Source organism: Crassostrea angulata, chromosome 6, assembly GCF_025612915.1.
Source record: "Crassostrea angulata isolate pt1a10 chromosome 6, ASM2561291v2, whole genome shotgun sequence".
NCBI classification, from domain to species: domain Eukaryota; kingdom Metazoa; phylum Mollusca; class Bivalvia; order Ostreida; family Ostreidae; genus Magallana; species Magallana angulata.
The window spans coordinates 23,690,225-23,762,313 of NC_069116.1; the positions used below are offsets into that span (position 1 = coordinate 23,690,225).

The 72,089-nt window shown below is 31.7% G+C and overlaps 3 protein-coding genes and 1 long non-coding RNA gene across 5 annotated transcripts in view; 1 reads left to right on the forward strand and 3 right to left on the reverse strand.

Annotated features, from left to right (window-relative positions):
* The window catches only part of LOC128188198 (multidrug and toxin extrusion protein 2-like), a 48,257-nt gene extending 47,316 nt beyond the window's left edge, over window positions 1-941 (reverse strand). Inside the window, exons 1-2 of the mRNA XM_052859107.1 lie at window positions 803-941; window positions 571-672 (exon numbers count right to left, since the gene is read on the reverse strand). The gene's annotated coding sequence lies outside the window, so the exon portion shown is untranslated. The remainder of the gene's footprint in view (window positions 1-570; window positions 673-802) is intronic.
* Window positions 942-8,663: 7,722 nt separating this feature from the next.
* Window positions 8,664-39,047, reverse strand: LOC128188203 (multidrug and toxin extrusion protein 2-like). Its single transcript, XM_052859116.1, has 18 exons — window positions 38,967-39,047; window positions 38,734-38,835; window positions 28,515-28,583; window positions 28,286-28,334; window positions 20,870-20,969; window positions 20,732-20,774; window positions 19,912-19,956; window positions 17,527-17,624; window positions 13,353-13,450; window positions 12,681-12,794; window positions 12,335-12,402; window positions 12,108-12,216; window positions 10,493-10,568; window positions 9,996-10,065; window positions 9,710-9,842; window positions 9,137-9,231; window positions 8,975-9,020; window positions 8,664-8,884 (listed from the first exon to the last, which is right to left on the reverse strand). The coding sequence occupies exons 1-18, from the start codon at window positions 39,045-39,047 to the stop codon at window positions 8,664-8,666; spliced, it is 1,617 nt and encodes a 538-aa protein (XP_052715076.1).
* LOC128188205 (uncharacterized) lies at window positions 29,756-31,486 on the forward strand. The gene is made up of 3 exons (XR_008244134.1): window positions 29,756-30,089; window positions 30,286-30,444; window positions 30,540-31,486. It is a non-coding gene; the product is annotated as an uncharacterized LOC128188205 (long non-coding RNA).
* Window positions 39,048-55,308: 16,261 nt separating the features above from the next.
* Window positions 55,309-72,089, reverse strand: part of LOC128188202 (multidrug and toxin extrusion protein 2-like) — a 19,770-nt gene continuing 2,989 nt past the window's right edge. Inside the window, exons 3-18 of one of the 2 annotated variants that reach the window (XM_052859113.1) lie at window positions 71,655-71,723; window positions 71,426-71,474; window positions 69,210-69,309; window positions 69,075-69,117; window positions 63,721-63,765; window positions 63,225-63,322; window positions 62,540-62,637; window positions 61,872-61,985; window positions 61,508-61,575; window positions 61,259-61,367; window positions 57,168-57,243; window positions 56,674-56,743; window positions 56,389-56,521; window positions 55,798-55,892; window positions 55,628-55,673; window positions 55,309-55,529 (exon numbers count right to left, since the gene is read on the reverse strand). In XM_052859113.1, coding sequence (XP_052715073.1) covers window positions 55,309-55,529; window positions 55,628-55,673; window positions 55,798-55,892; window positions 56,389-56,521; window positions 56,674-56,743; window positions 57,168-57,243; window positions 61,259-61,367; window positions 61,508-61,575; window positions 61,872-61,985; window positions 62,540-62,637; window positions 63,225-63,322; window positions 63,721-63,765; window positions 69,075-69,117; window positions 69,210-69,309; window positions 71,426-71,474; window positions 71,655-71,723 — 1,434 coding nt within the window. The remainder of the gene's footprint in view (window positions 55,530-55,627; window positions 55,674-55,797; window positions 55,893-56,388; window positions 56,522-56,673; window positions 56,744-57,167; window positions 57,244-61,258; window positions 61,368-61,507; window positions 61,576-61,871; window positions 61,986-62,539; window positions 62,638-63,224; window positions 63,323-63,720; window positions 63,766-69,074; window positions 69,118-69,209; window positions 69,310-71,425; window positions 71,475-71,654; window positions 71,724-72,089) is intronic. The other variant, XM_052859115.1, reaches the window with a different exon arrangement.

A 72,089-nucleotide genomic window follows, 5' to 3' on the forward strand; every position in this document is an offset into this window, starting at 1 on the left:
ACAATGTGTCCATATTTGTCCCACCCTAGGACCTGAACTCCAGGTCGAGAGGCTATGCATTCCCCAGTTTTAGAAAAGAGCTTCATGGACATCATAAACATGCATTCATTTTTTCCAACATATGTCGGAGTAAAAAATATTTTTATAACTGACTCAATGACACCCCCGGTTGTTATAGTCATAATTTTTCAGAATTTTATTTCTTTTTTTAAATAGACAAATTGCCCATTGCAACAGGTCACTCAGGTGACATAAAGATATTTTAATCGCCGCAAATATAAAAGTACCCGGGTGATAACGTTGAAAGATTGTGTGATTTGTCTCGAGTACTTCAGAATTGAGAAAGGATGTAAACATCTACGTTTTTTGTTAATATTAAATACTCTGGTTATAAATAGATGAAATATAAATGAAGAAACATTGGAGTTTTCCCCTTTTATCGACTGCAATTGTACTTCTTTATAAGGTTTGCGTATATTTGTCAAAATATGTAAAACAAAATGACGGAAACCATAACCTAGGACAGGCTAAAGAAACTATTTTTTATTCATTTCTAAAGAAAAAACATACATTAAGGGATATTGCAACTCCATCTCCTTCTTCTTTTCCTATGTGCCCGCAAAAACCCTGACTGACAAGGTCTGGAAGCATTGTAGTTAAATATTGCAAACTCTAGAAAAAATAAATGTACACTCGTTGATATTAAATATGGAAATAGATACATGTGACGAGGACCATGCAAAAAATAGTTTTATGCTATACTTCATATCCATTTAAAGAAATAAATTATATAATATCTTACCATTGGCCATGCCAATTTGAGTAATTCAGTTAGTTCCTCTCTGTACATCCCAACATCAACATCATTGCATAGATGCCACATTCTCCTAAATTCAGATTAAAACACAATTGGTATAACGTCTGCAAATTTAATTTGTATATACGGGAAATTGACATTTGTAATATAAATATTCAGCAAATGGTCGTTTGTTTCGAAGTAGTCATAGTATATTTGTTTAAGGTAACAGGTGTTGTGTAGGTTAGGCACCCCCTCTCCCCCGTTTTACATAGTTTTGATTTGTATTGTCCATAGTACCGCGTGTCGCAAGCACATTGTTATAGCTATATACCATCCTTGTAACAGATATTGATAGAAATTTAGAAGTAGTAAACCGTTCATGGTAAAAGATTGAGACAGATGAATTCTTTATCACCGGGCGCCAGATTGCGGTCGGTTATATGATATGATATTTAAAAGTTCGGAACTGTAACGAACGTCTACTTCGACCCGACACCTGGTCCACACAACGCAGCTTTATTTATATAAAAACATGGTTGTACAAGATCAATATTTTAAAGTAAATGAGTGAAATTAAACATAAGATGTACTGTACGCGAAATAAATGGTGCTTTCTTTCTTACTTAAAAGAAGAAATAGAGTTGAATCGAAAGATTATTTTTGCGTTATGTATTGGTATTTATGTAAAAATGTTGGTATTCTAAACCATTAAACAAATTATTTTAGGGATTGAACGATTCCCTAGACACGATTTTAGAAAAAAAATTTTTTTATCCCATTTAAATATAAAAAATGGTGAACATTGTGATATGTGTATTTTTTATTCATGGTAAAAAATGAAAGTAAATATCGAGTTAGAGCAAAATATAGAGTTTAAAGGTGATTTCTTTGTGTGTAGCTTGTATCTTGACTTTTAACATTAACATTTTGGTCCATCAAAATGCACAGTAAACCATTTAAACATAGTAAAAATGGCCGGATGCCACCCCATTTAGTATCTTTGGAAGTAAAACTTGTTTGGTTAGTTTGGTTGTTGTATATACGGGTTGTGGGCTGATATTTGGGAGAAGAAGTCTGGCCGCCGAATAATGAACAGAAATCTGCCCATTCAAGCGTTGTAAGATATCATATCCATCGGTAAAAAGGCGACAAGAATAGCAAATTTTAAAATCTTTTCATTAGAAATCTGACCGTTATAAAATAATTACGGATACAAATTTCTAAATTAACAATACTTAAAATAGCTAGATACGTCAAAACATCAGACCTATCAATCATTTTGGCTAAAAAATCGAATTAAATTCATATAGCTTTGAAAAGAAATTTCCCTCTTGTTGACCTCGTGACGTCACTTCCGCTGAAGCCTCGTTATCGCCTAATTCTGTTCTTTCTTGATTAGATTTCCCAAAGCAGGTAAAAATAGCCAATTTGAAGCGGCGTAACTCCGTTTTTTAGCAACGATTTCGTTGTGGTTTTTTGCATCAAAGTCTGGTAAATAAACTCTTTGACCTAAGTTTCTTAAGTGGGCTACTGGTATCCTTTAAGGTGATGGTTTTATGGAAATCATAACTAAGATTTTTTTTCACATGTATATCGTGGAGTAGAAGATTTTATAATTTTAACAAATGATCACAATGTGTCCATATTTGTCCCACCCTAGGACCTGAACTCCAGGTCGAGAGGCTATGCATTCCCCAGTTTTAGAAAAGAGCTTCATGGACATCATAAACATGCATTCATTTTTTCCAACATATGTCGGAGTAAAAAATATTTTTATAACTGACTCAATGACACCCCCGGTTGTTATAGTCATAATTTTTCAGAATTTTATTTCTTTTTTTAAATAGACAAATTGCCCATTGCAACAGGTCACTCAGGTGACATAAAGATATTTTAATCGCCGCAAATATAAAAGTACCCGGGTGATAACGTTGAAAGATTGTGTGATTTGTCTCGAGTACTTCAGAATTGAGAAAGGATTTAAACATCTACGTTTTTTGTTAATATTAAATACTCTGGTTATAAATAGATGAAATATAAATGAAGAAACATTGGAGTTTTCCCCTTTTATCGACTGCAATTGTACTTCTTTATAAGGTTTGCGTATATTTGTCAAAATATGTAAAACAAAATGACGGAAACCATAACCTAGGACAGGCTAAAGAAACTATTTTTTATTCATTTCTAAAGAAAAAACCTACAATAAGGGATATTGCAACTCCATCTCCTTCTTCTTTTCCTATGTGCCCGCAAAAACCCTGACTGACAAGGTCTGGAAGCATTGTAGTTAAATATTGCAAACTCTAGAAAAAATAAATGTACACTCGTTGATATTAAATATGCAAATAGATACATGTGACGAGAAATATTGCAAAAAATAGTTTTATGCTATACTTCATATCCATTTAAAGAAATAAATTATATAATATCTTACCATTGGCCATGCCAATTTGAGTAATTCAGTTAGTTCCTTTTTGTACATATCAACATCAACATCATTACATAGGTGCCACATTCTCCTAAATTCAGATTAAAACACAATTGGTATAACGTCTGCAAATTTAATTTGTATATACGGGAAATTGACATTTGTAATATAAATATTCAGCAAATGGTCGTTTGTTTCGAAGTAGTCATAGTATATTTGTTTAAGGTAACAGGTGTTGTGTAGGTTAGGCACCCCCTCTCCCCCGTTTTACATAGTTTTGATTTGTATAGTCCATAGTACCGCGTGTCGCACATTGTTATAGGTATGTACCATCCTTGTAACAGATATTGATAGAAATTTAGAAGTAGTAAACCGTTCATGGTAAAAGATTGAGACAGATGAATTCTTTATCATCGGGCGCCAGATTGCGGTCGGTTATATGATATGATATTTAAAAGTTCGGAACGGTAACGAACGTCTACTTCGACCCGACACCTGGTCCACACAACGCAGCTTTATTTATATAAAAACATGGTTGTACAAGATCAATATTTTAAAGTAAATGAGTGAAATTAAACATAAGATGTACTGTAAGCGAAATAAATGGTGTTTTCTTTCTTACTTAAAAGAAGAAATAGAGTTGAATCGAAAGATTATTTTTGCGTTATGTATTGGTATTTATGTAAAAATGTTGGTATTCTAAACCATTAAACAAATTATTTTAGGGATTGAACGATTCTCTAGACACGATTTTAGAAAAGAAAATTTTTTTATCCCATTGTTTAAATATAAAAAATGGTGAACATTGTGATATGTGTATTTTTTATTCATGGTAAAAAATGAAAGTAAATATCGAGTTAGAGCAAAATATAGAGTTTAAAGGTGATTTCTTTGTGTGTAGCTTGTATCTTGACTTTTAACATTAACATTTTGGTCCATTAAAATGCACAGTAAACCATTTAAACATAGTAAAAATGGCCGGATGCCACTACTTTTAGTATCTTTGGAAGTAAAACTTGTTTGGTTAGTTTGGTTGCTGTATATACGGGTTGTGGGCTGATATTTGGGAGAAGAAGTCTGGCCGCCGAGCAGTATTTTTGGAGTATTTTAAGCCCTTGCTGTGTGAACTTGGATGGGTTACCCTGCTGAGTGATCTCGGGAACATGTAGCTTGTGTGAATTTCGTTAGCGTTAGCGTTGCAAGACCTGAATTCCTACATTATTTTGGGTTTTTCTTATTACCACAACCCAGTTTAAGTTTAACCTTACCATACTTTTGTTTGCTGATGAATTGTATTGTTGTTATTTATTTATTAATGACATTGGTTTAATTCATAAGCAAGTAAATAATATATTTGTACAAATACATTGTTTTCAGTGAAATATACAGATATCAATACCGTCGGTTTGAGTTTCATACATTTACCTAAAACCAGGCACACTAAATACTATCAATTTAATTTTACACAGGTAATTGAAAGTTGAAACAAACATTTTTTAACAAGATCAGACATTGTTCTAATAAATACAACCTGAATTGGCTTTGGTATATCTCTTGAGTTTCACATGAATTTATTTGAGTTTTCACTAATCCATAAAACTTATTAAGTTACTTCCCTTTGTTGACTCTTTTGTAATGCAGTACGAAAAAGACGTCACAAAAACATGGTAAAAGTAGATATTGGAAAAGCAAAATCATGGAAAACATGTGATTTTAGTGTTAGTGAATTTAGAGTAAGTATCAATTGAATTGGTGAATATATGAAATAAACAATGCTTTATTGGAATTTTGCTTCATTACCGACCTAGGCTGTAATTAAAGTTTGTAAACCTGTGACTGTCTTGTAATGTTAAAAAAATTCTTATCAAATGAACTAGGCAAATATGTTCTCTACTTGAATTTCGGTAATCTTACTTACAAATCCAGCACTCAAACAAAGCAACTAACAAGCTAACGAGCTACCAACCTGCAACACTTATCTCGAAATGCCGAACGACTAACATTCTCCCGGACTAATGGTGTGAAAGATGGAAAGAGTCAAAGTGTGTACTCTTCCAGTGTGTCCACACCTGTGGAGCATTACTCTGATGATATAGTTTTCCTGCCCACGGCCAATAAAGTAATTCATCAAGGTCATTCTATGCAATTGTCAGATCTGCTATCATTGATATGATTTAAATTGACCCAAGTTTTTTTGGGATATATATTTTTTAAATACCAGACATATTCCCCTTTGTGTAGGATTTACTGATTTTGAGAAACAACGTGAACAAGTGAAAAAAAAAATAAGATCATTAAAAGGCGGTTTATTGAGACGACATGCAGTTCATTGCAGTCCATATTCCAATAGGCATGGGTATGTATATTCACACCCAAATCATATAAGCTCTAGCCAATCTATATTCACTTCCATCTTCCATTGCTTTTAGTTAATTTTCTCAATAATTACACCTTTGTACATGTACAAAGTAAAGTAAACATCGAATTCCCCTGGCAAACAAACTCTTCTCCCCAAACACCCCTCTCCTATTCTTAACAGTATCACCCAGGTATTTGCAATGCGAAATTAAGTGTTTCTTTTAAGGCTAGCTGTATATTAAAACCTACTTTATAGCATAATCTTTCCCTACTATTCAAAATACAAGTTATAATAGTATTTAGACAAGTAAGCAACTTGCCCGAAGAATAGGTTTATATTTTAGTTACTTTGAGCTCTGGTATGCTCTACCTAATTCATTTGCAGCTGTGAATTAGTACAAACAGATATAGACTAGGATATCAAGTGAAAATAACAGTAATCAATTTCAATTGAGATCTTAATTATATGTCATTTTCACTTTTTCTCTTGGAGATTTTGTACCTATATAAAATACAATTTAATAAAATGTTTCATACTTATGTACATGCAATATTTTAATTTTTCAACATTGACGGACGTTGAAAAATGATCAGAACAGTCAAGTGAATACACAAACCTGCAAGACAGACATGCAAAGCTAGTAAACAAATACTTAACAATTAAGCTAAACTTGCTAAAATATTGAGCAATCCATAATTGTCACTCAGTGGTGCATTCTCTTCTATCTATTTTCATGATTAAGAGTATATATTTTGAATATTTATTTAAAGAATTTATCATTACTTTCAAGTGTATTGAAAGTATGTATTATTTTCCGCGTGTGGTAATATTTGGAGTTTTCTGCTCTTCCTCATACATTAAATTCAATAAAAGCCTTCTTTAAATTGTTTTGTCTAACTTAGATATTATCATCTCAAAAAGCAGTAAACCTATTTAATTAATGGGAATTTTTTTTTTAAATAAAATGTCGTGGCCTATTTTTTTGTTAAATTAGGGTTTCCTTGCTTGGAGTTATCTATCCTTTGCAAATAATATATAGAACACTTTTTATACAGCCAAATCAAATTATCCTGATACACCTAACTTAAAATATTTTAAAATATTTAATCGGCTTCTCATTTACGTAAGTAGAAAGTTGTTTCAAATGGGCTGTATGATCAATTTATTGTTAAAGAATAGGTTTGTTTTTTAGGGGAATGAGAAGGGGTCAAAATAAAAATTTAAGTTTTGGAATTAAAATAAATGAAAATGAAAAAGATACCTGCTCTGATTTAAAAAAAAAATGAAATAAAAATCATGTAAGAATGATGTTTTAAAAATTGCAATTTACTCATTTTTCTTTGCATACAGGGTGAAAGTTGAAATATCGAAACTTTGAAATTTGGCCATTTTTTAGCCCCAAGCATTAAAATAATCAAAGCCAATAATTTTTTTATCTCTGGCTTCATGAATTTCTATATTTGTTCTGTATAAATAATGTGTGAAATATCTTGAAAATTCAAAAATAAACCTGTCCTGTGACTTTGAGTTTACATTTGTTTCCACTTTAAAAACTGCGTACGCATTTGGGCCCTAAATGAGTAAAATTGGTTATCATGTGAACCAACGTAATATATTATTATTTTGATAAATGGTAATTTCATACCTTATGAGTACCAATCACTAAATTTTCATTTAAATCTGAGATGTTGTGAGCCATGACCTTAGAGTAGTATCTTGGTCTTTACAGAGAATTGCTATGAAAATGTAAGGTAATATGAAAACGTAAAACTGACAATCGAACATACTGACACAATGGAAAAACACCAGTATTCTAAAACCCTCTTAAAAAGTGTAGGCATAATGACAAAATGACATTATTTATGACATAAAACATAAAACATTATGTTTTATGTTTTAGAACATAATGACTATGTTCTAAAACATAGAAGGGAACTGTATAAGATGTATAAAGATTTTATAACACGTTCTTCTTATAGATGTTCTTAAAGATAGAGGTAGTTTTGATCGAATTACATACTAAAATTATTATGTTTTGGTCCCGCCGTAGATTCAAATCGCTACATTGGGAGACATAAAATTTAAAATTTAATAGGGGTTTTATTTTCTTTCTTTATATGCAGTTAATTCTTATTAATAGTTCAAAATTTTTATCGCCGACGGGCAAGATGGCAAGGCAAGATGTACGTCTCCACAGGTGAGACCTCTACAGCGAAATTCTTTAAACTGTTAGGAGGTATATTTCTTATAAAGAGATTGTAAGGATAGCGGTGAAGAAAAAAAATATGTCTGGCAGAGCCTATATACATGCGATGTTCAGCTTTAAACAGAATATTCATTGTAAATGCCTTGGTAAATATATTGATATTTCTGGTGCCGTGATACATAAGAATTTTTTTGACACACTTTACGTTCTACGTTGACTGTTTTGCGATTATCTCTCCTTAAATAACGGCTTGCCCTTCATTTTTACAATTTATGATCTCCTTTCCATTAGAATACTCTGTTACTAGTTTGGTTAAATTTTGTCCAGTGGTTTTGGTGAAAATTTCCATAATATGAAAAGTTTGCAGACAGTAAGACTGACAAAATGTCATTCCGTTAGTATATATTTGTTTGCTATTTTTATAACCCCGTTTACAACTAGATGGTAGGATTTAGTTTTTTACATAAAAGAAAATGATATTACTATTAATCCCAATTCGAAAAAATCGCAACTGTAATATTTTTTTATTCTGCTTCAAAGTGCTGAAAATGACATTTTTAAAATTTATTCTTATAGTTAACTTACCTGCCTTTTGAAATGGTCTCTAAAAATAACCAGATTGTAGATTTTCTTCAAAGAAAAAAGAGTTTTTCTATTGTAGTTTTTACGCAATAAATCCTTAAATCGGCCTCCTTCATGTGTTAGTGGTGCAGTTGATGAATCACGTGTTACCACCATGATAGAGTGATTTATACCCCTAGGGATTTACAATAAGGGCATCAACATCAACTATAGTAACTTCAATTAAACATAAATAAATAAACTCTTACTGTCAAGAAAGTGTTTCAATAATTTATTTATTTTTTACACTTCAAACATTTACATACAATCGAAGAGATAAACCACCTGCAAATATCAAGCTAACAATAACTAGTGTGACCACTTTACTGTAGACCCCTAGGTTGTGTGTTGCTGAACTAATTGTGGAGTTTGAGGAGACTATTCCGCTTTGGGCAGATGTATCAAATGATCTGTAATCCTTAATCTCCCGAGTTTGGTCACCCAATTGCATATTTTCTGCTTCGTCATTGACTGCAATAAAGATGAATTTAATTCCCCCTTATCGAGCAACTCATGATAACAAACAAACATAAGGTTTTATAAAAAAATAATAATACTTACCTATCCATGCAGTGTCTTCTATCATTATACCAGCTCTTTTTCTAGCCTATAATGTCAATACCTTGTGAAATCACACACAAAAGAAACAAGAATTGAACACATAATTTATGGGCGGTTTTATTTAGCAAAGTTTTATAAATGACAAGTTGAATCAAGAATAACCTTTATAGACTCTTGTTTCCAATCGACAGTGTTAATTCTGATAGTAAAGGCCACACAGAGAACTACAACACCAACGATTGTACCCCACCAAGCACCTATCAATATACAGCTTTTTTAGATACTTACAAATAAAGTGTGTATAAACACTAAGTTTCGCACGTCTAAAGCGAAGTTTATCTTATCATATTACAGACGTAAGCAATATTTTCGTTTATAGTTTACAAAAAAACCAACAAATTTCACCAGTCATACCTTTGACAATTTTTTTTAATCAGTTTGCTGTTGTCTAATACAGACAAAATTAATAAACTGTCCTTCAGTTATTTGTATTTTAAAATTTTGTTGTTTATTCCACAAACAGCTTTCTGATCAAAAATAAGTCAAACGTTTAAACCTTAGTTTGTGTGTTTTTCTACCATGCCTTTCGAGAAAAATCATAATACATCAAATTAATTCTCTATACAAACTATTATTAATATCTATTCATCATTGGTTTATGATTCTTTGTAACAATTCAAAAGAAAGCATCGCCACAATATACGGGTTAAGACACTAGAGAACTGCACCAATTACCTGCTACACGTAAAGGTGATGCTAACATCAGGGATAAGGCAACTGGCGACCCTATGAGAAAATTGCCAATAAAATTCGCAACAGCCCCATAAGTCTGAAAACCAATTCCACGTAGTACTCCTGTGCACATTATCTTAAATAATTAAAAAAGTGAGAAAATTCATTAGATACTATGTACTCATAAGTAATATATAACATAAAGCTGTGAAATGTCGTATTTTAAACCAGGGAAGTCAATAATAAAGATTTTTAAGCTAATAATTTGATAAAAGTCTAATCAAATTACCTGATAAGTATCGAAAAATTTGAATATTGCCAACAGAGGTGTTAAAGAGGTCGCCATGGATACAACCGTTCTATAATATATTAAACATCGTCAAAAAGGAAAATTTATATTCAACAATGATTATATAATTCCTTTATTATGTTTGGTTCCTTGCATTTATATATCTTCAGTATATAAGAATAGGTGACGTATTCTACCCTTCATGATAAAATCTAGACAAAGAATTCTGGTAATTCTGATAAGATTTACAGAAATATTTTATATGACAAAAAATCAGAGTTGTTTACGGCACAGTTTTGCCGAAAACAAAAGAGATTATTTTGGTCCAGCCATAGCACACTGCGTAAAATTAACAGTGTGTAATTGACAAACCAGTATCGATTGTAATGGCCTATAATTTACAGTCTGAAGCAGGTTTGTTAGACAAATTGATATAATATTTTAAATGAACATCATTTTGAAAAAGTATGTGTGCATTAAAATATTGAAATACTCACTCATTATTTGAGAAAAAATGAGGTGTGACATCTTTAAGAGAAAGTAGAAGAACAGCAATAACGAGAGCAAAACAAGCTGAAAAACAATATCCTTTTATTATATTAGTATGGTCCACATCTCCTCAACACAAAACTTATAAATATCTTTTTTTTTTCATTTTCTTTGAGCCATATTAATTTCCAGTATGTATTCAGTAAGCTACGCCTGCAAAGTAAATCCTTTGTTTCAAACTCAGATATTAAACATTTTATATAAATACACTAGTAAATGGCATCTTACCGTTTATGAGGCAAAAACCACAATTTTTATTTTCAGAAATGGAGGTTAATTGAATACAAACGGTCAACGGTCATACAATGGACTGATACTGAATGCTGTTGATAGCTTTACTTACCTAGGTGTTATATTCAAGTGCAATTGAAAGTTCTGAGAAACTGAAAAAAGTTAGCAGAACCAGGTCAAAAGTGTCTCTATACCATGCTTTTCAGATTTGTATTTGATTAATGAACCAGTGATGGCTTTGTTTGAAACATGTAAAAGGTGTTTTATATTATGGTTGTGAAGATTGAGTTTTACACCTGCGAATCATGATATTGATGAAGTTTTATGAAGTTTTGTAAGTGTTATTAGGATTGAAATCAAATTGTAATAATGGTATGGTTAACATTTACCGACGATGAATTACAAAGTATAGACCAGAATTGAGTATTGAAGATATAAAAACACTCAAAGACATGAAAGATGTACGTGTACTTTTTGTAGTCATAATGACATTGAAGACTTTTAAATTTACTTTGTGTTAAGTATGTCCAAGTTTACACTTCATATTAATTAAGAAATATTAAGAATTATTATCAATATGTCAAAAAATGTTCAAACTTGTTCAGTTATTTAGTACAAACAATACAAAAAAGTTGTGCAACCATATTCTGCAACTCTATTTAGAAATTCATTGCATTAGCTGAAAGTAGACATATTTCTGATTTAAATTCCATACCATATTTTCATTATCATATATCTTTATTAATATTTTATACGGTGAAAATAAAATAATTGTTTGATAATGTAAAAATGTATGTTGCTCTCCATAGCTCCTGGCTTTGCATTTTGCGAGCTTCCCGAATTGTTTATATTTTGATATGTGTGTAATGCTAATGAACCTAATGGCTCAAAGTTAAATAATAATATCTCTCAGACTGTAAGGATGCAGGGATAATGTTTGATATTATGCATGAAGCTGTCTTTCACAATTATGGTGTATGTATACATACATAAGAGCTTGCATCTTTTTGTACAACAAGATAGAAAAAAGAACAAAAAACCCAAAGGTTTAACAAAGCTGTTAATTTAATTTTGATAGTCCTGTTTATAAAAAATATTGAATAGTATTTGAAATCTACAGTTTTTAAAAATATCAAAAAATTGACAGCAAGTTATTTTTTTTCGTACAGGCATAAGTATTCACTGACTTTCAGTTTGCGGGTTAATTTGTAATTCGATTTGAAAAAAATAATTTGCAAAATAAGAACGTTATTAAATCAAAAGCCAACAATGTATTTGATAAAGAAAGTTGATATCTTTGGCATGTGTTTCTTTCGTAGTATTTATACTTACTTCCAAACCCGATTGTAACCCTAGTAGATACATGGGCTTGATCTGCATTTCCAGCTCCCAAATGAATACCCACACGCATGCTAACTGCAATAGATATGCCATAGACGACCTATATTAAAAAAATAAACAAAAATAATAAATTAATTGTGAATTTAAATACGTACAACTAAAAAGATAAAGAATGGATAAAGATTCGATGATCATTTCGCATGTTTTAGTGTACATACACCTGTAATCATAAACCCAACCATTAACAAGCTAGTATATGCAGCCAATTCTGTTTTACTTGTTAGTCCTACAAAAAAAATTAATGCATTAAAAACTGGATAAAGTTAGTCAAGTTAATTTCATGAATATACGAATACATTTTATACGAACTGGGGGGAAATTGAGATATTTAAAAATGGTTTTTATTATTACAAAAAATAGTTCCAATGATAGTCTAAAAACGAGTTAAAATATATTTTGTTTTTGCAAATCTTTCTAAAGTATTGCTATTGGTTTTTAAATTGATTTTAAACCGAAAAGAATATAAAAGGCATATCAAAATAGTTATGGGAATAACAAACTTACCAGAGAAAAATGGGGGCACTTCGGTTGCCCAAATTTGCAGACACAACATAAATATTCCTGGAACAGCTAGTTCTAGGAAAGTACTCCATCCGTTTAGACACAATTTGTTCCAGCCTTAAGAAAAAAAATCGATACAAAAAAATTATTATTATAATTAGGCATTATTAACACAATTCTTCACAAGGGGTTTTACCATTAATTATATTTCTGTGCACCATAGTAAACAAATTTCTCCATAATAAAGATAGTCACAATGTTATAATTTTATTTCGTTTCAGCGACGACACCCGAAATCCAATGTTTTTAGTAATGAATTTTGACTACACAAAAGGACTAACACCTGGCTACTGTGTGTACAATTGGTGCTAAATAAACAAGACGGAGTGTCAGAGGGTCGTTTTAACGCAGCAAAGTGTGTAATCTGGTAATGAGTGGGAATAAAATAGATGAATACAAAAATACTGAATCTGACAATAGAAGGAGGTGGTTGAATATGAAGATTGAAGACAAGAATTAGAATTCTATACCCTCTCTCATTCACTGCCCAAAATTTACATTAATCATCATGGCAGTTTGAATGTAAATACTGAGCATAATATTTATTGAAACTTTAGATTAAATATTCTTGTTCCGTCCTCTTCTGATATATAACCTTAATAGTTTATACTTGACCTTTCCAAGTGTCTTTTTTGTAGCCCGTGCAAACTATAAACAATACATGCAGAACGACCGAAGTCCACTGGCTTAAAACTACAGCAATAGCGGCTCCTCTGGAAGAAAAGAATCTATACATGTCATTAAAACAGAAAAGGTCATGATATGTTCAACCTGCTATTCAAAAAATAAAAATCCAAATTGAATTATCTGCTGAATTGTTTAAACTCTTTGTTTAAAAAGATTCACATTTTTTGTTTCATTAAAACGGGTTTTATAATCATTTTTGAAATTCTATCGATGTTAATAGTTGTAACTCTACATTTATTAAATTATTGTTCGAAAAATAATATCCAATTTTATAATTTTTTAAATAACTCTTGGAAAATATATGACATTTTCACGGAAGTAATTTTGTAGTGTTCTTTATCCAGGTTATGCAAACCAATGTCTTCTAACCAAGAAAACCGATATGAGATTGAAACGAAATAGGTTTTTAATATTTTTAATTTTTTCGCTTAAATGTTATAATTAATTCATTCACCAAAGAGCGCCATACAAATATACATAAAACAAAGCGTTGTTTTCATGAACGAAAAGGTCCTATTTGTTTGAATATACGAAAAATTAAAAAAATTCCGTTAAGGATTAGGGTGAGTGCGTTCTGGTATAAGAGCAATGAATAATAGATATCAATTTTATATTTTAAAGAAGAAAATATCTTTTGTGATTGTTCATGACTGAAAAATGCAACATTTGAGTTTGTTATAACCTTAGAAATACTCTTTTTTTGTTCTTCCCAACAAAGAGTCAAACAAAACGAACGTTTAGTCAACCGACGTAACAAAAATCGATGTTGACCGGTCTGTTGACTCAACCTATAAATTGTAAGATCATTGAGTGAGATCCAATATAAGCAATATTCTTTTGTAATCTGCAGAACGGAAATAGATGAGGTGCTGTGCGACAGGAATGGCTGGTTGCTGGTTGTTACTTGAAATTTAACTTCATCTCAAGTAAAGGGTATAATGAAACAGTTATTGACTGGGATTTGGGCAACCTATGATTTATTAACATTTAATTTCAGACACAAATGTTGCTCTTTGCCTTTGGCCTTGAGGAACATTTGTGTCTTAAGGTCCAACAACAGGGTTTGGGTCACTTACTTTGAAATGTAATTAATTACTTTTAAATACATCAATAATTTTTTCAATTACTCGCAATAACAATTATATTGATTTTTTCAAATTGATTGATTACTTTCAATTACTTTGACAAATGTAATTAAATACATTTCAATTACTTTTAATATCTTAAAAATATATTCATGTAGAAACAGCACTGAGACACACAAAACTTTTTTATGGTGATGTTTTTAAAGGTTTGCATTCATTTTGATCATTATTTATTAAATAGATTTTACTTTAAAATGATATATAAGTACATTACAATGGGTACTAAATTCAGTGTCCGTGGTTTGACGTTTGGTTCTGAACAAGATTTTTCATAATAAACTTTTAGTCTATACTACATAAAATTTTGTTCTTGGGTATGAGAGGGCTTCAGGCCTGAACAAATTAGACGTTTTCTAGAGTGTCATGTTGTATAAACACATCAAACATAATGAGACACTTAATAAGTGTATAAACACAAGCCAATTTAAAACAGGTATGCAACCTAAACATAATTATTAAGGCCATTTCCAACAGAAGACCTTATAGTGATTGTAATGTTTCTTTTTATTATTATTTTTCCCCCCTTTTTGTCTTGTGAATTTCTCAGAGATGTCTCATGAATTTTTATAAAATTTTCAGGAATGACTGAAAATATAAACATCTAGCGGTGTTTAGTAAAAAATTTTCTAAATTCACTTCCGTTCGTCCGTTTCCTGTCCCATAACAAAAAGCTTGTCACGTCGAGATCTCAAACACAGTAAAGACTTGAACATCCAATACACCTTTTGTTGTAGATGTGTTGAAACACTTTTGTTTTGTTCGTCGTAACTTCCGGTCGTCACTGGAAGCACTTCAAAAATAAATATTTTTACGCATTAAATTTTTTGCCCATAAAATAACTATATTAGTATAAATCTATACATAGGATATTTCTGCGATGTAATATCAACAAAAATATTCTACTTCCGGTGAGATATCTCAATTATCTCAGGTAGCTTTTATAAAACACATTTTATACCCGCGATATCTCAGAAACTAAAAGTGATCAAGGCACGAAACATTCACGTATGATAGACATTTGATTGAAGATATGTCTAACCGCTTTTATTTTGTCTTCCGTTACTTCCGGTCCACACCGGAAGAGTTTAAACAAATCGAGCTGTTTGTCAGTTTAACTTTTTTCCTTTGATAGTTTTAGCTACTTCGATAAATAATAATGTAAGATAGGCAAGTAAACAAGAAATAATAAATTTAATTTTCATTGAGCACTTCCGTTTGTCCGTTTCCTGTCCCGCGAAAAAAACCCCTTATTTTGACGAGATCTAAAAACGGTAACGACTTGAACAACCAAACTCTGTGGGATGATATACCTATGTATGTACATGTGTTACCACTATTTTGTTTAATCCGGCGTAACTTCCGGTCGTCACAGGAAGTACACCAAATTTTGATTTTTTTAAAATCATTTTGTTTACTTAGCATGGAAGTAACATTTAAGCTAAAGAAATATAAAAGGTCATATTCAAATGGTAAAAAAATCTACTTACGGTGAAACATCTCAAATATCTCAAATAGCCTTATTTTATAAAAACATAAAGTACTCGCAAGATCTCAGAAACTGTGAAAGATCAAGACAACAAACTTATATGGATGATGGACATTTGTTTGTACATGTGTTTAACGGGTTTCATTTGTCGTACGTCACTTCCGGTTCTCACTTGAAGCATTCAAGCAGAAGACTTTTTTTACTTTAGAATTTTTTAACATTTTACTCAATGTGAAGAACAGTAAAGTTCCGTAGGTAAATGTACTAAAAATATCTACTTTTAATTTCCTTAATCACTTCCGTTTTTCCGTTTCCGGTCCCGAGATAAAACTCTTTTCTTAACGAGATACTAAAGGTAACAAAAACTTGAACATCCAACCTTTGAGGAAAGACAAAACAATGTATGACGATATGTTAACTATAATAATCTGAATGATCTGGCGTAACTTCCGGTCGTCACAGAAAGTACTCATAAATTGACACCTAGTCTTTTGTTTTGTTTAACATAGAAATAATTTCTTGGGAATTCCTTTACAGTATATATTGTACATGTATCCATTTTCTTTTAAAAGAGAAATAGATTTTTTGGTTCAGAAAAATACATGAGGAACGGAAGACCTTTTTGTTGCTATAGCAATAAGTGTCTAGTTAAATTTCTGTCTGTCGTTCTCCTGTTAACCTTATATATCTGTACATGCATGTAAATGTTTACATTTATTTGTACTGATAAAATGTACTGCTTAAAGCTAAAAGTTAATGAAGAACTGAACTGAATATGGCACCTTTTTAGATTTTTAACTTGAAAAAAGTAACTGAAATGCAATTGAAAAGTAATTGAAAATACATGATATTTTTAGAATATATTTAAATACATTCAATTACTTGTAATTGAAGGGAGACTCAATTACAAATTACTTCCAAATACTTTGAAAAATGTTATTAATTACACTCAATTACAAATACTTCTTTGAATTACCCCATCTCTGTTCAACAAACCATATGTTGCTATCATTCGAAATGAATAGTATGTAATTTGCATAAATGTAAATGACGTCTTTTTAAAGAAAAGAATTTTTGCCACTATCAAAACACCATAGTCTTAACAAGCTTTGACCGATAGAATTTTGAAAACAACCTTTTGTAAATTAATTGAAAAATTATGGGTCTTTTTTCAAAAGTTCATAAACGCCTGGTGTATATGACCTGATATTTTGAATAATGATTTATTTTATACACAGACTAACTTTTTGGTGATCAAAATAAGTTGTACTTAAAGTCAATGTTTTAGAACCACAGTGTCAACAAAATATTAGCAGTGACTGCGAATAGCATCATATTATAGTTTTAAATGAACATAGAAATATTGTAACTATTTAAATCATCTATGTATAAAACTTGAGTAAGTTTGTGAACGAAATTGGACAGGAAATCCTACATATCTGATTATAGGTGTAAACGTAAAATTGCATACCTGATTCCGAGCTCCAAAGCGTAGATAAATAGTGCATGCAGAGCTACGTTTTCTATATTTATAATTATTCCTATTATAAGACTTGGAAGCAACACTGACTGAAATATATTCAATATAGAAAAAATTAACCAATAACTTTGAATGATTAAAAACAAATTTCTTTTTACATTTAATCAATAAGGCTAAACTCATCTTTATACTAGAGTTGGAAACTAATTTTAATTACCTCAAAAAGAGGCCCATGGGCCACATTGCTCACCTGAGCAACAATAGACATTATAAAATCAGCTTTACGGAGTAATATACCAAAAAAATAAGGACAATGTAGTCTCACAGATCCTGTATATCAAAAATTCAATTTTTTCCCTGGATGTTCTCTTTATCATTGATCCCTTTTTGTCACAGTATAGTCATTTCACATGTTGAGCATTACAGTTCTCAAGAAGATCTAAATCAAATGGGATTTAAATCTACATCAAACTTGTGAAGCCCAAGAATTGTCCAGAGGCCAAAGTCTAAACAATTTTAAAGAATCAAAAATATGTCAAAATGCTTGCATGTAAGTTAAACCATATATTATAACATTTGAATTTTGGTGAATTTAAACTGTTTTCTTTTGTAAAATTGGACTCCCACTCCATGTGGCTCCATCCTACTCCTGAAAAATATGATTTTGACTTTGAATCTACACTATCTAAGGTTACTTTCATTAATGTTGCACCTTTTATAATAGAATGATTTTTAATAGAAAAAGATTTTTCTCAATACATTTCTTTGTAAAGATTTAACCGGTCCCCATTGTGCCCCTACCCTACCCCTGGGGATCATAATTTAACCTAGATAGAAGGTTCTATCGTTAAAATGACAGATGTCCTACGGATCCGGTTTAACGTTAGAATTCGTTCCATATACTCGCTTCGTAGAAAATTATATCGCGCTGTATCTCGCCTAAAATTTCATATGATTGGTCTCAAATACCTAAAATGATGCTCTTCTATAATCCCATATTACCACATTAACTGTTTTTGCAACGAAACTGTTTTTGCAACATTAACTGTTTTTGCAACGAAATAGCTGACACTTTTAAGATCAAGTTTGAATATTCGCTGTTCATGGTCGCCATGTTAACGTAAAAATCCGAGACTTTCCGAGTGCGATTTCCGACAAAATGGCAAATTCAAGTGCATATTTTAACAAAATACCATGGCACGACTCATTATATTGATATTTTGTGCACTAAACTACATATGCATGTTCTAAAAGGTTTGTAATGTATAAAAATGTGTTTTTCCTCTGCAGATTATTTTTAACACACTTTAACACTGTTAAAATTGACACGAAGCTGATCCGCTTCGCGGCCGCTACATTGCAAGTATATGGGACGAATTCCTACTGTGACCTATGCATAGCCTGGTCACGGTAAGATTATTCTTTGTAAATTTGACTAAACTTGAATCTACCCTACCTGATGATATTTCACACAAGTTTCAGTTTTTCTGGCCAGTCGTGTTCTAAGTAGAAGATTTAAAAATAAAATTTCTCTTAATATTCCTATGTAAAAATTTGACCCCCCATTGTGGCCCCAACTAACCCCCGGGGACCATGATTTGAACAAACTTAAATTTACACTATCTGAAGATGCTTCCACACAAGTTTCAGCTTTTCTGGCCGAATGGTTTTTGAAAAGTAAATTTTTAAAAATTAACTCTATATAGTTCTACATAAAACTTCGACCCCCATTGTGGCCCCACCTTACCCCCGGGGACCATGATTTGAGCAAACTTGAATTTACACTATCTGAGGATGCTTCCACACAAGTTTCAGCTTTTCTGGCCAAATGGTTTTTGAGCAGAAGATTTTTGAAAAATATCACCAAATTTTCAATAACTCCTAATTATTTCCCCTTAAAATAGGATGAGTCCCTTTATTTTAACAGATTTGAATCCCCTTAACCCAATGAAACTTTGTGCCAAGTGTGGTTGAAATTAGCCAATTGGTTCAGAAGAAGAAGTCGAAAATGTAAAAAGTTTACAGACAGACAGACGGACAGACGGACGGATAGACGGATGCCGGACAAAAAGTGATCAGAAAAGCTCACTTGAGCTTTCAGCTCAGGTGAGCTAAAAATTAAACAAAATGTAGTCTGTATCTCAATAATATTCATTTCATACAGTCTTTTAAAGCACATACATCAAACCAAATAAATATCACCCACAAAGAAAAAACCACAATACATGTACGTTCAGTATTTCTGCATCCCTTCAATTTCTTGGAGAGGATGCAATGTAAAACTGTATTACTGGTAAAGCGGCCACATTTTGTGATAACACTATATCGATTAGATTATTGTGTAATAGAGTTTGTCATGAAAATTTTAATATCGACCTGTACTTGGATAAATTTGGACAGGAGTAGTGTCAATCCATATCCCTGAAATAAAAACACGTGTACCCGTAAAAAGATTGTTTTCACTTATTTATCTGTATAAGATATATGTGATATTCACAATGTGATGCATCACCCGTTATGTATAGAATATATTTCGTGATTGATTTTAGTTAAATATGATTTTAAAAAATATTGAATATTTCTTATAACAAAGATAGATGTAAGGAGCAGATATCTTTTATTTTAATAAAGAAAAAGTTTTATTTTATTTTTTCATCATTTTTTTCTCAAATATTTTCGATACCATTACTTATTTTTTGGATTTGATTTTTTTTTATTTTCACATTAATATATACATGTATAAGAAACACTTCTGTTTCCTTCATTTTGAAAATATAACATGCTTTATCTGTTGTGAACATATGACAATTCCAATTATATGTTTATTTCTAATATGACCAAATTGTTTATGGATACATTAATGTTTTATAAGTTTGCTTAATGTCCTTGTAACGTTAATGTATATTTAAGGGAAGTAGATAGAGAGGTAGGTTTCATTAAACATCTACAAATGTTTGATGAAAGAACAGGAGTTTTCATTCCATTCGAAGTTCATTCAAAAAATATTTAATAAGTAAAGGAATAGCTTGTCACATTATTCTCCAATCAGGAAGTTTCTTTAATATGTATTATATTTCGTTATACATATCATTAAACACTAAAACACTTCCAAGTGTCGTTAAGTGAAAATTCTTATAAATGGAATTAAGGTTAGCTAACTGAATATATTAATTATTAGTATAAAAGAGTGTCTTACCGGTAAACCTGTCATCAATATAGTCGCAAATTCTCCTGCAATCCTAAAGTAAAAATTAAATTGATATAGTAATAATCATTTATGTAAAAGATCATAATAATGATATTGACAGGTAATTTTTTGAAAGAATTGTCCTACCTTGCAACTTCTTCATCTTGTCCAACTAATCGACAAATTAAACCAGCATTCAAAAGTATTGCACAACATGGGAAACAGCATAGAAGCATAATCAATATACCTAAAACAGTTTTTTTTTAAAATCAAGTAAAAGTGAAATTACGTAAAAATGTATGAAACGCAGATAAGATTTTAATTCACACACATGTAATAACGTACTCATAATTTGAGATTACTATTTAATGAAAAAGTGTCATTAACAACTAAAAAAGTATCTTTTTTTACGGTGTATATCTAGATACATTACACTACTGGCTCTTAAAACCCCTGTCCGTATGTAAACCCCCGTCTTTCCCTGTAACCTCCTGTGTTTTCCCTGTACACAGCCCCTGTACACCCTTTAATCCACTGTTAGCCACTGTACACATTCCCTGTGTGCCACTGTAAGCCCCTATTACCCCTGTACGCCCCTGTCATCCCCTGTAGGCCACTATAACTAGCATTTCTATGTACATACCCTTGACATACATCCCCTGTTCGGTTTTTGACTGTCCATAACAGCCGCATCTGTTATTAAATTTCAACATTTTTTTTTATACAATTATCTATTTCTAATATGTTACAGTTTGAATAATAAATCATTTATTGCACTTAACAGCGCCGACTCACAAGACACACAGTTATCGTAATTTTAGTGTAGAAATAATGTGTTTACATTAATAATTTATTGATACCTAAATAATCATGCTAACATTTAAAGGCCCGAGATTAACCTGGTGGTAAATCTCAGGTGAAGGCGGGGATTATTTTCCCGACCGCTAGATGACTAAATGACTTGAAGGCTTTCACACCTATCGAAATAGTCCCCGCCTTCAACTGAGATTTACATTTTTTTCTTTCATTCTTTCTTCTTTTTTTTTTTCTTTTTTTTACAAATTACAAAAACACGGTAATTTGTTTAAATACAATCAATGAATTAAGCGGTTAATTGGTATATGCTAATATCTTGATATGTTCAGTCAGAATTATTCACGTTTGTAATAAAATTGCCTTTTTAAAATACAAAGAAAAACAAAGATCGTCTTAACCATTTATACTTTTCTTGGTTTCCATTTACTTAAGTATCACAAATTGCCAAATATATCTATAAGAAAACTCGAAAACATAACTTAAAAAAACTATTTTTTTACTTTACCTAGTAGTTAAAGACCGCACAGGGGATGTACAGGGAAATACAATTGCTTTCAAGGGATGACAGGGGCGTACAGGGGGTGGCACACACGGGATGTGTACAGTGGCTGACAAGGGCTGACAGGGAGTGAACAGGGGATGCCAGGGAGTGTACAGGGGATGCCAGGGAAAACACAGGGGTTGACAAAGAAAAACAGGGGATTTTTACACGGACAGGTGTTTTCAGAGCCAGTTGTGTTAAAGAATCACTTGTATAAAAGAAAAGAATTGACCTGTAGGGCTGATATTGATTTTTGTTTTTACAAAAAGTGTATTGGTTTCCGTTCCACTTGTTTACATGTACATACACAGTGAACTGTTAGGTTCTAGTTCTCATCATGTATAGTGATTGAAAAAAAATTACAGATGTTGTCCGAGCAATATGAGTGATGAACTTTTTTTTAACTTAATTATCTTTAAATTTTATTTTAAGTTTACTTTCTAAAATACGATGTATGTGCTTTATATGTCTATGTTTAAAACCAGGGACACATAAGCAATTATTGAAATTGATGCGATTTCTATCATTTTTCTCAATTTTTCTTTCAGTCTATCAACAAGAATAATACAATATCCTTTAAAAAATAATGTTTTATTTTACTTCATTCCCGTATATGATAATGCCGATGATTTTCCTTATATCTCATTCAGTTTTGAGCATAATAATTTAAAATTTATGAAACAGATCTGTATTAAAAAGAAAAACACAGTCATTTGATTTAATCAGAAGCAATTTTATTACAACTCTTTTTATTGAACTTATTTATTCAGATAATGTCTCTTTGGTACGGATTTTTTACTGAGTAAACCTGTGATTTCATTTTGATTGACTTCTGAGGATTTTTTGGTTAAGTATAGATGTGTCAATGTCATGCCCACTGGACCTAACACCTAGCACACCTTGCTGTATAATCAAAGTACTGAAGTACTGAAAGCCGGGCTCTTTTGGTGTGTCTTAATGCATATTGTGCAGTAAAGACTGAAAATCTCTCTCTCTCTCTCTCTCTCTCTCTCTCTCTCTCTCTCTCTCTCTCTCTCTCTCTTGCTTGTCATAATGTCGGCAAAGCGTCAGAGAGCGACCAAATTTTGTAAGCGGTATAAACAAAAATATGTCTGTCTGGTAGGAAAAAGTTCAACAGTTGCTGCCTTGAATTTTTCAACAAGCGTTATATATTCAATCCCGATTTATTCAACGCGCAGGAAAGTAGTTCATGGAAATTCTTGCACATTGTATGTGTCCAAAATGCAGAGTCTTGCTTTTTAAACACGTTATTAATAAGAAAACTAAAAAAGATAGACAATTCTCTCGAAATGAAAAAAAGGAAACAAGATACCAACATTTTTTACAAAACGTGGCTCTTTGTGTAACTATTTGGTATAGCGGAAGCTTTTACTTTGACGCTGTTTGGTTTTTTGTTTACTTTTGAAGTTGTGCTATTTATAGTAACATTGGCAATTTGCCTGCCTACAGCCAGGATTCTGATTTCAGCAGAGCCCGGCTAAACATGTTTGCACCAGCTGAACGTGGAATTCTATGCAAACCCTTTGACTCTTTGCGACAAAAAATGCACGTCGTCTTAGTTTTTCTAATAGAAATAGCAGTAAGAATGATGTTTGTAGGTGTAGACGGATTTTTACGAGGCGTTTGAACACTATCATCATTCACTGTACATTCAACTGATGAACTTTTTTCATTATATTATTAACATCATAAAATGTCACCAATGCACACGTTCTTTGCAAAGAACGAACTGCATTTACTTTCAGTACTTCTCCCACAAATGTATCATTTCCTATCGTTGTTCTGGAAAGCCCAACACAAGGCACCTGTATCGAGTAACAGAGTAAATGAATCTTGTCTTCAAACAAAGCATGCTCATACTAACGTATCCTTACGGTTGACTGCTTTAAATTTAGTACATACTTTTTCATAAACGTCTTCAATTTAGAGAGCAAACGTGCATTAAAGGAAGAAAATCTGAGTAAGTTATTAAATCCATAATCCTGTAAAGAAAAATAAAAAGGTGTTTATAGAAACCAATGAATTAAAAAATATCCTGAAACCAGGTGGAATGGACCCAGGATATAAAAATACCCCTTTAGATATTCGATAAGCGACAGCGGTTAAACCATTTGAGCTATTCAAAGCTTACAGGTGTAAGTCGTAAATATAAACCACTATAATACAAACAAGTTTTTGAATATTTTTGAAATTTTATTTTTAATATTGACCTCGAGGCAGGGTGCCCATAAAAATCCTATTTACAATCATGTAATTTGTTTATTTAATCAAAACCTATCAAATTATCCTACTTTTTTAAGGGGAAGGCCTGTCCTGATGGATTTCTAGGCAAAAATTGATGCAGAAATAGACTGTTAACGTTTTGCTGCAAAAATGATGTTTAGCCAACTTTAAAGGTTAAATAATTATAAGGGCAATATGCTACCAAATGAAAATCGAAAAATTTAGAAATATGTACACTAGAAAATATCAAATTAACTTTCATTTTAAAAGTGCCTTTTTCTGGGAAATTGATTTTTCTAAAGGTAAATTCTTTTGATATACAGAAGTGATTCGTAGATGTCTAGGTACATGCACCAATCAGCATGTATGACCTGTTTCACAAAAATAAAACTTAAGTGGATTTTATGGATTTTGTATTTTGGTTGTGGTTGTTTAACAAGTATTATGTCTACTCAGCTTGCTGCTATTACGGGGTGTTTGATTTATTGCAAGGTATTCGATCAAAAAAAAGTGCGGATGATTTGATATTAAAATTAACCTTTCAAACATTAATTTAATTGATACAATGAACAGAGCACATTTATTTACTGGCTTCAAAGAAAAAATCTTTTAAGTTTAATCTGTATACAGATATCTGCTATAGAATCAGACTCAAGGCAAGTAATCACTGAAAGCTTGTCGTCGCAAAACTTTACTCGGCCTTGATATATGTATACCCGTTACATATGTTAGTCCCTTAAAGTTTCAACCATGAAGGGCATGTTCTTTTCCATTGCCAAAAACAAACGTAGCGTTGCTCGATCTACATTATTCCTCTTACATGTGCATATACAATAGTGCTTTGCTTACTCTGGAAAGCGCTAACTTTCTTATGGTGCGTGCTGTTTTTAAAGTAGGTTTAAATGAAATTTTATAGAATGCAAAACTGACACTGATTAGTTGTCGTAAATGTTAAATCAGGCATTTTTCTCTTTAAAAATATTTCAAGCAATACAGAAAACGAGATTTTTGTTTTATACCAAGTCTGAATTTGAGAGTTATGTATTCGTATATTAGTTATGTGACAATATACTTGCAAAAAACGTACTGTAATTTGCGAAACGTTGCAAAAATTAACAAATAATTTTAAATTTTACATTACAGATAACATTTTTAAAGGCAAAAAAAAATAATTATAAGTTTCTCGGGCTAAAAGGTTTAAATATTTATGGGATAGGCAGTTTTCCTCTTTCTTTTTTTAAAGACACAAATTTACAACTAACCCATCTTTATATTATTCATTTGTGTACTCATCAGCAGATATTCATAAAGCTAATACATTGGCAATGTTGAAATATCATTTTGTGTTCTGTGTCTGTTTCCTTTTCAAAGAGAGAGTTTTGGCAGATGAACAAACATGGCAAATGGTTTTTTCTCTTGCTTTATTCTGCAGCCCACTTTTTACAGTAATAACACAAGTCGGAACTGAAATTCAGGACTTCACAATTTGAATTTGCCATAAAAAAAATTATCAAATAAAGCATATATTCGGGCTGTTTTGTAATCGATCTTTAGTGCCTGGAAAACATGACAGGAATCAAGGGATAGTAAATTAGTCATCATAAAGTTTTCAACCAAAACAATTGTCCTTTATTACTGCTACTTGGCAATATCATAGAAGCATCAATTTCTGATGATAACAGAGATATTTCAGCGGTAGACTTAACAAAGACCAACGTAGAGCAAAATTTTAGGGAGACCTCAGTTCTCCCGCGCACAAAATAGGGAAAAGTTTGCGAACAAAGGTAGACTTCCATTCTTTGACAGTGGGATAACGCTAATGATTATACATGAATGTGTATTTACAGATTCAACCTTCATTTAAATTTGATTAAAATCAAATCAATAAACAATAAAATAACTCCATTTTTTTTTTTTAAAACTTATCTAATTTATTTGATTTAATTTTCATGTACTCACACATTTTATAGATAAAATGTTTTTTAATATGGTTCACTAAATGGCAAATAAAATCATTCTATGTATTTTGGAGGCGTTTGTCCAACCCTAAGACCCATGTGAAATCGCATAAGTGGATCTGTATAATTTTGAAATCATATGTAGACAATAACTTTAATGATAAATATAACATTAATTTTACAGTGTCATAAACCAATTACAAGTTACCAGCTTATTGTAATATCGGCACTAAAAGTTATAAACATCGGTTGTAATTTTTAATTCACAGTATGTTATTGCATCATCCGTAATTATAACCTCTAAAGATACGACAGTCGCTATTTAAAATATCACAACAGGGATTAATTGAGGTTAAGAAAATGTCTTTGAATTAGATAAATATCTTTTTATTGCTTTTAGGGTTAATTTACACGATCGTGAACTCTGAATATAGGGTGGCTTTAATTTCTCTTTCAGAAGAAATTCTGGTGCAATTTACATAGATTTCATAATAGAGCAGACCACAATGATAAGATAAGAAAAATCTGGAAACATAACGAAAAAAAGTTTGATGCGTAGTTATTTTTATTGATTCGGCAGTGACTTGGAAACAAATTATTAAATTGTTTTTTGGCCTTTTAGTTCTGTTGTATGTATGTATAAAAAAGAAGAATTGTGACTTTTAAAAAAGTCTGTGTAGAAATTTATTATATTTCAATTTATGCCCTTTGAATAACAGTATCACTTTTTAAAATGAAATATACTCGTGTTTATCATTTTCATATTAAAGTCTGATTTGAGCTGAATTTCATTGCATGTTTAAATTGTTTCAGACCCTTAATACAGATTAACCAAAAAAACACCAACCAAATCAACTATGAACATTGTTTAATTTATAAGACAATCAGCCTTGTGTGGCGATCATTCGGGTGAAATCACCTCAGTTATCGGTCTCACGTACAAAGCTTGAGAGTATTAAAACCCATCAATATGTGGTAAATTTGTTTTTTCTGTAGCTTTCATTGTAGTTTTATTGTATTTGAAATGCTCTTTTTGTTTACACATTTGACGTTTCATGTAATTACTTTTTAGTCACGTTAAATGTGAATATACGCAAACGTATAGTATGCAAACATAAGCATAAGCACCAGATCTTAAAGAGACAATACGGCGCATTTTGTTAAAAAACTGACTTGACAAAATTTTCCGATTGGGTTGGTATTTTCATATCATAAACGTAAAAACTTTTGAAAAATTACAATTTTCTCCATTAAATCAATTTAATTGTTTCATTAAAACTAATAATTGTTTAGGGTCCATAAATTTATTTATCACAACGTGTTACGGGGATCTGCATTCTATACTATTACGCATGCGTACTCAATGTAAACAAAACACATGAAGGGCTTGTAAAATTCTCCTGAACAGGATTGTTGATAGAAATATGTCTTTTTTACTTTTTAGATATTGATTTTTAAAGGTTTTAAAATAAGCTGTATCATTTTGTTAGCGTTTTCTTCTTTTGAATTTTATTACAGGAGTTGCTACAAACTAAATTCATTTTGTGAGTGATGCCATGAGGCCCCTTGAAGGGCTATATGACAGGATTATGCCTGTTCATATTAAAATAAACTTAAATTGGTAAGCTATTTTAATTTCTAGAGAAAGTGATGATGTGTTCCACATAGGGAGTCCCTTTTAACTCGTATTCCATAATGACCGTAGTAGTGCGAAAAATTTCTGCACGTGTCAAATACTATCAACCAAAATCCATATGATACATAAAAACGATATAGTTTGGTTTGTATGACCTTTTAGTTTCCATAATCTCATATTTACTTTAATAAGTTATTTGAAAGAGACTTTTATGTACTTCAACTGTCAAAATTGACGTTATTTCTTCCTTCCTAACGATACACTAGGTAATTCTGAAGTTAAACACCCACGTTGTTCAGCTGTACTGTCTCTTTAAGAATCAGCATTAATCAGAAGTTCCTATTTCAAAGAAATCTGTTAAGATGTACCTCTTTGTAGAACAACACCCAATTCTTCCCTGTTACCACTCCCTTGAATCTGAAATTTACAGCAAATGTTGCCAAAGGCAATACTGACTTCAAAACAGACAGTTCCTTTACTATAAATTCTAAACTGTTTTCGATATTGTTACCTTGAATATTTCCATAACTAGAATTCATTAGTTAGTCTTCCTATTGTATGATCTTTACTCGTTTATAAAAAAAGATACTATTTAACCTGTGAGAATAAAGTATCAGCCGCCGAAGACAGTCCTGAAATCACAACATTGCCAAAAGCAACCACGATCTGCAAAAATAGATCAAACATCTGTAAGGATGGAGTTGTGGTGACCTCTCGTTTAATTTTACTTTAAAACAATGTGGTCTAATATGATGGAAAATCGTTATTTTTTTAATGATAAATCTAATTCAAAGAGGCAACATTACTATTCCATTTCCTCTAATTTTGTTTAGAATTACTTTGTTACTTCTACATTCTGTTCATCTTAAAGAGAAAGGTCAGACAAAGGTAAAGAAGAATCAAAACAATTATAATTACCATATAAATGATATCAACCATTTTATTTTTCTTCACATGATCATATTTTAGCAACAGTCACTGATTAAATATTTAAGTTTGACAAAGTCATGCGATCTGCCATTTTGATGCTTTTCGAGCTTCACTGCTTAGAGTTAATTATGGTGTGCCTTATCATCGGGTTTTATAGCAGCATCCCGATAACTTCCAAATGCTCTCCCAGATAGCATGACTACGTAGGGCCAACGTTGGCTAATGGTTGTACTGTTGGTAGATGGTTGGCGTTGGGCATACAACGTTGGGCCTTTGTTGGGCCAATGTAAGCATATGTTTGTAAGTGATGCTATATCGTTATGTTGTGTGTACAACAATGGCTCAACGTTGGCCCAACGGAAGCAAATCGATGTAAATTAATAGTTAGATGAAGTTGAGAATTCTTAGTTGGGCCAATGTTGGCCCAGCATAGACCAACCGATATTAATACACATCAATATAACGTTGGGAGTTAAACATAGGCCCAACGCTGGCCTAACGTAGATCAACCAATGTTAATACCTATCAATATGAAGTTGGGAGTTAAACAAAGGCCCAACGTTGGCTTAACGTAGATCAACCAATATTAATACCTATCAATATGAAGTTGGGAGTTAAACAAAGGCCCAACGTTGGCCTAACAAAGATCAACCGACATTATACCTATCAATGATGAGGTTGCCTCAATGGAAATCAACAGATATCGTTCTAGAAGAAAGTGTTGAGTATTCTCCGATGGGCCATTGGCGCTGGTCTAGCGTTGACCAAACGACATCATCTAATAGTGTGGTACGTTATGCGTATCATAGCTTGGGGACAGAGAAATACTAGCCCCATGAATATGTTTTCAAAATTTAATGAATTGTAATTGAATGTTCAAATGTTAGTTGTCCCATATTCCGTTGATTCATTTTTTACATTTTTTAAAAATGCAATATTTAATGTCAGTGCTTGGTAAACAGACAAGTTGAAGTTGTATTTCACCCCAAAGTTTACATCAGTAACTGGACACTTAGTAGAAGATAAGAGCACACTTTCAGCCAAATGCAATAAGGCAATGAGATTATCAGCGGGAGACTGGTCAGTTTCTGGAGAAAAGTGTGAAATTTGATCCAGAGATAAGGATGGTCAAACTAAAGACAAAGAAATTCACTTGCTTTACAACATTTTCCCGCCTGTTAGAGAGAACAGAGCAGAACAAAGAAAACTGTGAATACTGGAGGAAAACCATTCAACAACAATGTAAGTATTATACATTATAATGTATTTTTTTACATATAGTCTATAAAGTATATATATGTATGATTATTTACTGGTGCATTTGATATAACTGATTTAAAGTGCTACTTATCTGTTGTTTTAAGAACATTTTGAATTATCATGATGTAAAGATACAGTGCAGTTATTTCTCCATCTTTTTGTATTTTGCATTATGCAGGTGAGATCATTATCAACAATTGGTGAGGAAAATACAAAGGCAACAGTTAGGAGACTCTTATCGCACATGATAAAAAATCCACTAGCTACCAAAATCAACCGGGTCGGAAAAGGGGAAAAATTGCTTTCTCTTCCTTGAAATTAAAGGAAGTATTGAAAGGTATGTAAATAGAGAGAGGTGGAAAGAAAGAGATAGACTTGATAAATCAGGCTAGGAAAAAAACATATATATTTTAATTATTTCTCTTTTTTTAGAAACAGTGATGAAAAATCATCTCTGCCCCAATGCTACCGATGCAGAAATACATGTGTATTCTATTGCCAAATACTGGTTCAGATTTGCCAGTGATTGGGAGGGAGGGAGAAAGAAAAGGACAGAGAAAAAGAGTTTTTCCCCACCACAAAACGAAACCAATCGGGAACAGGAGGCCGGGGAGTGAGCCAGAGGATGCCACTCAAGATAAAATTCTTCATAACATGAACTTTTTAATGTCCTAGCTACTTTGAAAAATTCAGTAATAGAAAATGAATCGATCATACTTGTCTAATTAAAATTTGTTTAATTTCTGTCAGATATATAGGGGTTTTGTTTACATGTTGTTTTTAAAAAACATACAATTGAACAAACTGATTAAAAATAGAATTTTTCCACTTAAATATGCATTATTTTTCTGTCTCATACCAAGTTAATTTGATTGTTTTTATGGTTATAATAGCATTGAGAAATATATTTTAAATGGTGAATTGATTTTAACCAGAAAAACAAAATGTTGAGTTACATTGCATTGGTGGTCAGGTAATAATAGGTCACATAGGGCCACAGGACCAACCTAGGCTCACCATAATGGGTCAGTGAAGTTTATCAAAAAATTACAGTGGCCTTTGTGTTGAACCAACGTAGGTCCAACATTGTTTGCTATTGTGGACCATTGAGGTTTCGTATGTTGGGCCAATGTTATTACAACATGCTGGGTCAATGTTGGACCAACATGTTGGGCCAGTGTTGGACCAACGTGGTGGGCCATAGTTAGATCAATGCGTTGGACCAACGTAGGGCCACCAAGTTGGGCCAATGTTGGTCCTACACGTTGGCCCAACGTAGAGCCGATGAGCAAAATAACATTGGGCCAACAAAGTTTGCCAACATTGGCCCGATGTAAACAACATTGTTGGGCCTAAGTTGGCCCAACGTAGTCATGCTATCTGGGCTGTGATGTCAGCACACCCCATGCACAGTTCTTATCAGCTCGCAAGTGTAGTTAATAACTGGGGAAGTTACAGTAATGTGTTTCTAAATATGCCTGCTTGTCAAGCATTTATTTGATTGAATAAAGAAGGAGAATGCAAAAAGAGTTTACTGTGATAATAGTCAGTTATACAACTTATATTTGTGGGTCAGTTTAACAAAGTAATGGGCTGACGTCACAGAGATGCTATCATTGCAGCCTCCATGCGCTTGCGGGAGACTTAAAACTGACCAGGTAATTACACCAAGTTATACGACTTGAGATGAGAATATGCAATAAGTTTTATGGTGTGTGATTATACAAACTTTAATGTATCTATTTCATTAGAAATATTTTATAATATTTTAATAATTAATGTATTAATAATTTTAATTTAATGTTTTATACATTTCCCTTTAAACTATATTACTTAAATCATCTCATTCTTATCACTCTTAACCAGCTATTGTAACTATTTTCTAAATAAAGAAACATACTTTAAGAATAATATCAAAACTGGAAAAAAAATCTGTTTAGACTCAATGATTTCCTTTTTTCTTCGATTTCAAAACGAAAAGATCCATTCTTTGAACTATAAGTCCTCCAATAAGGCATTTGTTCGGTATTTCGAATTTTAATTAATTTGATCACTAAGACCTGTTAATGTAGCCGATTCCTATGGAAATGCTTTCCAAAATATATATTTTAAGGAAAAGGATTACATAAAGGAAATATTTGGCCCTTCATGGGAACGTACAGTCATTTCATGCATATCTTTTACAATTTTATGCTATGCTATGGTATGCGATTTTAATGATATGCTATGAGATTTGTATGCTATGCTATGAGAAATTGAAATGAAGGGCTTTATGATATGGTATGCTATGGTATGCTCTGAGATTTGAACAAAAAAGTCTCCATACACAGAAGGGTTTCACACATTTCGAAGTAAAATAATAAAAAGCTAAAGTTAACCACAAATCTATTATGTGCACATTTATTTTTTCAAATAAAAACATTTAAAACCGATTTAAAATAATGCTGTATGCTATGCTATGGTTTGATATGACGAATGCGGTTCTATGAGATTGTATGCTATGGTATGAGATTTCAATGCTATGCTATTAGATTTCAATGCTATGCTATGAGATTTCAATGCTATGCTATGCTATGATGTATGTTGTAAAAGAGATGCTTGAACGACTGTCGTGCCATCTTGTACAATTGGGGACAAAAATGTGAATATTTTTTCAAATGACTTGTTCCTGCCAAAAACTAACCAAACATGTTATGAAAAGATAAAAAAGCAACAACTTTGATGTTTCAAATATTGTTTTGTATGCAGATTACACATACAAGAACAGAACAGAATATTAGCCATTGAAGGTCTGCAGGTCTCTTTTTACCAAAAGTTTACAATTTTTGGCATTTGGAGCTAGGGTATATATAATCTGAGATTCTTTCATCTCTTCTCCCCATTTTCATGAATAAATGTTTTTCAAGCATCAAATTTGAATAAGGGTTTAGACTCTAAAATGAAGTTAGAATTATTAAAATGAAACCCTCTCATAGGTCATCTAATGGATTTGGAACTCAGGTTACCGTCAAGGCCTATAAACCTCTTGTAATTTTAAGCTCTGTATTAAAATCTGACCGGCTAAAGGAGGCGTTTCCAATGGAAATTCTTAGAATTCTTTCCTTTAAATGAATAAACATCGTTTAAACCCTGAAGTATTTATAGAAATAAAATAATTAAGCTAACTATAAATTCAGGATATCTTGGGACAGAATATGATCAAATAACAGTGATCCCCTGACCCAGAGACCATGAATTTTAAAATTGAGGTGGAAGTTTTCATTGACATCATAACGAAAATTTATTTTTTTATCAAATGAATATGGTGGAGTAGAAGATTTTCTAAAATTTAATAAATGTTCACTATATGTCCATACTGGTCCCACACTAAGACCTAACTCCAGACCCGAGAGGCCATGAATTTCACAATTTCGGAAGAGAGCTTTATGGATATCATAAGCTTGCATTTTTTTTTCTAACAACTGTTGGAGTAAAAACGAATTTTGAAACATGACTCATTTTGCTTACTTGGCCAATTAGACCCAAGGGGTGTTATAGTAAAAAAGGATTATATATGGTTTGAGCCTAAAATGGCCCTCTTTGATAAACATCGTCATTTCATTGTAATTTGTTTGTTTTGTTTGTACAGATTTACATTTGAAGATTTTTAATAATTTTCATTTTGATTTAAGTGCCCACAATTTAAGAATAAGTCATCATAAAATTTACATTTTCTCGCCATTTTTACATTTTTAGAATGAAATAATAATTAGAATGAATGCGATAATAAACCGTCGACCATCTCAACAATCCATGAAAACGAAACACAAATTCAAAGCAGCGCAACACGGACCTCCAAAGAGATATAGGTAGGATCAGGTGTATAAGAGGAGTGAGCATCCTCTGCTGACCGGTCAAACCAGCCGTGTGATCTTTGTCGTAATTGAAAAAAAAAAAACCAAGAAAAGTCCGTAGACAATTAAGTGATTAATTATGGTCTAACAATTAGCATAAAAAACGTCAGTCAGCATGCGACCCAGTGGAAGATTGTATTTGCTGACACGGTCGTTGTATCGACCATAGAACATACAAAAAGATGACCTCAAACGAGACTGAAGGTATATTGCTACACAAGAAAGGAAAGTTGACAATAGAAAAAATGAAGTCATCGCTTTTATCAGGAAGTTTTGTTGTTAGGTTACCATCAATGTCCATTTCCAGTAAAATATCCAAAGATGAAACAAATAAAACAGCTTGTTTTCATGCAGTTTTTCTTTAATAAAGCATTGAACGATTGCTTGAACATACAACATATTTTGCCTAAAGATGTGTCTCTCCAGTACTTATAGGTGACAAAACGTTCGTTCTTGTTCAAAGAGTCGCTCTATATTTCCCATTCGAAAAACAATAAAAAAATGTAAAATTTTGACTGATTTTGATTGAATTATAAAAATAGCGTCACTTCTGACGTCATATACTGCCAGTGGGTGCATATAGATAAATATAAATAAAACATATTTTATGTCAACTCTTCTAAAAGATAACACAAAAAATAATTTACAGGAAACACTTTAAACTAGATGCTGTCATTAGACAGTAGTACCCGCACCAAGTGTTTGCCCCTAAACTACCAGTTTTCTAAAAACGATCGAAGGCTACATGCGATTTCCAGTAATTTAAAAAAATTATAATTTTCATAGAGGATGAGATCTCATCCCATAATACACATGAGAAGCATTTTATGTGCAATTTGGGGTTAAACTGTTTGCGTGTGAATTAATAAATTAATCAATAATCTTAACATTTCATGTCAAGAAAGTATGGTGTATATAATTATAACAAACAAAATAAAATTATGCCTCCTCCCCTCGGCGGTTGCTGGCTTAAGATTTGCTTCTTTGTGCCAACATCATTTTGTGCAAGGATTTAGAGAAGTGGTGGGAGTGAGGGATCAAGACCCTCCTACTCCTTGAAAATTCCTTTATATTACCGTAATAGTAAAATTACGAAAATACACCTCGGATCGACCCCCCCCCCCCCCCTGCCAACACAATTATATGTATTACTCTGATCCCCCTCACCCACACTCCTCTTGTATAAATAAATTAAATCATAATATTTTAATAACAACAAAAGCCTGTACATATAGTTGCAACAAAGAATATTGTAAACAGTGCAAAATAAATGACATACAAGTAAGTATATTGCGGAATGCTTTTCAATACAGAACTGCCAGGACAGAAGATATAACTACTGATTTAAGGTGGTATAAGACGCATGTCAATATTTAAAAGTTTAAAAGTGGATAAAAGTGCGTTATAATCAAAATTCTTTCATGATGATGTTTCGGAATTTTAAAATTTTACAATACATGAATTTGGCCAACAACAAAAATAAGTTTATAAATTTTTAGAAACTTAAGTAAAAAATAGAAAAGCCCCGCCAGGATTTGAACTCTCTACTTATGGACACGTAGTTAACGTTAATCCATTGCACTTCACTGTTCAGTAAAAAAATTTTTGGGGAAAATATTATATTTATACTTTATTTTTTATTTCAATAGGGAGTGCATCACGATATGCAGGTGTCCTTTACCACCTTTAGACTGAAATGTTGGCTTTAGATAGTTATTTACATAAAAAAAATAGTGCAACAGGTTTTGAGGAATAAAGCCATAAAAATACGTGCATGTACTTACAAATAACCGATCTTTGTCTAAAGTTACGAACACAACAAAGGTCTGCAGGCCGCATTAGCGGGTACTAGTTTTACCCAGCTCTTCGGTTAGATGGGTTTCACGTGGTGTACATACCGGTATGTGTTTTCCATATGCAGAAAAGGACTAATTTAAATGCATAAACGTTTCTTTTGTGATGATCAGCTAAAGGGATTCATATGGTGTTCTAATTGGATTATCTTTATGATGTTGACCAATATAGGTAAGCATAATACAATATTATGAGACACTAGTATACAATAGTTTTACCTTCACTTTCTAGATAAGTGATCTCCCTTTGCCAGAATACTGTATCATCGTCTTTTAATATTTGGAATAAGCTTGTTATCATTACCTACCCTATCGCATTTGTACAGTTTTTGTCATTTTAATTGCAAAGGTTATATTTTTCATTTTTCAGACTTACACTATTGAGTTGACCCCATATTGACCCTGTGACATTTTGTATTTAATTGGTGTATGACATGTAAGTAAGTGTAGAGACTTATTATCATGTTTGTATGAGTTATGATAGGAAGGAAAGGGTCTGTTTTTCTTAATGTATTACGATGAGTCAAAATTATAATTTAGACCATGACCCTATTGGATTGTTCTGACCCCAATAAAAAAGGAAAATACCAAATATCTTGAAAACTGTTGAGATTCCCCCACTAAACCATATGTCACAATTCTTGTTTCAAATGTCATTATGATGCTTCAAATGGTGTTAAGTACATGACCCCCAGGTGTTGTTTTTAAACCACCCCCCACCCGGAATAGGAAATGATGATATATTTTTTATAACTTTTGAGATCCCCATCCCTAAGCCATATTTATTCTTGCTCTTTGTGTCATTGCACATCAAATGGTATATACCGTATGCCCCTTTGAAGACACCTTGACTTTCTACAGCTAGAAATAATAAAGTATTTTATCTTATTCATATGTACATGTAGTGTTTGACCCATGTGTGTAATTCCTAGCCTAATGATGAACCTGTTTGTTTAGGAGACTTTATTACTACCCGAATACATACACTATTTTGATAATCTCAAAAATGAAAAAGTAATTTCCAAAATCTTAATGTGCATTTAGAGAAAAATACCAATCAAGAAATGATTTATAATTTGCTACCGTACACATGTAAGATGTATCTGAATCTTAAGTAAGAAAACTCTGAATCTTTAGAACTAGGTTTGATGGGGGGGGGGTGGATGTCGAGGATAAACATTTAATTTTAATTATTTATTGTTGTTAATTTTAACTTGAATATAAGTTATTGATTCCCAGGTAGAAAATAAGACTTCTGATCTTATCTCAATAGATTATTTGTCAATATGCAAGATGTAATGTGATTTTTTTTAAGAAAAACATTTCTCACCAGTTAATAAGTCTTTTTAGACCCCAAATTATATTTTGATTTTAATAGATCATTCGACAATTAAGAAAAGTGTAAATTTAAGTCTTTTTTTATTGTAAGCAAATATAAATGGCATTGCAAGGTTTTTTTTATTCTAAGAAAAGAAACCGTCATTTGCAATTGTTTACAGTGTAAGGAGGGATTCATGCGCAGATCCATAAAGTTTTTCCGGTGGGGTGGGGGAATTTATTTGAGTTGCGGGGGGGGGGGGCATATGTGGCAATTTTATAATGTGATTTAAAGAAGTTTGATTTCTGGAGGGGGGTCTGGACCCCCCCCCCCCCCGACCCCCCGACCCCATCTCTAGATCCACACATTGCACATCTATATCCCAAGATATGATGTGTCTATTCATTAATTCATAAGAGGAGTTCTGGGATCTAGGTTTTTTTGGGAGTGATAAACTTCAATTTTCTCCTACTATTTGACTCCCTGAATGAAATTTAAATTTTTAAAACCTTGTTATACATCTTTAGGACAGCCCCAATCATATTCCAAGAGATGACGTAGCTACTCCAAAAGTTGTAAGAGGAGTTCTGGGAATCATACTATTTTGCAAAAAAAACGTCATTTTTGTTGCCCACCGGTTAAAAAAAATTCTGAGACCAGATCACACTTCAAAATGACACACCCAATCATATTCTAAAAGATCATTTGGCTTCTGCAGAAAATGTTGACGTTTTTGAAACCAGTTTTTTTTTGTAAAATAAAAACGTCATTTTTTATCCACCAAATGACCCCCAGGACAAAACTGAAATCTCCAAAACCTTACTGCGCATTTATAGGACACCCCAAAACATATTCCAAGAGATGATTTATCTATTGTTGAAAATGTAGGAGTTCGAGGAAGAATTTTTTGTGTGAAAAAAAACGTCATTTTTTTACCAATTATTTGACCTCCAGGACTACCAGAGAATTTTTGAAACCTTTTTACGAAACAACATGACACCCCAAATCAAACTCCAAGAGTTCAGTTTCCTGATTTATAAGATGTAAGAGCAGTTTGAGAAAGTAAAACGTGACAGACGGATGGACGGAACAGGGTAACAACAATATACCCGAACTTTCTTTAGAAAGTGGGAGTATAAATATGGCAAATTATGAGGGTTACATTTAATTGACTAATGTAATATATAGTTGTTATAGTCATAATTTTCAGAATTTACATCCCTCTTACTTTAACAGACGAATACCAATTGCAATAGGTCACTTAGGGGATCTAAGGTGATTTTGCAGTGCAGCAGATATGAGAGTAACCCGATTTAAAATTTCTCTCGAGTTCTTCCGAATTTAGATAAGATGTTAATATCTCAGTAAGGAATTATTTGTGTTGATATTAAATTATCTGCATATAAACAGATAAGGTATCAATGAAGAAACCTTGGAGCGTTTTCATTGTACTTCTTTATAAGGTGTCTGTGTCTTAGTTAAAATTCGTACAACAAAATGACGGAAAAGGTAACCTACCACAGACTATAGATACTATTTAATACATTTCTTTAAAAACGTACATTAATGGATAGTGCAACGCCATCTCCTTCTTCTTTTCCTATGTGCCCACAGAAACCCAGACTGACAAGTCTTGGAAGCATGTTCATCAAATATTGCAAACTCTAGAAACAATGAATGCACACTCGTTGATGTTTAATATGCAAGTAGATTACAAGGAATAATGCAATAAATGGTTTTATGTTGTACTTCATATCCATTTTAAAAAAAAGTTTATATCATATCGTATGCTTACCATTGGCCATGCCAATTTAAGTAATTCAGTCAGTTCCTCTCTGTACATATCAACATCAACATCATTACACAGGTGCCACATTTTACCTAAATAAAGATTAAATCGAAATATTGTTTCTAAGTAGTCTAAGTATATCTGTTTGATGTAACAGGTGTTGTGTAGGTTAGATGTCCCCTTCACCACCCCCTCCCCCTCTTCAAATTGTATATAATTTTGAATTGTATAGGTCTATAGTACCGCGTGTCGCAAGTACAATGTTTTAGCTGTATATATACCATCCTCGAACAGATATACACGATTATTTCAACAATTATTTTTGCAATCATTCCTTGAAAAAAGTTATTGACGTTAATGATGTATATTTATTCGCAGCTACGAGAACTTCAATGTTGAAAAAGTAAATTGATACCATCATTGTACACTTATGAACTATGTATAAGGGCATTGTCATTTGGTTGAAACAAAAAAAACCCAGAATTAATGTATTTGTCTTTCTGTCCGATAAATCATACATTTCCAGAATCAAACTCAAGAACTGTAAAGTTGAACTTTTTTTAGAGGAGACATGTCGTATAGCATATTATGTTCATATATTGAAGAAAACACGGTTGAATATGATGGTATAAACATCTGCTTGGGGATTCTACTTTACAATTTTATCTTTATCAAATGCAATAAACCATCATAGACGCATTTTTTAAAAGTGTGTCTCACTAAATATTGTCTGTTAAATTTTCTTTAAAAAGAAAAACTGAGAACGGGGGAGCTGACTATTCTCTTGATAGAACACTCTTAAGCTTATACATGACATATACCATTTTCAAAATCTGAAAAATGATTTTAAAAAGCGTAAGAAAACCTCCTACATGTATATAGAAAAAGTTTGCAGCCCCTGTTTGTTTAACATTACTACAGGTATCTTTTCATTATCTGTTAGGTGAAATCTAACGAGAGTTTCACATAGCTTTTACCTTATGATGGACAATAACAGCTACCACTTGATAAGCCATGCTCAAATAATAGTACTACAAAAAATCAGCACCGTTATAGTTATTTAAATGATTTGATGTAAGATTTTGATTTTCTGATATAAAATGCACCTTCTGAACAGGTTTCTTACACGATTTCGGCCCCAGGGTCTTACCTTCTTTGATTTATCTTCATGTATTATCAACGTCTCAAGTATATATAGAGAAATAGAGAAATTGCATTAAAATATACAAACATTTAGATTTTTTATGACCAACCGATAGATAGATATTCAGATGTAGTAAAACTTTAATGGTAGAAAGTTGATAACAGCTGAACACTTAATTACCGGGCGCCATATTGCTGTCGGTTATGTAATAGGAAATTTAAAAGTTCGGAACTGTCACGGGCGTCTAGTTCGACGAGACATCTTGACTACACAACGCAGCTTAATTTATGTAAAGAACATGTTTGTACGAAATCAGTTTTTTAAAGTTTATTAAATGGAATTAAACGTAAAATGTATTGTTAGGTAAATTAATGGTGTTTTCTTTACTTTCGTTTTATTCTTAATTAAGAAACAAATAGAGTTCAATTAAAAATTTTTTTTGCGTTATGCATTGGTATATAAACATGTTAGTATTTGAAACCATTGAACAAATTATGTTAGTGATTTAAAGAACCTCTAGACACGATTTGAGCAAATTTTCATTTTCCCCCATTGTTTAAATATCTAGAATGGCTGAACCTGTTCTGTGTGTATTTTTAATGTATCTTAAAAAATTGAAAGTCAAATATCGAGTTAGAGCATAAATTGAGTTTGTTATGTTAAAAATATTCTTGTGATTGTTCATAAATGTGTATTATTGGTATTAGTTTCAATAAATGTTGCTTTCTTTTGCTGATAATATTATTTATGAACACATTAAATCCGATTATCTCGTTTTTCAATAGTCGTTTTGTCAAAGAAATAGTTGTTTCTTTAATTTACATTATAATCATTTGTTAACAAATATCAGTCTTACGCTCTGTTACGTAAGAGTGTTTTATCTGTATCTCTGTTGTATCTTTAAAGCATTTCAAAAAAAAAAAGTTTTGGTCTCAAAACTTGTCTCGGTCCTTTAAAGGTTATTTTTGTTGTGTTTTGATATTCGATTTAGTCTGATGTTCAATAAATCTATAAATTTAGTTTTTAATTTTAGCTCAAGAATCCTTACATAGCTATAACACACGAACAATATGTAAGAGATGAACAGGTGTATAATTTTGTAGGCTGATGTGCACAAATTTGTTTATGTGTTTGGAAATTGATTTTCATGTCAATTAAAAAAATGTATATGTTTTTATTCTAGAGATTTTTGTTCATTGTCACAATAGACATTGTGCCGATCTTTTTAATCATATCTTATGATATATTTATACCAGGCTGAAGCTAGCAGCCACTAACAGCAGCCACTAAGCCCGAAGAATCTAGCAGCCAATAAGGAAATTCATCAAAGTACTGAGAGTACTCGAACAGAAAATTATATTTTACTTAATTATCGATATGTTTTAATTAATATCAAAAATGATTAATTCTCAATAATTTGTACGAGCATTGACGACTTCCGAAGCAGTAAAGCTCGCCTGGATAAAAGTTATAGATGCGTGTTTGTTGGATAGAAATGAAATACCTCTATACGGGTCATAGGTTATGAAAATGAAATGTTATCCTAAATGTAGTCTTATTGATACAAATAGAAAAACTATATGCATCGTAAAAAGTGATATGCAAACGTATTATGATATAAAAGACATGATAATTAAAAGTAAATTAAAAGGCATAAAACGATACAAATACAATAAAAATCCCAAGCCAATCCAATGTGGCAAGATAATTTGTTCACATCGAAACTGAACATGTGCGTGTTTAAAAATTTATCCTCTGACCTTTTCACTCCCCCAGAAACAACATCAAATCGAAAATTAAAAAGACATCGTATTCTTACGAATATGAGACAATAGAACACCCAGCATTCTGATTTTTATGACCAACCGATTACTGATTTTTGTAATCGGGGACCACGTTTCGACCAATGAAGGGATGAAGAATTGTCATCGCTAAAATAAAATCATTAATAACACTGTTACGTGTTTATAGGTTAAGCACAATCTGTTGATATAGGTATATACCTTTATTAGCCATAAAGGCTTTGTTTAATCATCTCAGATTGCTTTATTTTCCTATTTTGATAGATCTTATTCAGAAGTAGTAAAACTTTTATGGTAGAAAGTTGATAACAGCTGAACACTTAATTACCGGGCGCCATATTGCTGTCGGTTATGTGATAGGAAAATTTAAAAGTTCGGAACTGTCACGGACGTCAAGTTCGACCAGACGCCTTGTCTTCACAACGGAGCTTAATTTATGTAAAGAACATGGTTGTACGATATCAGTTTTTTTTTAAGTTTATTAAATGGAATTAAAGGTAAAATGTATTGTTAGGTAAATGAATGGTGTTTCTTTCTTTTCACTTTATTCTTATTTAAGAAACAAATAGAGTTCAATTGAAAGATTTTTATGCGTTATGTATTGGTTTATAAACATGTTAGTATTTGAAACCATTGAACAAATTATGTTAGTGGTTTAAAGAACCTCTAGACACGATTTGAGCAAATTTTCATTTTCCCCCATTGTTTTAATATCTAGAATGGTTACACATGTGATATGTGTATTTTTAATGCATCTTAAAAAATTGAAAGTCAAATACCGAGTTGGAGCATAAACTGAGTTTGTTATGTTAAAAATATTCTTGTGATTGTATAAATATATGTGGTTTATTGGTATTGGTTTCAATTAAATGTTGTTTTATTTTGCTGATAATATTATTTATGAACACATTGAATCAGTTTATCTCGTTTTTCAACAGTCGTTTTGTCAAAGAAATACTTTACTTTACTTTACTTTACATTACTATCATTTGTTAACAAATATCAGTCTCACGCTTTCTTACGTAAGGGTGTTTTGTCAGTATCTTTGTTGTATCTATAAAGCATTTCAAAATAAAAATAAGTTTTGAACTCAAAACTTGTCTTGGTCCTTTAACGGTTATTTTTGTTGTGTTTTGATATTCGATTTAGTCTGATGTTCAATAAACGTTCAATAAATATCAATTTAGTTTTTAATTTTAGCTTAAGAATCCTTATATATCTATAACTCACGCACAATATGTTAGAGATAAACAAGTGTATAATTTTGTAGGCTGATGTACACATTTATGTGTTTAGAAATTGATTTTCATGTCAATCAAAAAAATGCATATGTTTTTATTCTGAAGATATTCGTACTGTGTCGTAAAAGACATTGTGCCGATTTTTTTTAATTATATCTTATCATATATCTATCCACTTTTTTTAAAGGTATATATCTCTCGTAAATAGGCACTGTCCTTCATATTTCTCTCTCCTTCGTTTCCATACAACCCCTATATAAGCTGCAGACCTCTTAGCAGTTTAAAGTATTTTGCTGTAGATGTCTCACCTGTGTGGACGTACACGTACATCTCTCCATTTTACTCGGTCGCGATGAAATTATCAAGTTTTACACACTTTTTCAAGCCAGGAGAATATCAAATAAACTGGCTAAAATATAATTTGCAAACAGAATATGCACATAAAATAAGAATTATGAAATGCATAAACCCAAAGACAAGCTAACATGGATTCATAAATATGTATTATTTCTATTTTTTTTCGATGTCGATTTCTATTGTTCAGCTCATTGCTACAGACCCGATATATAAGGCCGATATCACTATTCATGATTCACTGCATTCAGGTATTTCATAAACCTGAATTACATTGGACGAAAAGACTTGCAGAAACACGATTTGAACAAAAATAATATGACAACCACTGGACTGGCAAAGAATATCCAATGAACGACAAAACATTCAGGCACACATATTTAAAAAATCCTCGATAACTGCAGATCTTTTTCCTGTGTACGTTAGAACATAGCACATGTGCAAACCACACATTGTAGCAGATCGAGCAGTGATCGCATGGATTTTAAAACGGAGCGTTTCTTGTTGAAACCGATGGAAAAAATAATACGTTGTTACATGTACTTTCTTGGATTTACCATCATTTATCTGCTCTGTTGGATATAGCGCAGCCGGGGTTTTCTAAAAAGATCCAGACGTTATGCACTCTGTATGAACGACACATGTGTTCGAAGTACATGCGAAGTAGGCAGTACTATCTGTGCAAAATAATACAGATACCTTGGAAATTCATATAAATATTAGAATTTTAGGATCTGAAATTTTTTGCTGAGTTCGCAAGAGTTATCTTTCCTGCGGTGTTGTCAAAGTTAAACAGCATCTTCATATATGGTCACAAAATCGACGTCACCGGAGGTAACCAATGGATTTATTTCGCGGTAAAATTGTGGGAGCTTCATTTCAATAGCAGCGTGGGTTCTCACTTTCTTTCAGGACGCCGATAACTGAGCATTGAAAATTTTCAAGCGATCTTTAAACCAGCTCCATCCCTCTATCTTCCTTTTTCATGAACATTACATCTATATAAAATTATTATTATTATTATACAAAATTTATAAAGCGCCATATATAATTTGTATCAAATTACTCTACAACGCTGTACATATAAATTAATTGGCATAAAAATTAAGAACATAATAATATACCTAAATACACTAAATTAAAAACTACATACATATAAAACACTAATTTTTGTTTACATGTAAAAATCAATGCTGTGCTGTCTCTGTACTCAATAAAATAAAGTTCAAAGTGTGTAAATACTTAAGAATAGTCTGGATAAGCCTTGCTAAAAAGATAACTTTTCAATATCTTTTTTTAAACGAATAAAATTTCCCTCTAATCTAAGAATTTGGGGAAGGCTGTTCCACAATGTAGAACTGGTCACGTCGAACTGCCTGTCACCATACAACCTAGTCCGCGCACGCGACTGAACAAGGAGCATACATGTAGATCTCTCTGAGCGCAAAGACCTATTTGGATTGTAGACCTAGACCAGTTCTTGTATATAAAAAAGAAAAATTGTTCCGTATTTTTATTCTTTTATTAAGCATTGCGCTTTTAAACCACAAGGGTTATGTTTTTCATAAATTATCTAAAGTCTGTCCCAAATTATTGCTTTCATCAATTTTTGATGATTTTTAACAAAAATACACATACCTGTGAAAGAAATACAATTGCAATCGATGAAAGGGAATATATCCAAGATATCTTCATTGAACAATTATCCCTTTTCACTCATAAAACTTCACAGGAACGAAAAAAATTTTATTACGGTGATTTGTAATGGGAAATGTTTACATCTTTTCTCCATTCGGAATACACTCGGAATACATCGAGCAATTTTTCAACATTATCATCCGGGCTCATTTATGGCTGATGCAATGCAAAATCCCCGTAGACTTTCAATTCATGGATGTGTATGAAACCTGAAGCGGTAGAGGGGGCGTTTCAAAACAGATAATCTGGATATTTTTCATATTAGTGGATGAACGTAGTTTGAGCACAAAGGTATTTACTATTATTGAAATATCAAGCAAAAAGTGGTGGAAGCAAAAACTCGGGACGGAGTATAATCAATCACATCATTGATTACATGAAAAATGGGAGTTATGGATTATTTAAGTTGTAAAATATTATGGCATAAAGAATCAAATATTCATAATTTTATGATTAATTTTATAAACCTATTAATTTTTTAAGAAATTAAGTACGAGTTTTCGTGAATGTTACAGAATAACCTCAGAGGTCTAGAAATGTTGCTTTGAAATATAAAAGCCGAGGCGTTAGCCGACGCTTTTATATTTCAAACAACATTGCGAGACTGAGGAGGTTATCCTGCATTATTCACGATAACAAGAACTTTATTTCTATTCTACTAACAGCCCAGTATTTCTACAGATCGTTTCTCCTATAGAGAAATGATCTAGGTCATATTGACAGCTGTTCCGTGTGACCCCAACGGTTTTGTTAGTAATGTTTACATGTGTTTCGATCAAATGAATCACTTGCAGACGACAAAATATTTCTTTGGATTTTTAATACTCTTCACTCATTTATAAAATATCATATTCCTAATATTTTAAGGACAATTTAATACGATTATTTCAGTACACGTTATATATTTTATGTAAAAGCACGCAGTGAAAATTTGCTAAGGAGGTCCTAGGAACAGCCGCGTTGATCTCTTAAAAATAAACATTTGAAGCAATACACATCGTTTTGACGGGAACTTATACGTGAAATTGACATGGTTTTAAAAACTTTTTACGGTTTGAAGTTGTACTTTCATGATCAGTGCGAGACAAATAGGTATTTCTGATCTGATAATTTACTGATGACGTTCGTGGTATATTGGAGAATAATGTCCGCGGCATTTCTTTGATCTCGGCAATAACTGTAGTAGAATGTTATACCGTATAATCAACTATTGTCAGTTTCCTTTATACTTTATTACAAACATTTTATCATAATATGTATTACATGCCCTTAGAAGTCAGTGCAACCTGAATGCTTGGATCGGAAAGCAACCGTCCGTAACTTTCTAAACCGGTATATTTACCCCAGTGACAGTATAGGAGCGATTGAAACTAATATAACGACCAAATTCTTTTATCAATTCCCGTTAACTTTAATGTAAGAGTTATCGTTTGTTGAGCGGAGCTATCGTTCATTTATTTACGCTACTGGTAACTGGATTGTTACGTTCTCCATGTAACTATATTTAGATCGGGATATTCATGGAACTTTTTTGGTAGGTTTACAAAGATATTTATTAGTGGTGTGGCCGGATGTCACAATATTTATTGTCTTGAATAGGGAAACTTGTTTGGTTTGTTTGGGTCTCTCTCTCTCTCTCTCTCTCTCTCTCTCTAATCAAAAAAAAGAAAAAGAAAACTAGACTCTTGTTGCAAAAGCAACAAAAAGGTCTTCCGTTATGATATACATGGTTTAATTGAACTGCAAAACATTACTTCGCTTTCATAGAAAAACTAGTGGATATGATAATTTTTATGAATTATATATCCAGACATTACTTCCATGTAAAACAACAAGAATGTAAAAAAAATCAATTTTTGAAGTAGTTTCTTTGACGACCGTAAGTAACGCCAAACTAAACAAAACATGAAACCATTTGTACAATCATCAGTCAATCTTTCCTCAAAGTTTGGTTGTTCACGTCTCTGCCAAATCTGAGATCTCTTTGAAACAATATTTATTGTCTCGGGACCGGAAACGGACGAACGAAAGTGATAAATAAAAACAAAGGCTGGTATTTCTCGTACATTTGCTTAGCATACATCGCTGTTTATAAAGGCTAGATGAAACATCCAAGAAAGTCAATTAAACTTGTTAAAAACATGATTTGTTTGAACCCTTCTGGTGAGAACCGGAAGTGACGGTTGGCAAAATAAAACCCGTAAAACACATCTTCAATCAAATGTCTATCATTCGTGAAAGCTTCGTGTCTCAATCACTTACAGTGAGAAAAATCTCACGGGCATCACATTTGTAAAAATGAAAGCTACTTAGAGATATTCGAGATATCTCACTGGAAGTAAAATCTATTTGCTAATTCAACATTATATAAATGTAATATCGAAGATTGTATACTGTAATATTCATTCAATGTATAATATATAAATTAAGAAATAAAAAATATTTTTGAATTGCTTCGATGACAACCGGATGTTACGCCGAATAAAACAGAATAATGTTTACACATCAACATACATAGGTCTATCATCCCACAAAGTTTGGTTGTTCAAGTCGTCACCGTTTTTGAGATCTCGTCGAAATAAGGTTTTTCATATCGGGACAGGAAACGGACCAACGGAAGTGCTCAATTTAAATTGTATTTAATATTTCTTGTATACTTCCCCTTTGTACTTCATTTCTCATCGAGCACACTACAAATATCAAAGGAAAAAAGTTAAACTGATAAACAGTTCGATTTGTTTGAACTCTTCCTGTGTGGACCGGAAGTGACGGAAGGCAAATTGAAACCGTTTAAACACATCTTCAATCAAATGTCTATCATCCATGAACGTTTTGTGCTTTGATCACTTATAGTTTCCGGGATTTCGTTTGTACAAAATGTGTTTCAAAAAAGCTACCTGAGATATTTGAGATATCTCACCGGAAGTAGAATTTTTTTGTTGAGTTAACATCGCATAGATAACCTATGCATAAATTTATACTATGGAAAAGAAATTTTACGCGAGAAAGTTGTTATTTTTTAAGTGCTTCCGGTGACGACCGGAAGTTACGACGAACAAAACAAAATAGTTTAAACACATCTACAGCTATGGGTCTATCATCCCACAAAGTTTTGAAGTTCAAGTCTTTACCAGTTTTGAGATCTCGTTGATACAAGTTTTTTCAACGCGGGACAGGAAACGGACGACCGGAAATGGTTTTTGACAAAATAAAAAAAAGCCTCGAGATATTGTCATTCTCTTTCATTCCAAAAAATTTCACATAAATCTATCCAGCCATCTTTGAGAAATTTTGTGGACAAAAACGGGGGAAAAAAATAATAAACTAGACTCTTGTTGCTATAGCAACAAAAAGGTCTTCCGTTCCTCATGTATTAATCGGTAAAAAAAAAATCCATTTCTCTTTTAACAGAAAATGGAAATAATATATATTGTAAATGAATTCCCAAGAACTTATTTTTAAGTTATAGAAAACAAGGAGACTATATGTCAATTTCTAAGTACTTTCTGTGACGACCAGAAGTTACGCCAGATCATACAGAATATAGTAAACATATCTTCATGCATTGTACTGTCTTTCCTCAAAGTTTGGATGTTCAAGTTTTTGTTAGTTATAATATCTCGTTGAGAAAAGGTTTTTGTCTCGGGACCGGAACCAAACAAACAGAAGTGAACTAAGAAATTAAAAGTAGACATTTAAGTGCATTTACCTACGGTACGTTACTGTTCATCAAATTAAAAAAAAAGTTAAAAAAATAAAAAGTTAAAAAATGAAAACTTCTATTGCTTAAACGCTTCGAGTGAGAACCGGAAGTGACGTATAACAAAAAAAAAACCTTAAAAGACATGTCCAATCAAATTTATCCAGATAAATTTTGTGTCTTGATCTCTCTCAGTTTTTTGAGATCTTAATGGTACTTTGTTTTTATAAAAGAAGGTTACCTGAGATTCTCACCGGAAGTAGAACTTTTTTTGGTTTTTTAACATGTGCAGATGACCTTTCCTATTTCTATTGCTAAAATGTTACTTCCATGTTTAATAGCCAAAATATATTAAAAAGACAAATCTTCCTGTGACCACCGGAAGTCACGCCGGATTAAACAAAATAGTGTTAACAAATGTACATACATAGGTCTATCATACCACAAAGTTTGGTTGTTCAAGTTGTTACCGTTTTTGAGATCTCGTAAAAATAAGGTTTCTTGTCTTGGGACAGGAAACGGACATATTAAACATTTCTTGTATACTTGCTTATTGTGCATTATTGTTCATTTATCTAACTAAAAATTTTAAAGGAAAACAGTTAAACTGATAAAAAGCTCGATTTGTTTGAACTCTTCCGGTGTGGACCGGAAGTGACGGAAGATAAAATGAAACCAATTAAACATATTTTCAAACAAATGTCTATCATCCATTAAAGTTTCGTGTCTTTATCCCTTATAGTTTCTGAGATCTCACGGGTACAAAACGTGTTTTAAAAAACCTACCTGAGATGAATGAGATATCTCAACGGAAGTAGAATTTTTTTGTTGATTTGCATAGTTGACCTATGTATAGATTTATACTTATATATTTATTTCATGGAAAAGGAATTTAATGCGTAACAATAATTATATTTGAAGTGCTTCCGGTGACAACCGGAAGTTACGACAAACAAAACAAAATAGTTTAAACACATCTACATACACAGGTCTATCATCCTAAAGAGTTTCAATGTTGAAGTATTTGCCAAATCTAAGATCTCGAGGGAACAAGGTTTTTTGACGCGGGACAGGAAACGGACGACCAGAAATAAATTTTCAAAAAATGAGATAAAGCCTCGAGATATTACCATTCTCTATCAGTCCTGAAAATTTCACGAAAATCTATAAAGCCATCTCTGAGAAATTCTGCCGACAAAAAAGGGGGAAAAAAAAGAAAGAAAGAAACAAAGAAATAAAAAACCTTACAATCACTATAAGGTCTTCCGTTGGAAACGGAAGACCTTAATAATAAGAAACACTACAATCACTATACTACTACATATAAAAAAAACATTACAATCACTCTAAGGTCTTCCGTTGGAAACGGAAGACCTTAATGAACAGTTCCAAAGTTTCTATTCACTAGCGCTTTCTGGATTTACATCCTTCTTTAGGTGAACGTACATAAGTTATACTTATTTTGTTGATTTACTTGGAAGTAGTTAGCCATTTAGATCTAATAAGAGCTTTTCACTGGTGATATGTTGTGATCAATTTCTAAGTCAAATGCTATAAAATATCTTTGATATATTTTTTTAATCCTTTTCTGAATTTCTTCTTCTCTTGGTTCTATTATGCAGCACATATGCCCGAAGTTTGTTTGTTAGATGGACAATGATCATGAAACTTTTCAAGTTAAGGTCATAGAAAAGTTCTGTCAAATTTCAAATGTTTTTCATCCTAATTTCCTTTATCGAAGTGGGGTCCTTTAAGATGGTCATTATACATCTGTATCAATAATATCTAGCGTATAAATCTATGTGAAACTCAGGAGATATACCAAAGCCAATTTTGCCTGTATTTATTAGACCAATGTCTTATCTAATTAAAAACATATGTTTATTTCAGCTTTCATTTACCTGCTTAAACTTAAATTGATAGTATTTAGTGGGCTTGTTTTCATCTATTTTATTAGGTAAATCTATGAAACACAAACCGATGGTATTGTTATCTTTATATTTAACCGAAATCAATTTATGTGTACAAATTAATTGTTTACTTGCTTAAAAATTAAAGCAGTGTCATGATCAAACATTCATACATTTAGGGAGTATATCAGTTATTTATATGATAGTACTTTATATGGCCATGAGCAAAAGAATTTAATGTCGTTTCTCTTGAAATTGAGTACGTGCTGTCAAAGAGACTTCCTATAGAACACTCTTTCAAGTTAGAATGATAAAATTCAATTCCAAAATAGTGCGGGGCCACTTATATTTGGTTTTCACAGAGAATTGATGTTGGGCACTAGTAATAGACTCGTCATCTCTTATAATGTGAAGTAATGTATAATTGCAGCAAAGTTATATATTTCATTGTAGTCATTAAGGCAAACTACTGACTAAAATGTGTTTTTTGTAAAACAAAAACAAAAAAACAAAAACAAAAAAACTTTTACATAACATCCATAGTATTATGCAAAGTATATTTTGGGTGAATTAATGTTTTTGTTTGATGTACTCAATGAATTCACTGGTTACTGAGCTGATCCAGTAAAGACTTAGATACAGTGTCACTTAATAATTAAACTAAATTCAAATTCAACAAAAGGTAACATATTTTTTTTTTATTTGTAATACAGATAGTTTTATAAAGTGGGAATGTGATAAAGTCTGGTATAGGTTCTTGTAAACAAAAAGTTGGTAAATACAGCTTTATAAATATGTTAGGCTTTATACAGATTTAGTTACAAAAAATGTTCATTGACCTAAGATATTTAAAATCTTTTTCTGCAGAATATAGGTTGTTTACCAAAAAGACGCTTTAGAATATTACATAAAATAGAAAATCTTCAATATGCTTGCTCTGGATATTATTTATAGACAAAAAATAGATGTCTTGTAGCTATAAATTCATACGCTAGATATTATTGATATAATGACCATCTCAAAGGACCCCACTTCGATAAAGGAAAATATGAAGTTATCACTTATCCACAAAATTCAACATATTAACTTACTTCCCTTTGTTGACTCTTTTGTATTGAAGCACGAAAAAGACGTCACAACAACATGACAAAAGCAGATGTTGGAAAAGTACAAATCAAATGAGATGGAAAAATCATGTGATTTTAATTTTAAGAAAGGATCATGTGCCCTGCGGCCACCTCGATAGAGTGACAAAAAAATCCGTATTTTGAACTTGTGTTTGTATATGTGTTTGTAGCAAATGCGTTTTACATTTCCACAAGGGAATACTACATAATAAGATATATGAAAGATAAGATATATGATATATTATATATATCCACACCTGCATTAGAATCCACACCTGCATTAGACGTAAGTACCCGTTATTTCGGCACAAAGTCATACAGATACTACACTGTATGTCGAAAAAAAAAACCCGAATGCAATTAAGTTATTCTCGCAAGGCCCATACACAAGTTTTTTTAAAACATATAATTTTTTATGAGAAAACACGAGCTTGTTCTTGTCATTTTGTGGGCAAAGAATTAAAAGATTCTGATCTGCAAAAATGTTCTCATAGAGCAATAGTAGGTACTAAAGCAATGTCATCTGCAGAGCTGATAGAACAACTTTCAAACTTTCCGAAGCTTTTGCTGAGATCTGAAAACAATAGAATAAATTTCGAAAACTATTTTTAGTGTTGAAGATTATTATAGTTTGACAGAAAGTTCTACATGACAGTTTTAAAAATGATGTTTAATTCTCACTTTGCGCAATTAAACGAGTATAGGAATTTTATTAACAAACCTACGTATTGGTCTCTCAAATAACATACTAAAAACTTTACATGGAATCGATAAATCATCCTGTATTTCTAAAACTGTCAAACTGGCATCTGGAAATTCAGACACCGCAATCCTTTTCTCGATGTTATATATATGTACACGGAAAAATATTCAAAATATGCTTTTTAAAAAAAGTCTTACAGTGTTTACAAAGGCTAATCTCTTGTCAAAGTCATGATAGTTGTGGCATCCGATGGATATATCATTGACATCGATCCTTGCCCCGTACCTTGCAGATGGGAAAAATAATGGTGCTGCTATTTCAAACAAGCATTTATCCAAAAATGAAAATTGTATTTCAAATCGTCTGACAAAAATGACATTTTAGTGCTAGATAGTGTAAAATAAGTGCATTATATATTACCATGCATGTTCAAAAACAATATTTTCAAGCGTATAATACTTAAAGATTAAAACCTTTTAAGTGGCAAATTACACATTGGTCTGTAACTAATACAAATATGTCTATAAAAACATTCTGTTATTAATTAGTTGTGATTATTACACATTTTCAATACATTGTATACAGAAGTGATGGCGTCATTCTAGTAGAGACCCACCTAAATGAAAAATTCAGCTATCCATTTGCATATTAGATGGATAAGTTCCAGCTGACATTGCACACCTTAAACTTGTGGCCGACATGTATTACTATAGTATTTCTTTCTTTGTCTTTGGATTTTATGCACTAATTTCTTATTTTATGCTGTTATTATGTTATTATATACTGTTTGTAATAAATGCACTGTTTACTTGATGTTAGTATTCCCCTGACTGGAAAAAGGTGCGATAATTTGATCGCCACCGGGTAACATGACGATACGGGATGTACGTCCACACAGGCGAGACCTCTACAACTAACTACTTTAAACTGTCAGGAGGTCTGCGACTTATACCGAGCGCAGCGAGAGGCGGGCGAAGCCCGCCTCGCGAAGCGAGGATTAATGGTAACACGTATATATAAGAAAATCAGTGAAAAATGAAAGTTGAATCAGGGGTACTAAGGCCAAAAAAAATTTTCTTCCAGCCCTGGGCGCCGCCATATTGGCAGCCATTTTGTTTTTAAAAAGTTAGTTCGATCATTGATTGATCAGTACTTATCGATGTTTGTTGCCCCTAAACTCGATTAAATAAGTTCCAGTGTTTCAATAGAAGGTTATTCGAATTAAAAGAAATTAAAAAGGAAACCAGATAATTTTCAATAGTGCTTCGATCAAGAAACACGACATGTTCTATGTATGTCTTATCAAATTATCAGATGGAAAAAAAACCATTAAGGCCAAGGAACTGATCTTTTAGATACCGAATAAAGTATTTAATTTTATTACAGCGGCATTCATATGAATTAAATTGATAAACAATGAAAAAGAAATAAAAAATAGTTCGGAATAACGTTACTCTCTTCGGCTATTTCCGAAGACAAAACTTGAACGGTTTACGTCTGAAATATGACGTCACAATGTAGACTGAGCACGCGACGTTTAGTAACACTTTGGCTAAGGATTTGAGTAGGAAACCAGGCGGATCCTACTGTGTGCGTTTCAAATAAATTTTATTCTACAAAAATCAAACTGCACTGTGGTAAATCTCCGCTCGGTCCAACGGTCACACCGTTTACATATTATAGGGATTGTAGGGATAGTTGTGATGAAAGAAAAATATGGCGGACAGTGCCTATTTACGTGCAGTGTTCAGCTTTTAACAGAATATTGACTGTAAATGCAAGCCTTGGTATAGATACTGGTAGATCTGGTTCAGTGATAGATGAGAATATTATTGGACACACTCTGCGTTGTACATTCACAGTTTTGCAATTTTCTCTCTTTTAATAACGGTTTCGCCCTTAGGATGATCTGCCACTAGTTTGGTTAAATCTGGTCCAGAGTTCTGCAGAAAAAAATCAATAATGTGAAACGTTAACAGACAGAAAGACTGACAAAATGTCCTTCCTTCAGTTCTTCTCACACTATTGACCGTTAAACACAGACATGTGGACGACGGACAACAGGTGATCAGAAAAGTTTCGGGTGAGCTTAACGCGGATGCATTCATTCTATATTGATTTTGAATTCTCATTTAAATGTAAGAATAACCAACAGTAAAATATAATGTATTGATTTAAAACACATCATTTTGAATACATTTGCTTGCTTTTTTATATAACCTCTTTTAAACTAAATGGTAGAATTAAGCATTTTTTACATAAAAGAAAGTGATATTACTAATCTCAAATCGAGGAAAATCGCTACTGTAGTATTTTTTTTTTTAATCTGCTTCTTCAAAGTGCGGAAAATGACAATTTCTTATTTATTTCTATGGTAAACCTACCTGCATTTTAAAATGGCCTCTAGAAAAACAGATTGTAGATTTTCTCAAAAGAAAATAAAGAGTTTTATTTTGCAGTTTTTACGCAAGAAAACCCCAACTCGGTCTCCCTCAGAGAAGGTGCTATTGGTGCAGTTGATGAATCACGTGTTACCACCATGATAGAGTGATTCATACCCCTAGGGACTTATAACAAGGCCATCAACATCAACCATAATAACTTTCATTAAACATAAATAAACACTTACAATCAAGAAAGTGTTTTCATAGTTTATTAATTTTTTACCGTCATATATTTACATACAATCGAACAGATAAACCACCTGCAAATATCAAGCTAACAATAACTAGTGTGACCACTTTACTATAGACGTCTAGGTTGTTTGTCGCTGAACTTGTTGGTGTGTTTGAGGAGACTTTTCCGCTTTTGGCAGAGGTATCAAATGATTTGTAATCTTTAATCTCCTGAGTTTCCTCACCCAATTGCATATTTTTTGTTTCGTCATTGACTGCCAAAAGAAAAGATAAATTTAAATACTTCTCAGCGAGCAACTCATGATTACAAACAAAAGTAAAAAGAATTTATACAAAATTAAATGATAATTACCTATCCATGTATTGTCTTCTATTTTCATACCAGCTCTTTTTCTAGCCTATAATGTTAAATAATTTGTGAAATCACACACAGAAGGAACAATGATTTAAAACATTAGTTTTATTTATTGGGTGGTTATATTTAGCAAAGTTTTATTAATGACAAGTCGAATCCAGAATAACCTTTATAGACTCTTGTTTCCAATCGACAGTGTTGATTCTGATACTAAAGGCAACACAGAGTACTACAGCGCCAGCGATTGTACCAAACCAAGCACCTATCAATATGCAGCTTTTTATTAAATACTGACAAGTGTGCATAAACACTTTAAGTTTCGGATGTCTAAAGCAAAGTTTATCTTATCTTATTACAAATGTAGGTAATATGTTCGATTATAGTTTTCGAAGAAAAAAAAGTTCAATAGAGGCATTCAGTTTGAATAGTGAATACGACTAATAACGTGATACAATTTTCTTTGATCAGTTTGCTGTTGTCTAATACAGACAAAATAAAGAAACCGTCCCTGAATAATCTTTATTTTACAATTTTGTTGTTTATTCCACGTACATCTTTCTGATCAAAATTAAGTCAAACGTTTTAACATTAGTTTGTGTGTTATTCAATCAAAACATTTGAGAAAAAATATAGATCATTAATTATCTTTATTAACTATTTTATTTATTCAACATTGGTTTATGATTCATTTGTAACAATACAAACGAAAACAACACCGAAATATAAGGGTTAGGACACCACAGAATAGGACCAATTACCTGCTACACGTAAGGGTGATGCTAACATCAAGGATAAGGCAACTGGAAACCCTATGAGAAAATTGCCAATAAAATTCACGACAGCCCCAAATGTCTGGAAACCAATCCCTCGCAGTATTCCTGTGCACATTATCTTAAATAATTTAAAAAGTGACAAAATACATAACTTACTATGTACTTATAAGTAATGTGCAGCATAAATGTGTATAAAGACGTTTTTAAATCAGATAGGTCAATTTTTAAGAATTTTATACTATTTATATGATAAAAGCATATAAAATTTACCTGATAAATTTCGAAAAATTTGAATATTGCCAACAGAGGTGTGAAGGAAGTCGCCATGGATACAACCGCCCTACAATGTATTAGACATGGTTAAAAAGGAAAATTTGTATTAAACGATGAGTATACAATTCGTTCATTACATTTGCTTCTTTGCATTTAACATGTTCGGTTAATAAGAATAGGTGACATTCTACCTGTCATGTTAAAATTAAGACAAATAATTCTGATAATTTGATAAAATTTAAAGAAATTTATGGAAAAAATCAAAGTTGTTGATGACACAGTTTTGTCAAAGACAAAAGAGATATTTTGGTCAAGCTATAGCACACTGCAGTAAACTGAACATCGTGTAATTTGACAAACGAATATCGATTGTAATGGCCCATTATTTACAGTTTGAAGCGGGTTTGCTAGACAAATTGATACAATATTCATAATAAACATCACAGAAATTTTAAGGAAGTATTTGTGCATTAAAATATTGAAATACTTACTCATTGTTTGAGAAAAAATGAGGTATGACATCTTTAAAAGAAATTAGAAGACCAGCAATAACCACAGCAAAACAAACTAAAAAAAAACAATATATTATTTTTAGATAGCAAACTTAGATTAGTATGGTCCATATATCATTAGCACAAAACTTTTTGACAACTTTGTTTTTTTTAACTTTCTATAGCTAAGATCAATGTTAATTTTCAGTATGTTCTCAGTAAGTTATGTCGCGTGTGTATATACTGGATTTGAGGAATGGAAGTTTTGCAAGGTAAGTCCGTTGTTTCAAACTAAGGTATTAAATATTTTATATAAATACACTGCTAAATGACATCTTATCGTTAATATAGCAAAAAAAATTGTTATTTTCAGATATTGAGGTAAATTACAAACAAAAGGACATTGGTCATACAATAGACAGTTTCTAAATTTTGTTGATAGCTTGACTTACTTTAGTGTTATATTCAAGTTTAATTGCAAGTTCTTAGAAACTGAAAAAAGTTAGCAGAACAAGGATAAAAGTGTCTCTAAACCATGCTTTCCAGAACAAAAGATTTGTATTTGAATTATGAACCAGTGATGCCTTTGTTTGAAACATATGTAAAAAGCAATTATGTAATGGTTGTGAAGTGTGGGTATTACACCAGGCTAATGATATTGACAAAGTTTTATAAAGTATATTAGGATTGAAATCAAATTGTAATAATGGTATAGTTAACATTAAACTAGGGTGTTTCCCATTTAGGTCTACAGGAATATTTAGAATGATGAAGAGTTGGTTCAAACTACTTGGAACCGCAAATTGTATTTTAAGATCCCGTTTTGTGAATTATGAGAACAACAATACAACATTGTATTTCATAAACCTTTTCCATTTAAGAAGATATATGTATATTGTCAAAAATTGTTTGTTTTTATTGATAAATCTAAAAAGTATTCTACTTTTTCATATTTGATACATAATTGTGTATGCAGTTTTTACTCAAACCTATACCTCAGAAATTCAGGCAATGTATTACATAATATAGACCAGAATTTAATTCCTTGAGAGTTGAGTCTTAAAGATATAAAACATTGCAAGAAATGAGAGATGCACTCTTTCCAAACATAATCTCATTGGAGGTTTTTATTATACTTTGTGTTAAATACGCCCAGTTTACAATGCATATTGATGAAAAAATATTAAGAATTATTAATATGTCAAAACACAATCTGTGTTCAAACAGTTTTAAGTACAAACAATACAAAAGAGTTGGGTAGCTTTAAGCTTTATCATGCAACTATATTAGAAATTCATTGCATTGCAGATAAATGTTTGATTTAAATTCTTATACCATATATTCAACATCATATAATAGATAGATAGATAGATAGATAGATAGATAGATAGATAGATAGATAGATAGATAGATAGATAGATAGATAGATATATATATATATATATATATATATATATATATATATATATATATTATATGGTTCAAAAAATTGTTTAAAAATGTTATAGATGCATATTGCTCTCCATAGCGCCTAATGGCTTGGCATTTTGCGTGCCTCTCATATTGCTTATATTTCTATGTGTGCAATGCTAATGAGCCTATTGACTCAAAGTTGAAATAAATAAATAAATAATAATAACAATGATAATAATAACTAGACACGATCTCGTTGCGAGCAACGAGGAGGTCTTCCGTCCGATTTTTAGAATAAGGAATGACCTTACTCTTGATCTTTTTCAACGAAACTTATCCGGAAAAGGAGGCGGAATCTATGAGTGTAATGGGTGAAAGACTATCCATCCCTTTGGTGTCCCTTATTTGAGGGATCAGCTCCTTTTCATTCATTTTAGTTAAAAGGTATTTTTGTGTACCGCTAATAAGTATTTAGAAATTGGTTACCGTTTTTGAGATATCTGGGAAAAATCGTTTTGATATCCGGTCCTAAAACTCCTTTTAGAGTCCAGATAACAATCAATATACAATGTATGGTTGTACATGGTTTAGCACATTATTTTGAGAATCTTTTGTTAAATACTGCTTTCCAGAATTTTCCTCTATTTCGAGATATTGAAGATCAAAGTGTTGGACTTCTGGCCCCTTAAAATCCCTAATTACGTAACATAGGAGTAAAGGATTTCCATGTGTAGGTGGATACCGTTAGAATAAACATAATTGCTTCTATAACAGATCACAAAATATTTCACAGTAAAAAGTTATCATTAAAAGACTGTAGAGCCCCCTCAGCCCCTTATTTGAAGGGCCAGCCCCTTTTTCATGATTTCAAATGAAAGCTCTAATCAATTTAAACACATTTTGTTCATCAAGTGTTTACAAATTTTGTACCGTTCTCGAGATATCTTGAGAGGGTCGTTTTAGGGGCCGACCCTTTAACTCCTTTTAGGGACCGCATAACAAAGAAATTATGGTTGCAGATTGTGAAGCTCAATATTTTGAGCATCTTTTGTTCAATATTGCTTTTCAAAATTTTTCTCCATTTTGAGATATTGAGCATCAAATTTTTGGACTTCTGGCCCCTTAAATCCCCTAATTACGTAACATAGATGTAAATGATTACCATGTGTAGGTTCATAACGTTAGAATAAACATAATTGCTTCTATAACGTATCACAAAATATTTCACGGTAAAAATTTATCATTAAAAGACTTCAGAGCTCCCTCAGCCCCTTATTTGAAGGGCAAGCTTCTTTTTCGTGATTTCAAATGAAAGCTCTTATCAATTCAAACACATTTTGTTCATCAAGTGTTTACAAATTTTGTACCGTTCTCGAGATATCTTGAGAGGGTCGTTTTAGGGGCCGACCCTTTAACTCCTTTTAGGGACCGCATAACAAAGAAATTATGGTTGCAGATTGTTAAGCTCAATATTTTGAGCATCTTTTGTTCAATATTGCTTTTCAAAATTTTCCTCCATTTTGAGATATTGAGCATCAAATGTTTGGATTTCTGGCCCCTTAAAATCCCTAATTACGTAACATAGGAGTAAAGGATTTCCATGTGTAGGTGGATACCGTTAGAATGAACATAATTGCTTCTATAACAGATCACAAAATATTTCACAGTGAAAAGTTATCATTAAAAGACTTTAGAGCCCCCTTAGCCCCTTATTTGAAGGGCCAGCCCCTTTTTCTTGATGTCACATGAAAGCTCTTGAATTTATAAAGTTTTTTTGTCCTACATGTTATAACAAAATACAATCAAGGAAAGAGATATTGAAAGAAAACCGCGAAAAATCACGACGCTTTTTTAACTGTAATTTTCGAGCTCGGGCGAGCTTCGGCGCTTTTGGTCACAGGAAAATATATATACCACATGTCAGATCTACAACCTTTTGTCTACAATCCCTGAAATTTTGAACTCAATATCTTAAATCGTTTAGGAGTTTACCCCTGGACAAGCCGACCCTCTGAAAATCGTTAAATTGTTAATAACTCAAAACCGGAAGTGACGTCATCATTAAAAAAAATTTCCAATAAGGTTCAAAGCATTATCTATCAGACCTGAAATTTTTATGTAAATCGGTCGAGCAGTTTTAGAGAAATCGCGTACACAAAATTGGTTGGAAAAAAAAAGAAAAATAATAATAATAGGGAAAAAGAAACCGAACGAAAACAATAAGGTCTTCCGTTGGAAAACGGAAGACCTTAATAATTATAATAACTCTCAGACTGAAAGGATGTTAGGGATGATGTTTAATATTATGCATGATGCTGTCTATCTTTGTTGTTATAATAAAATAAAAACAAATAAAAAAAAAAAACCATCCACCCACCCCCACCCCCACCCCAAAAAAAAAGTTAAACAAAGCTGTTTAATTGTGTTTTGAAAGGCATTCTTATAAAAAAGAAATCAATCGTATAGGAATTATACAGTTTATTAAAAATATAACAAATAACAGTAAATGATTTCTTTTCGTACAGGCCAAAGTGTTCGCTGTTTGCGGTTTAACTTGTACTTCGATTTGAAAAAAAATTGCAAAATAATAAACGTTATTTTACCAAAAGCCAATAAAGTATCCGATAAACAAAGTTTATGCGGTTCACATGTGTTTCTTTGGAAGTGTTAGTACTTACATCCAAAACCTATTGTAACCCTAGAAGATACATTGGCTTGATCTGAATTTCCAGCTCCCAAATGAATACCCACGCGCATGCTCACTGCAACAGACATACCAAAGACGACCTGTATTAAGAACAAAAACAATTAATGAAAAAAAAAATGTGAAATAAATCAGCCCATTGTCGATTTAAATACGTAACACTAATCAAAATTAAGAATGGATATAAATCCAAGATTTTTGTTGCATGTTTTAGTGTACATACACCTGTAATCATCAATCCAACAATAAACAAGCTAGCATATGCAGCCAATTCTGTTTTACTTGTTAGTCCTACAAGAAAATAATACATTAAAACTAAATAAAGGGAGTTTAGTACATATTCCTTAAAAAATAATACATTAAAACTAAATAAAGTTAGTAAAGTACATGATGAATATACGAGTATTTTGAATTAGAATCAAAAGATGTTTTAAATTTTACAAATTTTCATTCCATTAATAGTCTAAAAACGATTTAAAATCATATTTGTTTTCCAAATCTTAAGAAATTTTTTTTTTTTGGGGGGGGGGGTTAAATTATTTTAAACCAACAATAATATAAAATGATTATGGGAATCTAAAACTTACCAGTGAAAAATGTGGTCAATTCGGCGGTCCAAATTTCCAGACATAGCATGAATATTCCTGGAACAGCTAGTTTTAGAAAAGTACTCCATCCGTTTAAACACAATTTGTTCCAGCCTTAATAAATCAAATCAAAACAAAAGAACTATTAATACGATTAGTTATCATTAGCAGAATTCTCCAAATGGGGTTTTTACCATAGCAGCTTGCAATAATTATATTTCTGTGCACCATAGTAAACGAGTTGCACCATTGTGAAGATAAACACCATGTTACAATTTTGTTGCGTTTCAGCGACGACAATCGTAATCCTATGAGTTGAGTAATTAGTTTTGTTTACAAAAAAGGTCTTATAACTGATTACTACGAGTACAATGGGTGCTACATAAATAAGACAAAAGGTCATATAAAGGCAGCAAAGTGTGTAATCTAATAATTGATGGAAATAAAATAGATGATTACAAAAATATTGAATCCAACAGCAGAAGGAGGTGGTTGAATATAAAGTAAACTAGACCTAGAATTCTTTACCATTTATCACTGTATAAAATTTACAGTAAACACTATGACAGTTTTGAATATAAATACCAAGTAAATTTCTTCTTTTTTTATGCCCTAGAATAACTATTCCGTCCTTTTCCGACACATAACCTTAAAAATTAATACTTGACCTTTCCAGGTGTCTTTCTTGTAGCCCGTGCATGCTATAAACAATACATGCATAATGACTGAAGTCCACTGGCTTAAGACAACAGCGATAGCGGCTCCTCTAGAAAAAAAATAATCTATATATGACGTCATGACATAATAAAAACTTGTTTCAGAAAAAATTCTAATGTTGCTCTTGCCCTTTGGTTTTGGGCAACATTTATGTCTTTAAAGCCAACAAACCATATGCTGCTATCATACAAACTGTAAAATATTTAGTTTGCATAAATTTAAACAACGTCATTTGAAAGAATAAAAGTTGTGCAACTATTACAACACCAAAGTTTTCACAATCTTGGACCGATACTATTTTGAAAACTACTTTTTTTATTAGTTAAAAATGTTTTTAAAGGCTCATAAACTTCTGAGGTGTATGACCTAAATTTTGAATTATAGTTTATTTGAAACACAGACTATATTTTTGGTGATCAAAACAATTGTACTTTAAGCCAGTGTTTTAGAACCACAGTGTCAACAAAAGATTAGCAGTGACCATGAATTGCATCATATCATAGTTTTTAATGGACATAGAAATATTGTAACTACTTAAATCTTTAATCTATTTATAACACTTAAGTAGGTATTTGAACGTAATTGGATGGGAAACCCTACATATTTTAATACAGGCGTAAAAGTAAAAATGCTTACCCGATTCCGAGCTCCAAAGCGTAGATAAATAGTACATGCAGAGCTACGTTTTCTATATTAATAATGATGCCTATGATAAGACTTGGAAGCAACACTGACTGAAATATATTCAAAATAAAAAAAAATTTAGCCAATACCTTGAGTGATAGAAGAATTTATGGTTGCATTTTATCAATAAGGTCAAATTGATCTTTATATAAGAAACTAATTTTAATTACTTTAAAATTTTTTAAAAAAACCCGAAACTATAGTTCAATAATATTCATTTCATACAGTCTTTTAAAAACACAAACACATTAAACCTAATAATATCCCCCACAAAGAAAAGACCCCAATACATGTACATTCAGTATTTTTGCATCCCTTTCCATTTTTCTTGGGAGGATGCAATGTAAAATAGTATTACTTGTGAAACGGCCACATTTTGTGATAACACTATATATATACGATTAGATTATTGTGTAAGAGAATTTGTCATTAACATTTTTATATTGACCTGTACTTGGATAAATTTGGACAGGAGAAGTGTCAGTCCATATCCCTGAAAAAAAAACCACAGTGTGTACCCGTAAAAAGATTGTTTTCACTGAATTATTTATATTAGATGCAAAAATACTCTCAATGTGATGCATCACCCGTTATGTAAAGGAAATATTTCGTCATTGGTTTTAAGGTGGAAAGTTACATCGTCTCAACATGTCTGATATCCGTTCGAGAAACGCCATTTTGTTCCAGTGTTGTATAGCAATTTTCCCCCAAGTTACATTTTCCCCCGGAAAACCTACTATATAGTAGCCTTTCCCACGGGGGAAGCTACTATATTGTAGCTTTTCCCCATAGTAGGGTTTTTCCATCACGTTTTTTGGTTCAGATTTTATAAAAAAAAATATTTATGGAAATCCGTTAAGGATTAAAATCAATGTTTCTTTACTCCCAGGTTGCATATATCTTCATTCATCTGTACATGTTAAGTTTCGTTTTTCCGATTTTATTTTTATGCTGCAAATTGAACATGTGTGTAATGGAATTACACAGAGAACTTAACTGAGGTAATTAATTGAAAAAATTAAAGTACTTGGTTAATTCTGAATGTGTTCTGAAATTGTAAGTGAAAAAGTTTTAAGAATTTTTTTTATTAATCTATCAGTCTGTCTGTCTGTTTGTGCAAATTTTATTCGGGCTAAACCTCTGTTTTAGAGAAGTTTTGTTTCCGATGTTTCAGAGCCCGATGTTTAAAATCCCATTATAATGATTATTTTGCATATTCTTTAGGGTCCAATATCTCATAAACTAGAGATGACCATATCACCACAGTTTTACAGTGGCAGTGGTTTACCACTTGTAGATGACTCTGAAAATTTCAGCCCTCAGGGTAAAGGCCCTCGATGTTTCAGGGCCGGATGTTTAAAACCCCATTATAATGATTGAATAGTGTTCTATAAGTGGGGACCCGAATCTCAAATTCTAGAGATGACCAGTTGACCATATCATTAGAGTGATAGTGGTATACCACTAGTAGATGACCCTAAAAAATTTTGCCCCAGAGTAGGGGCCTTTGTTGTTTCCGAGCCCGATGTTTTAAATCCAATTATTAAGAATAGTGTATTTTCAGGGCCCCATATCCCAAAAACTATAGATGACCACATCAACATATTTTTACGGTCATTTAAAAGTAAAAACATCATTTAAAAATACACACTCATATATTTCTTTTTATCAAAATGGTTGAAAATTACCTTTAATTCTGCTTTTTTTTTAAAGTTACGAACAAAATTTTTTAAAAAGGTACGCAGGTAAATTCATTATTCTTCAAAACATCTAATCAATTCATAAGATGACTAATGATATAATAAATACCTAGATAAGGAAATCAATAATTTTTTTATAAAAGTACATGCAGCAACCGAAAAACAAAAATAGATAACAAACCTAAGCGAATTTGATATACGACTTCTTTTTTTTACTTGTTAATTGATTAGAAGAACAAGCATATATTAAAAAAAAATAAGTCAGCTCATCACAAAAGATGTGTTCGTTTTTTGGGTTTTTTTATATATAAATGTTGCAAAAACATGAAACAAATAGTATGATAAGATTTTTAGGCAAGTGAATCGTATATCTTGTTTTATATGGCATAGTTTTCAAAATTGTTTATTCATAAATTACGTTGCAAACTAAAACGCGGGAAAGTTAGCAATTAGGGAATGATAATAAATACTGCAGGTTGCACTACAGTATTAAATTTTACTATATATTCTTACCAAAATTGCACAACTTTACATACAGATTAAAAATTCAAAACGAACTTCTGGAAAAAATCCTTTTGACATCTTTTTAAACAACGCTTCATTTACACTTTTCTAGCAAAATACACACGTGCATCCAGCAAGGCGTGAGACTTTGTTTACCTCGAAGTTACACATGTGCTTGAAAATCAAGCCCGGGCCTTTTCACCCCTCTCCGGAAACAACATGCATCAAAAATTCAAATGACCTCGCATTATTACAAAACTGGGATAGTTAGACTTCTTACACATTGTTTTTCATCTCATAAAAAAAATAGCTCCTGTCTCGAGCGGAAACGCCCAAACTCAAAGGAAAATTCGGGATTTATTTTGCCGCAGTCATGTTTTGACGTGAACCTTCAGTGAAATACTGTATTGACACCATAAGGTTAGTAGGATCCATTTCACATTTTCCAAAGTAAGCAGCAAAGAAACCGACTTTGTTCTGGTTGTGAAGCCATTTCATTGTTTTGAAAAATGTTTACATCATAAAATTTCGCGTTTCGTAAAAATGTATATGAAATCAATATGAAGATGCCAAACTTTAAAACAAAATTGTAAATACTAACTTTACACATGCTTTGAATACATTATCAATTATAATACCCCTTACGAATAATTTAGAATCCCATTAATCAATTGAAAGTTAAACATTTCAGTTTCTCATCATATCATTGCACCCTGTCTCTCGTTTGATATTTAGAAGAAGAAATATATAATTGTATTTAAGATCGTCAATTCTCACGGTATTAATTTAGCATTGATAGCCTTTTGGACGAAGGGAGTAATACATTTCCACTTCTTATTCCTTTCCTCTACAGAGTAAAGTCAAGATTGGTCAGTTACTTTCCTGGGAGAAGTTCGTACATAGATGGTAATACATGGGAAAGTTAAAGTTCCAAACCGGTGTATTTTCAATCAAATGTGTTCTCACGTGTTCCTAACGTCGAAATCAAAACTGTAGATAAGTATCGATTAAATGAAAAAGATTCGAGGTATTCCGAAATCCGTATAAAAGGTGTTCCAAAAAGTGTATCAAAAGGTGAAATAAATGAGGATGACAAATGAATGTTATGAAGGCGCGTGCCTTTGTTCATATTAGGGGTGAAAAAACCATGTATTTTATTTTATGTACAGTATTAATAAATGCCATAATTACCCTTTATTATGAAAAATTAATATCATATCAGTTATTGCAAATTATTGCCACGAATGGTCCGCCATAAACATGACCAAAATGTAAAAAAAGGAGAAAATCCACTGTGTAGTAAGTTTTCCGTAAGGGTAATCTGGCTGTAAAAGAAGGGGGAAAACCCACTACATAGTCAGCTTTCCATGGGGGAAACTGCTATATAGCCATTTTTCGAGGGAAAAAACCGCTATATAGCCATTTTGCCGGGGGGAAAGATGGCTAGGGGGAAAGGGCACTTTATAACACCGTATTGATAACATAATGTCATGGTACAAAATAGCTGTTCAATATATACTAAAAATAATAACAATAATAATTGAATAATAACATACTGTTTCCCTGCTCTGCTGCTATTGGCAATTTTGTATGTCATCTGCAACCGACGACCATACATATGTGACGGATCATCGATATAAGTACCAGATACTTTTATAATATTTTCACTTAAATTATAATTATATGTGCGATGAACATAAAACGACAGTACTTCCCAAATGTAAAACATTTGCAGTAAAAGACTTGCATTGAGACTTTGACATTAAACTAACGTATTTTGATTAACATATATATAACTAAATAGCAATAGCAGTTGAAGTCCGGATTTGCAAGCCAAATGAGGGAAAGACAGAATTCTGAAAAGGAGCCTGTTTTTCATTTCCATAAATACAAGTGTATCATTATGAACATCTTATGTATGTATCAATATGCGTATTGTTGTTGTTCAAAATTACTGCGGTATAAAAAGCAATTAACTACTAACATTTTGTTTTTAAAAGTTCAATATATATCATGCATTAAACAAAAATATACTTCTTTCAGCTTCAAACATTAGCATAAACACTACTATTCTTATATCTACAAATTTAGCATAGACCAGTTCCAATTTATTTATTTATTTTTTGTTCGTGATTTTTATTATTTATAAAATTGGTCCCCAAGATATTTGAGACCATGTAAAAAAAGAAAGACAACTCTAAAACAGGATCTTTTAACCAAGATTTTTGAATTAATTCAGTATTTTCTTTAATTTTTAATTTCATACTATTTCTTTTCTCATCCCAGCAACCAACGAACATTGTTTGTATTTTCAGATTTTTGTGGAATTTTGTCCATCAGTTTGCATTTTAGGACTGCCGTTATATTTTAGTTTCATATTTATGTGGATTCCAATAAAAATCATACAAACATCATTCATGATTATTTTGTTTTTCATTTCTAAATTTGATAACATATCACTTTCATAAGAATTTTAAAACACAAATGTTTAAAAATTTGATAAATTAGGAGTAATCTGGAACCAGACTGATATTTTAGAAATTATCTAGAAAATAGATTCTACGATTGTTGAATACTGTGCCTAGATTTAGTAACAAATGTATGCAACAAAAATCTTACACTTATTTGGTGTAGAAATCCACCTTAATCAAATCACATGATTTCACAAAATTGAACATATCTTATAATAATGATAGGTGTAAGATGCAGACATCCATTATTCTTTAAAAATTAAGTTTTATTATCATATTCTTATTTTCAAATATTTTCGATATTTTTACATATCTTCAGGATTTGAATTTTTTTCCCCATTATCATATACACGTATAAAAAACAGTTCTGCTGAACAATATGTTTATGATTACCTTTATGTTTTATAAACTTAAATAATATCCTTGTAATGTTAATGTATGTCCGGTTTTTTGTGGGTTTATTTTTGGTTTTGTTTTTTTGTTGTTGTTTTTTTTGTCAGATCAAGGTATTTTGTTCATGTTAAATCTATTTTTCGTTTTTATCCGAGTGTTTACTTTTGGTCAGTATATAACTAGTAGAACAAAGGGTTAGTAGAGATATACATTATACTGTTTAGTAAATAAAGATTGTAGTTGAAGTTGGGAAGTAAATATACATGTAGGGGCATATGGGCGGATTTTAGTTTGAGAGAAGAGCGGTTGATTTCATGTTGTCGGTTTTCTGTGTTTTGGTGTCTAAGTACAGTGTAAGCATGTGTATTTATGTACGTAAGTTGGCGTATATATTTCAACGTGTTGTGTGTGGATTCTTTTCACCAATGTGGTAAGTTATTCATACTATTGTTTTTAGTATATTAATCTTGTGTTCTATTGTTCATTTATCTATATGTGTTTATTAAATTTGAAAGGAGAACTAGGGGTTTTTATTCAGGAAAGTTCATTCAAGAAAGGATTTAATAACATTATCCTCCAATCAGGAAGTTTCTTTAATAAGTATAGTTTGATGTACATATTTTAAAACACTAAAAACGTTTCACTCCCAAGTGTCGTTAAGTGAACATTCTTATCAATGGAATTAAGGTAAGTTAACTGAATATATCAATTATAGGTATAAAAGAGTGTCTTACTGGTAAACCTGCCATCAATATAGTCACATATTCTCCTGCAACCCTAGAGGAAAAATTAAATTCATATAAGACATTTATGTAAAATATCAGAAAAAATGACACTGAAAGGTAATTATTTTGAATGATTTGTCTTACCTTGCAACTTCTTCATCTTGTCCAACTAATCGACAAATAAAACCAGCATTCAAAAGTATTGCACAACATGGAAAACAGCATAGAAGCATAATCAATGTACCTAAAACAGTTTGTTTTTAAATCAAGTAAAACAAAATCACAAAAAAATGTATCAAAAGCAGATAAGATTTTAATTCATAAAATAGTGTGTTCATAATTTGAGAATTTTATTGAATGAAAAAGTGTCATAAATAAGAACAACAAACCTTTTATTTCTATGTACATTGTATAACTAGATACATTAACGAATCACTTGCATATTAGAAAAGAATTGACCTGCGGGGCCGGTATTGGTTTCTGTTTTTACAAAACGCGTATCAATTTCCGTTCTACTTCTTGATTTTAGGCCATACACAGTAAACACTTAGGTTCTAGTTCTCATATGAGTTATGAATTATTTTATTTTCAGTTAACCTTCTATGATACGATACATGTACTTTATATGCGTTTATTTACAACCAGGCAAATATAAGCAACTATCAAAAGTGACGCGAATTCAAAGGATTTTCTCAATTTTCTTTCATTCTATCGGAAACATTAACACAATATCCTTTGAAAAATGAATGTTTTATTTTACTTCATTACCGTATTTGATGATTATGCCGATGATTAAATTCTATTATATGCCTTTTCTATAATAACGTAAAAATCAGGTATTCAGATCCACTCTAAAACATGTACTTAGTTCTTTATTTAAGACCCTTAATACAGATTTACCAAAATACATACCAAGTCAAATCAGGGAACAATTTGAAATACTAATAAAAGCACAAACTCTTTACTATATTATATAGTATAACTTCATAAGTACTTTCAGAGGCATCCTTTAGTGTCGGATCTAATATATATACTTAGCTAGCAAATTGAAAGTATCAAGTACTTGTTCTAGAAACGACAATAACTAGGAACATTGTCAAATTTTCATGACAATCAGCCCCGTGTGAAGATCATTCGGGTATAATTAACTAAGTTTTCGGTCTCACGGACAAAAGCTTGAGAGTATAAAGACACCAACAATATGTGGTAAAAAAAATTTCATATAGGTTTCATTGTAGTTTCATTGTATTTGAAAATTAATGTTTTTTTGTTTACTTTTTCGACGTTTTATGTAATTACTGTTTTTCACTTTAAATGCGAATACATGCAAACATAAGTATGTATACCAGTCTATACAGAGACAGCACTGTGTATTTTGTTAAAAAACTGACTTGAAAAAAAATTCCGATCGGGTTTGTATTTTCGTACTACTCATAAATGTAAAAAAAACTTTTGAAAAATTTAAAATTTCTCCAAATAATTAATTTAATTATTTAATTAAATTTATTAATTATTTAGGGTTTATAAATATATACATCGCAACGTTACGTGGGTTCCACCTTTTATACTATTACGCATGCGTATTTCCTATAAAGATTTTTTTTTTCAAATTTTTATAGTATATAGACAGACAGACAAAACACCCCTTTCTTACAGACTCTCACACACAGCAAGTTGGTACAATGTATTGGTATACACCTATATATATATAAAGATACATACAATTTAAATCCTATAAAGATTTTTCTGGACAGGATTGTTGATAAAAATATTTCTTTTCTACTTTTTTAGGTAATAATTTTTCAAAGTTTTTAAAAATAACCAGCATTCTTATCTTGGCGTTTCCTTTTTTAAATTTTAACACAGTAGTTGCTACAAACTAAATTCATTTTTTAAGTGAGGCCATGGGGCCTCTTGAAGGGTTATTTGACATATTTGTCTTTGTTTACATTAAAATAAACTGAAATTGGTAAACTATTAATAATCTATCGAGAAAGTGATGATGTGTTCCGCATAGGGAGTCCCTTTTACCTCGTATTCCATGATGACCGTAGTCTTGTGAACATTTCAGCAAGTGTCAAATAGTGTCAATCAAAATCAACATGGTTCTTATTAACGATATAAGATTAATGTGGTTTGTTCGACCCTTCAGTTTCCAGAAGTTCATAATTACATTGATCGGGTAATCAAAATGGATTTTTTTTAGTACGTTAACTGTCACAATAACATTATTTCTTATTTCCTAACGATACGATAGGTAAATCTGCAGTAAAACGTTTTTCAGCTGCACTGTCTCTTTAAGAATCTGAAATAATCAGGAGTTCTTATTTAAAAAGAAATTTGTAAAGATGTACCGGTACCTCTTTGTAGGACAACACCTAATTCTTCCCTGTTTCCACTTCCCTGAATCTGAAATTTAAAGCAAATGTTGCCAAAGGCAAAGTTGACTTCGAAACAGAAACTTCCGTTACCATAATTTCTACACCGTTTTCGATATTGTCACCATGAATACTCATATAACTAAAATTCATCCGTTAGTCTTCATATTGTATGATATGTACTTGTTCATAAATAAAAATACTAATTAACCTGTGAGAATAAAGTATCAGCCGCCGAAGACAGTCCTAAAAGCACAGCATTGCCAAGAGCAACCACGATCTGCAAAAATAGATAAAACATCTGTGAGGGTGGAGTTATGGTGACCTCTCGTCTTATTTTACTTTAAAACTTTAAAACAATGTGGTCTAATATAATGGAAAATCGTGTTTTATTTTAATGATAAATCTAATTCAAAAAGTCACCAGTGCTTCTCCATTCCCTCTAATTTTGTTTAGAATTACTTTATTACCTCTACATTCTGTTCATCATAAAAAATATTTCTTAAATCATCTAATTCTTTTCACCCTTAACCAGCTATTGTAACAGTTTTCAAAATAAGGAACATTTATTATGAATAATCTCAGAACTAGAAGAAATTATTTTAGTCACATTGATTCGGTTTTTTCTTCGATTTCAAAACGACTA

Bases quoted from the DNA above. Each gene is read 5' to 3' on its own strand.
- LOC128188203 (XM_052859116.1), bottom strand. From the start codon at position 39,047: ATGTGGCACCTGTGTAATGATGTTGATGTTGATATGTACAGAGAGGAA. The intron at 12,403-12,680 runs GTAAGTTTGTTA...TTTTTTTTGTAG, and splicing joins AGTGCCCCCATTTTTCTCTG to GACTAACAAGTAAAACAGAA. The intron at 8,885-8,974 runs GTAAGTATTATT...TCTTTATTGCAG, and splicing joins AGAAGACACTGCATGGATAG to TCAATGACGAAGCAGAAAAT.